This window comes from Ctenopharyngodon idella, chromosome 12 (assembly GCF_019924925.1).
Source record: "Ctenopharyngodon idella isolate HZGC_01 chromosome 12, HZGC01, whole genome shotgun sequence".
Classification (NCBI taxonomy): Eukaryota; Metazoa; Chordata; class Actinopteri; order Cypriniformes; family Xenocyprididae; genus Ctenopharyngodon; species Ctenopharyngodon idella.
Genome location: NC_067231.1, coordinates 6,266,433 through 6,338,521, shown reverse-complemented (window position 1 = coordinate 6,338,521; position 72,089 = coordinate 6,266,433). Strand labels below are relative to the sequence as shown.

Here is a 72,089-nt window from a genome sequence, read left to right as displayed (position 1 = left end):
TGGCTGAAATAAGAAATTAGGATGGCTTGAGGGTGAGTAAATTATGGAATCATTTTCATTTTTGGGTGAACTATCCCTTTAACTTTTATGGTGCTTTTGTGCCCTTTTTGAAGCTCGAACGCACCAGTCCCTATTCATTGTGATTCCAGTACAGTCTTCAAATTTCACTTTTGTGTTTCATGGAGGAAAGAAAGTCATATGGGTTTGGAACAATAGAGTGAGTAGATGACAACAAAAATTCTTTATTTTTAATTGACAGAGTAAGTATAATTGTGAAAAAGCTGCTGTTCCGAATAATCCAAACAGATAGAGAGCAATAGTGGTTCTGCGCCAGAATATTTAGCTTACCAAGTGGATCTCGAGGTACTCGGAGTAAATCCATTTAGCATCCTGACAACACAAACACTCTCATATATACTCATTAAAAAGCGACTTATTAACATTACAAAAATCTGCACACTTACAATACAGAAAGAAATAATAAGGTTGCAGGACTGACAGCGAATAAATCACAGATCTTTTTGTGCAGCTATTGATTGTCATTCACAGCTGTAGCCTGCACATAAGCAACAGTGACAAAGCATCCATTATTGATTCTTCTATCTCATAGGAACCTCATACATCAGCCCACTTGAGAGCACGTTTGCCTCCACGCTTCGAAACAAAGCAGTATGCAAATTCCAGTAACTGGCAAAGTAAAAAGATCCATCCACTAGTGCTGCATAATTATTATATCCACCAAATTGAAGGGGGTGATATGTATATTTAGCCATTCAATGCCTTTTAACCTGCTTGAGAACTGATTCAAACGCTATGCACAGAAAATGGATTGTTAGGGATTCTGCAATCCAGCAGAATCCCTGGTTGGCCTTTCTGACTGCCTGGGCTGGTTGATATAGCTAAAACAGTTATCTTGATATTTTCCTGCCTTTAAGTGATGTTCTACAGATCTATATTTTTATAGATTTGTTCTTTCAGTCACAGGAATCCTTTCAAACAAACAACCACTGTAACCAAGCAGATTCAGAAAATCTAGTTTGGAATAATAAATACATGTTTTTCCCACACTATTTTTCACTAAATGAACAATTACATTTTTATTATTTTCACTCACCAATATAACAATACTATTGTAATAACTACAACCTTCACCTACATACATTATTTACTAAAACCTTTTAAAGGGTTGGTTCACCCAAAAATGAAAATTCTGTCATTAATGTCATTTCCCGTAAGACCTTTGTTCATCTTCGGAACACAAATTAAGATATTTTTGATAAAATCCGATGGCTCAGTGAGGCCTCTATTGCCAAGAAGATAATTAACACTTTCAGATGCCCAGAAAGCTACTAAAGATGTATTTAAATTATGTATTTAAATTAATGTATTTATAGTTTATGTGACTACAGTGGTTCAACCTTAATGTTATGAAGTGAGGAGAATACTTTTTGTGCGCCAAAAAAAAACAAAATAACGACTTTATGACAATATCTAGTGATGGGAGATTTCAAAACACTGCTTCATGAAGCTTTACGAATCTTTTGTTTCGAATCAGGGATTCGGAGCGCCAAAGTCACGTGACTTCAGTAAACAAGGCTTCGTTACATGATAAGTGTTTTGAAATTTCAATGGTTCACCACTGGGGGGGGCGTGACTTTGGCAGTTCGTAAAGCTTCAAAGCCTTAATGAAGCAGCGTTTTGAAATCGCCCATCACTAGATATTGTCATAAAGTTGTTATTTTATTTTTTTTTGGCGCACAAAAAGTATTCTTGTTGCTTCATAAGGTTGAACCACTGTAGTCACATGAACTGTTTTAAATATGTCTTTAGTAGCTTTCTGGGCATCTGAAAGTGTTAATTGTCTTGCTGGCAATGCAGGCCTCACTGAGCCATCGGATTTCATGAAAAAATATCTTAATTTGTGTTCTGAAGGTCTTACGGGTGTGGAACGGGTGTGGGTAAGTAATTAATGACAGAATTTTCATTTTTGGGTGAACTAACCCTTTAAAAAAAGAAAGTAAAATGCCACTTTAGTGAAGATTTCTGATGATGATAAACAAGCTTATAACATTAATAACTGTGGCTTTTTGTCTGTTAGCTTTAAAGCTAAAAAATGTATGTTAAAATTTTACTCCTCAACATTGATGGAATAAACTGAATGCATTCAAAATTTATGCTTTTTCTTTTCTGGGAAAACAGACCAAGAATATCAATGACTCATCCTGCACTCAGGGGCGTAACCAAACGTTTGTCCAATCAAATGCCTTCTAGAATGAGAGCATCTCTACCATATCACCTGCTTCTGACTAGCAATACCAAGTAACATTATGTTTACAACTTTGATTAAACTAAAGCCTATTGGCTATTTAAAAAGGCACTTAGTCCGTAAATATGTCCTGCCCAAATTTCCTGTTTCACGTCAAGCTAATTTCTTAACACTTCATTAACACTGAACAAAAGAATGCGGGAAGGAGGGAAAAAACAAAATTAGTCTAATGACACAATAAAAATTGCATTAAAATATTTATGATAAAGAATTCTTGGATTACAAAGGTTGCAAATATAACAATTCCTATGATATCACTGTGTCAACAGCTAATAAAAGAGAAATATGCTATTTATTGTATCTCCATCATAACACTAAATGGAGTTTGACCTCGTTTTGTTAAGCTATCAAGCACTCATGGTCATTTCTGTTTATAATACATAAAATATACAAAGTATGAGCAAATGTTTTGTTTTTATAAGGGTTTCTGATTGCCAAAATTGAGCTAAGACGAAACATATAGTGCTCTGATAAATCAGATCCTTACAGAGCAATCACACAGGAAGCGTAATCACGCTGGGTGTGATCCGTCTGCACATTAATGAGCATTTATACACCATATTGTTCCCAGTTAATGAGAGACACAAACAACCAAAGAAGGAAAAAGCGCAGAGGGAGATGAATACAGGGGCGACACCCTGCCTGTTTAAACAAGTGTCATACTCAAACACTTTCTTGTTGTGTCTTGTACAATCACTTAAGTTTCTACTCAACGTAAAAAATAGGTTTGACGCTCATAAAAAGAAACATTCAAGCCGTGTTATTATCAAAGCCTGCAAGCAGTTAGTCACGACAAACAACACGTTATTTTCTCAAATGTTAATTGAACACATACACTACCAGTCAAAAGTTTGGATAAATTATGATTTTTTTTTTGTTTTATGTTTTTGAAAGAGGTTATTTATGCTCTTCAAGTCTGCATTTATTTGATCAAAAATACAGTAAAAATAGAAATATTGTGAAATATTATTACAATTTAAAATAACTGCTTTCTGTTTAAATATATTTTACAATGTAATTTATTCCTGTGGTTGCAAAGCTGAATTTTTAGCTCCAGTCTTCAGTGTCACATGATCCTTCAGATCATCAGATGCTCATTTGCTGCTCACTTATCATCAATTATTAGTGGTGCTTTATTAATAATAGTTCTTATTATTATCAATGTTGAACAGTTTTTGCTGATTAATAGTTTTCTGGAAACCATAATATATTTTTTATTAGGATTCTTTGATGAATTGAACATTCAAAAGAACAGCATTTATTTGAAAAAGTAATCTTTTGTAACATTATAAATCTCTTTACTGTCACTTTTTATCAATTTAATGTCCTTGCTGAATAAAAATATATTTTTTTAAATGGCAGAGTATCACAATTTCCAAAAAAATAAAATAAAAAAACATTAAGTAGCAAAAACTTTGTATTCAACATTGATAATAATAAAAAAATTTCTTGAGCACCAAATCATCGTATTAGAATGATTTCTGAAAGATCATGTGACACTGAATACTGGAGTAATGATGCTGAAAATTCAGGATTACCATCACAGGAATAAATTTCATGTTAAAATATATTTAAATAGAACTTTTCTTTTAAACTTTAATCATATGTCACAATATTATTGTTTTTACTAATCAAATAAATGCAGACTTGAACATAAGAGACTACTTTCAGAAACATTAAAAAAATCTTTATTATTCCAAACTTTCATTCATTTCACGACACGTTCATATCAGGTCTTTAGATATATGCTGAGTCTCTCTCCCCATGTTCTTTCAAGAGGAAATGATTGCAGTAAAGAAGCCTGCCACAATCAAAACATTATGCCTATGGAATCACTGATCAGAAACACCAGAACCACTAACCCAGTCGGTACGTCTCATGTATGTGGTGTCATGTGCCAAACAGGAACTGTGAGGTATGAAATCATGCTGTATACCAAGTTCAGCCTTCTCTTTGAGGACGTCCTTGAAGTTGAGGCCGCTGTTGAGTGTGGACTCTCTGTATTTGTGGAGCGCTTCTCTCTGGCCGTTCTTGCCGAGCTCCTTCAGCACGGTGGGTTTCAGGGGTATGGCCCGCAGACCCTTCTTCCAACTCGACAAATCCGCCACTGTCCATTTCACCAGATCCTCCAACTTTACAATGACTTTCTCTGAGACGGCGATAACTTCATCCTGTCAAAACAAAAATACAAAATGAGGAAGAACACAGGTGTGGTGAAAGTGTGTGAAAGAGGAACCAGGCAAAACATGCTTAAATTCCTAATCGATTGAAAACATTCACCAAACTGTGGCCACCAAACTACATAATTATACTAACCAACAAACAAAACAAAAAAAGGGGGCGGGGGAGGGGAGGGGATAAAACAAATAATACGTTTAGCTTAAAAAAAAAAAAAAAAAAATACACGACTGTTCAAAAGTTGGGAATAATTAAGGTTTAAAAAGATCTCATGCTCACAAAGGCTGCATTTATTTAATCAAAAATAAAAACTGTAATAAATGTGAAATATTATTGCAATTTAAAATAACTTTCTACTTAAATATATTTTAAAATGTAACTTATTCCTGTTATGCAAAGTTTAATTTTTACCATCATTACTCCAGTCTTCAGTGTCACGTGATCCTTCAGAAATCATTCTAATATGATGATTTGGTGATCCAGAAACATTTTATTTTTACCATTTATCAATGTTGAAAACAGTTCTTACTGCTTAACATGTTTGTGTAAACCATGACACAGTACCATTCAAAAGTTTGGGGCAAGTAAGATTTTTTTTTTTTTTTTTTAAGAAAGACATTAATACTTTTATTCAGCAAGGACATATTAAATTGACCAAAAGTGACAGTTAAGACATTTACAATGTTACAAAGGATTTCTATTTCAAATAAATGATGATCATTTGAACTTTCAATAAAATCTAAAAAACGTTTTCCACAGAAAAATTAAGCAGCAAAACTATTTTCAACATTGATATTATTATTACTATTTTTACTATTATTTCTATTATTATTATTATTATTATATAATTGAGCACCAATAATAATTTATAAAAAATGAGTGCCAAATCAGCATATTCAAATGATTTGTGAAGGATCATGTGACATTGAAGGAATAAATTACCTTTTACAGTATATTAAAATAGAAAAACATTATTTTAAATTGTAATAATATTACAAAATATTACTGTTTTTACTGTATGTTTGATCAAATAAATGTGGCCCTGGTGAACATAAGAGACTTCTTTCAAAAGCATTCAAAATTCTTAATTATTTCAAACTTCTGACCATAGTGTATATTTAAAAACTTTTTCGAAAATGATGATTAGGATGTGTCCACTGATTCAAGGTTATGTACCGGTACAACCAGTACCAATCAGTACAAAAAAAAAAGTTGACTGCAGTACCAGTAGTACCGAGCACTCTGTATATTCTGTACCTGCTGAATAGAAGCTGCTTTCAAATGCTCTTGTTCGTGTTTGTTAGAGCACTCTCTGAGCATCAAAGGTTTCTATTTACAGTGTGTTTTTGAAGTGTTAAGCATTGTAGCCAATCACAATTATATCTGTTGAGCGCATGAACGCAATGCCCTATCAGAGGTCAGTAAGTTAATCAGAATGCACTCAACACCGCTGAAAACACCGCTGTTTTGTTTAGTTCAACGCAGGCAGCAAGCTCGCCAATCCATTCATTTTAACCAACAAAGTGCAAACATGATGTAAATAAGAAATTCATTGTAAAATTAAGACACCTTTTTTGTCCAAAGCGACTTACAAACGACAAGATCAATAGAAGCAGTTAAACCAACAAAAGAACAACAATATGTAAGTGCTGTGACAAGTCCCAGTTAGTCTAGCACAGTAGCCACACTAACCCCCGGTTTCAGAGATCAGGCTTAAGCTAGTCTCAGACTAAAATGCATGTTTGAGCTGTTTTAACTGAAAGTAACTTATACATATCTTAAAATATGTCAGTGCCATTGTTTTGTCTCAAGATGCACACCAGTAATTTTTCTTCTAGGGTACATTTATAATAGCTACTTAAATGCCCTAATTGAACTAAGGCATAATCTTGGCTTAGCCTAAGCCCTGTCTGTGAAACCGAGCCTAAGTATTTCGGCCTTAGTGCTTTTCTTCATTACCCATTCACAACCTGAAGACAAGTTTAGTTTAGTTTTTCATGCTGCTAAGTACACTGCAAAGTTTCTGGACTGACAACCGTATTTAAATGCGTGATTGAAACTGTGATGATTGACAGTGATAACCAACAGATCAGACAAAACAACAGTTCAACAGTTTTGCTCTGGTACCAAAATTGGTATGGAGAACCACAAAACTTTATGGTATTGGTACCAACTACTGAAATTTTGGTACCGTAGTGGACAGTCCTAAAGATGGGATTTGAAAAATTGGGTTCAGTGTGCACAGCCTAAGGCACCAGACAAAAAGCACAACTCTAACCACAGTTATTTCTTCCTTCTAATATATATCTTGCGCAAGTTGCAATTCAAAATGTTGTAATTAGGAGTGCAATTCCATTTTAATGCGTCACCGCACTAAAACATTACATTGACTTTGCCAAACAGACTTGCATTATTCACTTATAAAAGTGAAGCAAGAGCTTTGCTTGTGACCTGGCATGGGATAACAGAACAGTCCCAGTTATACAGGGAATCTGGGGAACAGATGCGTTCGTATTTGGCAGAGCTCTGGATCATGCACTTTTGACTGATCGTACAGCACGCTGAGAAAATTCACTAAATGCTTCCTTCGCATTGTTTGGCTACGTTTCCCAAGCTTGACCCAATAAAGGCAAGGATAGATCAGAGGGAATACCTGCTCTGCGACACTGGAATATAGTTCATATCTTTGCTTCCTCTCCATTCAGTGCTTCATTCTGCCAGATCTGCAGGCAGCAACAACTTTCTGCTGAACAGACCATGTCTAATTACGTCCTCTTTAAGTAGGGCTGTTTCTTTTTAGGTTTCAGATTTTTTTTTTCTTGGTTCTATAGAATAGGTCCCATTGTCATGCTGTCAAGCAAACAATTTATCTCTTGCACAGACAGCGTAATGGGCCGAAAATGGAACTTTACTTCAGTGTACTTAAACGTAACATATGAAAAGGTTTATAAAGTTACCAAGAAGAGGGTTTGGCCTTAATAAAAGCAGCTAATGGAAGGTTATGAATGCGTTATCTGAGATTTCCTTCTAACTCGCAACAGGGCATATATACGCATTCCTCTAGGTTTACATAGCATTTCACTGGAACATAGAATATTGCAGTAGAAATTAGTTGATCTCAACTGGTGGGTTGTGATCCAAAAAAATGGAAAAGCAAGAAGGATAAACATACCAAGAAAAAAAAAAAAAAAAAAAAAAAAAAACATGCTAAATCCAAACAATAAAATAAAATAAAATAATATAAAATAAAATAAAATAAAATATGGGAAAGCAAGATGGATAAACATACCAAGAAAAAGAAAAACATACTAAATCCAAACAATAAAATAAAATAAAATAAAATAAAATAAAATAAAATATAAAATAAAATAAAATAAAATAAAATAAAATATGGGAAAGCAAGACGGATAAACATACCAAGAAAAAGAAAAAGAAAAACAAAAAAAAACATGCTAAATCCAAACAATAAAATAAAATAAAATAAAATAAAATAAAATAAAATAAAATAAAATATTTTATTTTATTTTATTTTATTTTATTATTTTATTTTATTTTATTTTATTAAAATAAAATAAAATAAAATAAAATATGGGAAAGCAAGACGGATAAACATACCAAGAAAAAGAAAAACATACTAAATCCAAACAATAAAATAAAATAAAATAAAATAAAATAAAATAAAATAAAATAAAATAAAATAAATAAAATAAAATAAAATAAAATAAAATAAAATAAAATAAAATAAAATAAAATAAAATATGGGAAAGCAAGACGGATAAACATACCAAGAAAAAAAAAAAAAAAAAAAAAAAAAAACATGCTAAATCCAAACAATAAAATAAAATAAAATAATATAAAATAAAATAAAATAAAATAAAATATGGGAAAGCAAGACGGATAAACATACCAAGAAAAAGAAAAACATACTAAATCCAAACAATAAAATAAAATAAAATAAAATAAAATAAAATGAAATAAATTTTAAAATAAAATAAAATAAAATAAAATAAAATAAAATAAAATAAATAAAATAAAATATGGGAAAGCAAGACGGATAAACATACCAAGAAAAAGAAAAACATACTAGATCCAAACAATAAAATTCAACTTACTATATAATTGTGTATAGTAAGGATGGCATAAAATAAAATAAATAAAATAAAATAAAATAAAATAAAATAAAATAAAATAAAATAAATAAAATAAAATAAAATAAAATAAAATAAAATAAAATAAAATAAAATAAAAATACAGGCATGTTCCTTAACAATCTGTCTTTTGTTTACTTTTAATTTTGTTACTGTTAGATTACAACTATGAGAACCACTAATTTCAATGACCTTTTTTTCAACCACTACGGGTGTAAATAGAAAACATGCAGCCCTCGACATTGCACACCTCCAAATGTTTGCAGCAGGAAAATGAATCTAGCCTCTTCATAATGACCATCTGAGCGCAGAGGCATTTGTTTTCACACGTCTATAAAACTAAGTGGGTCAAACTCTGTTAATCCTGATGGCGACATAGCAAACTTTACTATAAGATCATGTGCCCTGCTCTGCTGCTTTGAAGCTCTGACTGCACCCTGCTGCTTTGATTGAAATATTGCTTCACTGTATAAATTAATTTAGGAGGAAATAAATAAAACAATAAAAAGATGAACAGATTCCATTTACCTTATATTATTAAGTGATGTTAAGAAAACGATCAATCAAAGCCTTTAACAGGTTTCCTTGCATTACTTTTGGAAATACACTCGCCTCCTTTTTATTACACTTTAAGGGTCTTTAAGAAGCAGAGCAAAGGGGTGTAGACTGCAAAGCCCCTCAACCAGAGTCACGCTGAGCCCGTCTCACTCCGCTGATTCAGAGGTCAGCTCAAGAATTCCCCAGGTCACCGCAGATTTGTACACCTGCTTGCATGTCGATTTAATTATTGACCTGCTAACGTGAAAAAGGGGCCTCGCAGATCCTTAGGAAGTCTTTTTAAGTCTAGTTAAAAGTTAAATCAAGTATTCAGCTTGAATAATTGATCTTACTCTGAACTCAAACTAGGACTGGGCGATACAGCTTAGAAAAATTATACACTGATTTTTTTTTTACTTTTATACTTTTCACTTTGACAGACAGACAGACAGACAGACAGAGAGATAGACAGATAGATAGATAGATAGATAGATAGATACTGAATCATTTCCATTCATATGCAAATTAAAAATACACAGTATAAATCACAAAATTTACCTACAAATATTTTTACCACAACATTTCAATACAAATGGCAAGATGCAAATCAATGACGTTTTTAATGCTATTATAAGATGCTATTAAAACATGATCCTTATCTAAATTCTTTCATACTCAAATATAAATCAAAACGGTCTAATTACACACTCATTAGGAAACTTAATCACCAAATAACATATCACCATCAATATCATTATGAACATTATTTGACAAATATTCAAAATATCTCACCTAGCCAAGCTAATGTTGTCACACCTAGCATAGAAGGCGCAAAGAAAATAGCACCAGGCTGCAGATTTAAATGAATATATTAAAATATAATGGCAGGAAAGGCACTCAAAGAATACAATTCAATCTTATGTTAATAATTTCTTCTGTTTATGAAAACACCCAGAGATTCTATTAATACCCTTTAATATTGGATTTCCCTAATTACTATACATGTAAACAACAGCTAAGGCTACAGCTAATGCTTAATTGTACACAGTTAAAGCTCTGCAAAGTTAAAGCAGGAAAACTTGTTTACATTTACTAATATTCCTATTACAACTGAAGCACACTTGACTTAATGCTACAAACACAATCTTATATCATTTATGAATGTTATATCATGGTAAAAGAATATAATCACAATAAAGCAATTTTCTCTGTAAATTCAATACAAACTGTTTATATATTAAACTACCATATGCTAAAGCCTATTTTTGGATAATCTAGTGAAATAAATATTTAACAAATGAAAGCTACTTTATCTCATTTGATTATTTTCCTTATTTGTAGAGTATAAACCAAACTGACATTGTATTATCAGCTGGCGAAGATCACTTAAAAATAAATTTGCTTGCTCTCTTTAGGTAAACTTTTACAGACGTTAATCCCTAACTTAACAACATCATTGGCATTCAGCAGCACCCAAGTTTAGACACAAATTGTCACTGTTTATTTTCTCATCTCAAAACTCTAGTGTTGCATTAAACGTCTGTTTTGCACATTCACACCGAAGACGAGACCCGCGGCTCCATCCTGCTGCAATTAGCACAGTCGCTGTCAAAGAGGCATGAACTGATTCAGAAATAACTTGCAGATGTGCAACTGAAATCTCTCCTGAATCTAATTCAGTTCCTTTTACAACATGCCAACAAAAGCCGTTTGTTTGAATGTGTCGAGCGGTGCGCTGATTGGACGTGGAAGTGCAGCGCAGCTTCAGAATGGGCCGCTCTGAAATATGATGACACCGCCTTAGAAAATTAAACCCATTTGTCATGAAACGCGAGAGGTTTGAGAGACAATGCAAATGTTTGCTCGTAATGCTCAGATGAAGGTTAAAGAAAAACACGAAATATCAATGTCAACCACATTTTGTGGGTTAAAAAGTTCAAATAATCATGTTTTAACAAGCGATTGCTATTATTCAGATTTAATACCCAAGTCGTTCATCAACCAAGGTGGACTATTTTAGCTCAATTTCTTTTTTCCTACTTAATATTTTTGGCAGCCGTTCTTTGAAGGGAATAAAATCAGAGACGAAAAGAGGCTTTGTGAAGTATGTTGTGCTTCAGCACACTGCTATACTGCCAGCGCCAGCACGGTAAAGTCTCCAAATGTACCTTTCAAGACAATTCGAATAACCCACCGTGAGCAATTAATGTTGCTTATTATACACAATCCAAAGTTTTTTTGTGTGATAGTTTTGAGGAATAAAAACTGAATAAGGAAAGTGAATGCTGACAAAGATTGTCCCTGGTCCCCATCAATTTTGACTGTAAAAGTACATTCACATTAGCTACATTTTTAGCTACGAGAGCAACAAGATCCACTGTGTATTGTCAATAGTGTAGTGATGTATGAAGCACAGCTCACACAGAAGTCACTTTCAAACCAAGCAACTTTCTGTTGATCAATGTTTCTAATCTGAATGTCCAACTTAAACCCGTTGAGAAATCTGCATAGGAAAATCTTTCACTCTTGCTAGGAATGAAACGGTTACCGGTTTGACGATAAACCATAATAAAAAATTCCCTACGGTTAGTATTTCTGCTTCACATTTTAATTATCTTTAAATCCATATTTGCAAAGTTAGCTACAGTTTCATGCAGGCGCAACATGAAGCGTAAGTTTTATTTTGTGTGAAAACATGACGGAATGGCAGAGTGCTGAGAGAAATTATATGAAAGAACGTATGAATGATTCAAATACATAAACGTATAAAGGGGAAACCTGCCTTCAGAAAAGTTTCGATGGCATTTGCTTTTCATCTTCCCTCCATGTAATGCCTAATATAGTATTGTTTATAGCAGCTGCTTTGTTTATAGAGGTTACAAACGGGAAACAGCTCTATTTCTGCTGTTCCATAAGCGCCATCTACTGTCAGAGAGTGGATTTACATTTTCATTCAGCCTGTCTACTGTTTTTGTCCAGACCAATGCGAAAATCAAACCAAATTTTTGTTCCATACATACATACATATATATATATATATATATATATATATATATATATTTTTTTTTTTTTTTTTTGTTTGTTTTTTTTTGGCAAAAAAAAAAAAAAAAAAACTTTATTTGAACATGTAATTAGTAGATAATAAAGTTATGTTCTAAGTCACCCAACCAATATTTTTATTCGTTTAAAATCCAGCCATCATTTTTTATGTTTTATTTTTAATTATTTTAATGTTTATGCAAACAAAAGTGATGCTAATTTTACTGTATTTGTTGTTTGTTGGTTTTCGACATAAAATATGGTGAAATTATTTCAGTGTGTATACGAGTAATTTTGAACACTTCCAGCACATTTTAACAATAGTATAATATTGATAACCGTGATCATTTTGGTCACTATAGTCGTGATATGAAATTTTGGTAACACTTTAGTTTAGGATCCAATTCTCAATATTAACTAGTTGTTTATTAGCATGCATATTACTAAAATTTTGGCTGTTTATTAGTACTTATATACATATATTAATGCCTTATTCTGCATGACCATATTCTACATCCCTTAATCCAATACCTAAACTTAACAACTACCTTATTAACTATTAATAAGCAGTAATTAGGAATTTGAGGCAAAAGTCATAGTTAATAGTTAGTTAATAGTGAAAAATTGGACCTGAAACTAAAGTGTGACCAAAATTGTCATACCGTTTCATCTCTAGCTCTCATATGAAAATCCAGATAGTGCTAGATTCCTTTTGAAATGACTGGATTTCGCCCACAAAAATTCACAGAAATGGTAAATGTAACCGCAAATTAAGGAAAAAAGCAGCTTGGACATTCGGCTAAATATCTCCTTTTAAACTACTTGTCAAAACTTTGGAATAATTAAGATTTTGTAATTGTTTTTGAAAAAAAGTCTATTATGTTCACCAAGTTTGGATTTATTTAATCAAAAATACAGTAAAAAAAAAAAAAAAAAGTGAAATATTACTATTAAAATTTAAAAGAGCTGCTTTCTATTTTAATAGAAAACAGTGTGCAATTTTTAAAATGTACTAAATAAAAATAAAATTAAAAAAAAATGTAAAATGTAAATAAAATGTAAATTTTTACATTTTAAAATGTAATTTATTCCTGTGATGGCAAAGCTGACTTTTCAGCAGCCATTACTCAGTCTTAATGTGTTATTTTAAATGATAACTATGTCACATCATTACTGTTTTTACTGTATTTTTGATAAAATAATTGCATAAGAGACTAAGAGACTTCTTTCAAAAAGATTTAAAAAATCTTATGTTGTGTGTGTGTTCCACACAACAAATAAAGACAAACAGGTGAGTACACATAAAACAGTACTTTCATATACGTATGAACTAGGCCTATCCCTTTAAGTCTGCCTAGTCACCTCAGAGTCAATTATGAAAATATGTACTTTTGCACATCCCTAACTTGAACTGCCACAGTAAAGTAAATAACATGTTATGGAATGTTACCAACAAAAGGATTGCTGATTTCATTTGAACTATAAATATGTCTTAGGGATTCAAACACAAACATGGACTGATGCCAGGCAGAAGAAATGTGTCTGGATCTCTGCCACGTGCTTCCTGCACAGCTCCGAATTTCCAGGTTTGTAATTCAAATAACAGCTGAAAGAAGCAACTAATAAGACATTAGCGCCCTTCTCTGGATCCTTTGAAGTTACTGGCACTCAAGAAGAAGAAATTTGCAAGCGTACTTGCACACGCAGCCATTATCTTTCCTTACACACGGTTTATAAATGCACAGTACTAGAGGATTCTTATGGATATGCAAACTATGCCTGTTAGACAAAGTGCACAGTGCTTGCTGGAATCTGATATGGAATCTATTTATAAACCACCAACCCCATTTAGTTCTGCTCTTATGTCACATAAATGCTATTCAAGAGTATTGCCAGTGCCGAGTCTGTCGACACAGCGTTAAAACCCCTCTGTCTCTCTCTCGCTCTCACACACACACTAAAACAATGATATTACGAGCTAAGGGACTCTAGAACAACTGGGTCCAATTAAATCCTGAAAAACTGTGAGAGCAGTGCTGAGCTCTTGCCAAAACAATTCCTCCCTTTAAAATGACACATATTTTCTGTGAAATACTATCACAACTGAAATATTTGCTGTGGTAGGGAGTAGCTCTGTATCTTTATTTCTGAGAAGGAAAAAAAAAAGTTTTACGCTTTAGGACAGATTAAACAAGATAAAAGACAAGAGGAAATATAATTAGAAACAAACAGATCCGTGTGAAGCCGAGCCGAACGCCAGTGCTAGAGAGTACAGTAAGACTGTACGCCCAAGAATTTGTTGGCCCAGGAGGGCAAAAACAGTCGATTCAAAAAAATCAAAAACTGCACGTCTTCACAGGAGTGTTATGTTGCCCTCTCTAGGCACAAACTCTAAGTGTTAAATTTTATCGGCCGGCTGCCAGAAAGAGATCACTGCAGGCCTGTTGCTGTTTCAGCCACTGCTATCCTTCTAATGAATGACTAACCCCAGCCAGAGGGGAAATTACATCACCTGGGTGTAGAAACAAAAAGGCAACAGCAAAGTGGCCCTGTTTTATCACACAACCGTATACTCGCATACCTTCCTGTTTGCATACACGCGGTCGCTAAACATTAGCACATTGCCAAGTCTTCGCAGTTGAGCATTCAAATAAGACAGAACGTTGATCAATTGTTCAAACAGTATAGATTCAGAGGAATTTGTCAGATCAGTGGCTCCCAAATTCGCTTCAGGCGTTTATAATAAACATCAAGCAGCGGTTCAACACAGTACCAAAATCGTTTAGCGTACATAAATAAATGACAGACTGAAACATGTGATAATTATTAATAAAAAATAACTTGATGTGCATATTATATATATTATATATATATATATATATATATATATATATATATTAGTCAAACCAAAATTTATTCAGACACCTTGAACATTTCATTCATTAATACAGTTTATTCACTATTGTTTTAAAAAATGGTAATAAACTATGAAAAGATCTCAGAGTTAAACTATGTCAGAAAAATTTAATCTTAATTATGTCTGATAACACTTAAGCAAAACATGGTCAGGTCAAAGTTTCTGAATAATTTTTGGTATATATACAGTGAGGGTATATATACAGATATAGTGAGTGAGTGTAAAATATGTAAGAATATTAGATAAAATAACACATTTTTACATTAATTTAATATTAAATAATTGAAATGAATAATATACAATTAAAAAAATAATTATAATTATTGTATTAATAATATAATAATTATAATTATATAATATAATGCTTATATAATGCTTATAATAGCTTATTTTGTTTTGTTTATATATAGACTTTAATTATTCACAATTAAATAATTTAAAATTATAATATATAATTAAATAATTTTAATTATAACAAATTTTATAATTTAATTTAACACATTTTTATTATATATATATATATAATAAAAATATGTGTTAAATTAAATTATAAAATTTGTTTGTTTGTAAATTAAAATTATTTAATCAAAAATCATTTTAATTATAATGTATTTATAATTAAATATAATTTAAAATTTTAATATATATATATATATATATATATATATATATATTAAAAATGTTAAATTATATTTACATATAATTTAACATATGTAAATATTATACATTATAATTAAAATGATTTCATTATATATTTTATAATTAATATATATAATCATTTTCAATTATTATTATTACTAATAATAATAATAATGTATAATTAAATTCATAATTTTAATAATATCAAATAAATTAATAATAATAAATTTCCATAAAAATATTGCATTTCCTTTGACATTTTAAAAGTTAAGTGTATTTTTGTTCTACCCTACTTATCCATTATTAAATTCTAAGTTGCACTTAGCATTTTTAAATTCTGTCTGCATTTAGCAGTTTTTGCATGCTCTTTGTGACCCTATAAGAACAAATATGTGCCCCATTTCTGGGTCATGACCCATCCACTGACTCTCTTCTCGTAAATAGGAAACATGTCTGTTATTGTATTATTAACACAGCATAGTGCAGCCTCTGCAAATGCATGGCAGTTTCTATGATAGCTGATTAACTTTATCAGCGGTCGCTTGGGTTATTCGCTGCAAATGCAAATGTAATTTAATTGGACAATCTGCTGAGTGCATCTGAGGCTGCCGAGTTGTGAAGCTCACATTACTGCAGGTGCTTTGGCTGACACTTAATCACATTGTTATTTAAATTCACCATGTCTCATTTAGCAACTACACTGGGAATGCACAAAAGAGTGGCGAACATTCTTCACAGTTTTTTCACACAATACTTGTTAAGACATGTGTAAAAAATAGTACACTCCAAACTCAATATTACAACAAATAAGACGTGCACAACATTGCAGAATTTCAATGAACACCTTTACACAACATTGACTCTAACTATAATGCGACTGAAAGCAGAAAATGGAACACCGTTCTCTGAAAAGGCTGTGGGTACATTTTGGAACTGACATACTTCTGTTAATCGGCCAATCAGACACAGTTTAATGGCCAAATATTGTCTGATTAGTACTCAGTACAGTCTTAGAAAAGAGGTTAAATGGGGTTCAATTCAGAACCCTATAGGGTTCTTGACTCAATTTTATGCAAAAAAGGTTCTATACAAGGAGAAATGTCTTAAATGGTTGCAAATATTGGGTGATTAAATGGGTGATCAAAATCTTATATCACGATATAGGTAATTTTATTTCACAATAATGATATATATCATTATATAGCTATTTTTGCTTTAAACAAGGTTTTTGTGATATCAAAATTATTGATACCAGTGAAATTTCATAATTCTCCTCACCAAAATATCCAACCTGATCTCACAGCAATTCATACGTATTTTACGAGGTGGCTAATTCGTACGAATCCGTATGACTTCACTCGTACGAATTTGTACATTTTTTTGCTAAATCGCACTTATTATATGAGTTGCCAAATTCGTATGAATTCGTACGAATGGCCTACCCCTAACCCTGCCCCTAAACCTACCCGTCACTGGGGTTTAGACAAATCGTATGAATTCATACGAATGAGGTCGTACGAATTTGTACAATTAGCCACCTCGTAAAATACATACGAATTGGTTGTGAGATAGTGTTGAAATATCACAAAAACTAATGCTAGCCTAATAAAAAAAAAAAAAAACAAACAAAAAAAAAAACTCTCAAGCTTACCGAAGACAAGTAAAGAGTCAGTGATAAAAAAAAAAGAACAAAGAAACTAATTACAAGCAACCGGAACAATAGAACAAAGACACAAATGAAATAGACCTACCTAAAAATAATCGAAATAAAAAACAGGCTACTACATAAATTTAATACATAAATTATAACGTAATTAAATGTACAAAAAAACACTGAATAGTCTTAACGGTGTAAATTAAATATACATTTATTCTTATTAAAGTTACAAAAGTGATTCAGTCAGGAGCAGTGAGAGATTTTCTCTTTATCGTTTGTTGTTTAACATTAATGTCACAGATAGCAGCAGGTATATTAGGCTGCCGCCACTTTAAGACCGAATGCACTGATCTAATATTCTGATACACATGTGCTTTCTCAACTGTTTACGTTCACTTAAGACATATATAAACGACTGTGTTTATGAGGATACTCGCAAAGACAGGAATTTTGACACATAAGTGTGTGTATTTGACCGTTCAAGACCAAAACAGTTCAGTACTCGCACGCTCTATTAGCAGCGGCTTTATGTTCATGTGTTTCAGGTCTCTTCACTCAAAAACCATCTCTCAGACGCGTATATACCGAAATTAGTTCTCTTTCGCTGCTTATTGTGGTTTAATGGTTTAAAATCAGTCGTTTTAAAACTGCAATGCTTGAAAACGCATGCAAACAATAAGCTTTTGTGACAGCGCAGCACAAAAAGTCACGTGAGCGCGTAACCACAATAGTGGACGATAGTCCAAAATCTCTACCGGTTGACAAATTTCTACCATTTTATCGTGCCTATATATCACGCAGCCCTAGATACATAATTTCATTTTTAATGGGTTGTTTAAATTTTTCAACTGATAAAGTATGTTTACAAGCTGTTTAATGCATATAATTTAATAAAAATTAACTAAATCCATAAAATGATCCTATGATGGGAAAAAAGGTTCTATATATGAAGTGCCTGACAGAACCTTTTAAGGTTTAATATAGAACCTTTCCTTCTGAGCGTATGGTATGTTAATAAGCATATGTTATTACTTCAAAAACTAGTTATTGGTCCCAAAAATGACTAAGAACTAACAGTATGCAGCATATTCTCAAAACCGTAAAGTATACCTAAGAGTGGAGCATTGTCCTTGGCTGGTAATCCTATCTCCCAGGCCGTTTCAAGATCAGCAGTCATGAATGCGTAATAAATTTGAAAAGCAAATAATTGGCATTGCTGCTGAGTGGGGGAAGGGAGGGAGGCCGGTGGCAAGTTGGAAAGAGGACAGAGCTCTGATCAACTGAACAAACAGTGCATTAAGACTAATGCTTTTCCTCAATAACACCTCGTTACATTGTGTAAACACCATGTTTTCAAGGTCGATCCCAGCTACAGTTTATGTTTCCACCTAATATTGATAATAATTCAGCAAAGTAACCTTGACATTTCGACAGGGCTTCACACAGAACCTGTTGATTATTTTGAAAAGGCTATTTGATCCTCCACTCCACGGGGGGAGGACAGTAGAACGGTTGAGGTTCACACACAGCAGATTCTCTTTTTGTATTCAGGATCGGTGATTACACGAGCAGTGCAAGATAAAACAGGTACAGACTTTGTTACATTACCCATGTAATACCGCAGCTGTGCTGCTTTGTTAAAATAGCAATTGCAACACAATCGGTAGAGCACAATGGATGGGAAAGCAATACATTACACTGTCAAAAACACTGTTTTTAACAAAAAACATGCTTTATGTGGAGTCAAAAATAATATTGGTTATATAATAAAAGTAATAAGAAATAAATTGATAATTGGTCTGACCAATATTTTTCACCAATATTTACAATCTCCTACTTCAGTTATCTGGTTAAATGGTTATATATTTATATATATATATATATTTTATTTTTTTTTGATCAATTATATATATTTTTGAATTTTATATATGTATAATTAAAAATATGTTAAATTATATTAGATTAAAAATAAATTATTAAAATGTCAATTATTTAATTGTGTGTATATATATATATATATATATATATATATATATATATATTAGTTATATTGTAATCAGTTATATTAAATTAGCTATTATATATATATATATATATACACATACATTATATATGTATGCATGTATAAGCATGCATGCAGTCTGTCAAATCAACTAAATACATAAAAAAAATCATTAATATACAGTAAAATAACATAAAAAATATGTTCTTGTACAGCAAAAGGTTAAACGCAAACATCTCAGTCGATATGCAATGTGAAAATCATTATTAATAATAATAATAATAATTATTATTATTATTATTATTAATTATACACATTTTTACTGTTGTAGTACAATAATTATTTAGTTATCTTTGTATTAAAAAGTAATCTCAATAAAAACATTAAAATTGGTTTTGAATATTAGCCACTGGACACATAAAAAAACAATCATTATCAATCAACAATCTCTAATATTTATGACTGACTCAACCTGACTACATTAGCTTCAACAAACAAAAATCATCTTTAATGATAAGATCAGAAATAACTATAAAAATGCAGTTATACTTTTTTTTACAGTGTACCCCAAAGATATCACGTTATTACAAATAATTTTTGCATACGAAATGATATGACATTAATATAATTATAATCTATTAAAAAGTGATTACAAGCAACTCCACAACATAATAACGAATTTGTTACTGTTAATAGCATTTAAACCTTACTCAAGTAAACGCACAGCAGCATAAACAAACACAGTATTGTGAAAGAACAATGTTTCAGTACATCAAAGGGTTAAATCCCCAGAAAGAACATTTTTTTTTCATTCTGTCGGGCAAACACATCTCAGCTTATATGTAATGTGGAATGAGGCTGCAGCACTTTAACATAATAACCTTCATAAATGTCACTCGCTCGCTTTAAGGCATAGCAGCTGCTTGATCAGCCTGCCGTTATTAATCAATTCCTATTGATATTAGTTCAGAAACATCGCACATTTCAAACATCTGCCTGAGATATTCTCCAGCATAAGCCATATCTCATCAGCGACGATCAGCAACAGTACACTTCACATCGATCGCCCGTGCACGTTTCGCGTATTTCTTTGCCTTGATCTACGCGTCTCATCACAAGCAGCAACACTATTTTATCAACAATCAGCAGATCGCAACGCCACAACGAGGCGCTTCAGTCGTCTTTGACATTCTCAGTTTCCGCACTATTGTATATCAGATGAAACAAGCAAACACTGATGTGACAACTTCACACAATGGCATCATTCTCATCATCACACGCTGTTTGAAATGCATGCGCTAAACGCTCGTATGCAAATGAGCCGAGGCGAAATGAACACAAGGGTCCACTATGACTGCGTGTCTATTATTAAACGCGATGCATTAGATGTCTTGTGATCACACAGCGGAATAGATGCGCTGCAAAGCCACACACAGCTCATATTTCATCCATACCACAATAAATACATCGCGCAGGGACGGAGCCCTTCATAGAAAGCGGCAAAAGCAAAGAAACGTGCCAGAAATTACCTCTCCGTGAGTGACATTTCTGCCCTGGGGAGTATCTTCTGGGAGAAAATAAAGTTTGGAGCTGGATAGAAGTTGCTTGGTTGTCCTTTCCTCCCACAAGAGCTGTAGTTCTGCTATGCAGATGGGGTCCCCTGCTTTACATCTGACCAAGAAAAAATCACCCAGGGACAAAATTCTCGCTTTGCCTTCAAGGTGAAATCTAAACGCCTTGTAGAAAATGTAAGGTCCGTGCAAACCACAAGGTGAGCCTACCCACTGCGGAAACACAAATAGACATGCCATATTTATATTCAGCAACATTTTATATAACACGGGATCAGAGGCGAGCAAAGCATTCCAGCTGATCACATGATAAATCACATTCTATAGAAATATGAATAATAAAATATTAACTTTTGTCGTAAAGTTTCTTCCATTGATTCCCTATCGTAGCATATGACTAGATGCGAGCGCGTAATAAATTAATTAGAGGCTGAAATAAAAGCGGAGTGGATGATATTACCAGGAGTGAGTTGGGCTCCATCTCGTCGCTCTGAATTGATTAAACTCAAACATTCTCTCCAAACTTGTTGGCTTGAATGGATCACCGAAGGTCCTGGAAGGGCAAAATATCAACGCGCGCACCAACGCGACGACCTTCAATATGAAACCGACACACTGCGAAATTAACTCACCTAAAATGTCCGCAATTGGTGTCTAATATTTTTTCAACCTATATTATTTCACTTACGGTCATTTTGGTACATTTTTTGCAACCGCGCGTTCATATTAAATTCGTGAATGCGAATGGAGGCTCGTTCATGTGCGGTCTGTCAGCCTCTCGAAGTCGTTTTACAAATTCTAGGCTCCTCTTTCGGCAAAACCGGATACTGATTACGAAACTGCTGCGAGTATAAGTATGAATTCTAAATAACGTGATTTTTTATATACAAAACGAACGGCTGTATTTGATAATATGCGCGATAATGGCTGTATGTGTCTGTCAGGACCTGTGTAAAGGAGGTTTGTATGAGTGTACCGAAACATTTCCTGCAGAGATTCTTCATTTTATTTCTCGAATGCATTTACTGTACATTTAATATAATTATTATGCTAATGCAGCAACATTAACGCGTGTGAAAGAGTCCGGATATGGCGATATGTAATCGGAATTTTAGCAATTCAAAAGCTTCGCTTATGAGCGCAAACGTTGTTGAAATGTATCAAGCGCGTGTAAACGCGACTAATGGAAACATTGTAATATCGTCCTTTGAATTGTTGCCATTATGGCCGCTGTGATTTTTGAACACGGTCCTTAGTAGTGCTATATTGCGCCCCTCTTGTGTGCTATAGGCGAATAAATGTCATGGTGAGAAATGCGTTTGTTTGATAAGAGAAATCAAACGTCTTGCAAAGCTATCATACTCTTAATGGAGCTCGCTTATGTTGTTTTTTTAATCGAAATCTTTTAATGAACAATTTCATATCGCCATTGAGCTTTTACACAGTGAAGACGAATATAAACTAAATCTGTCATATAAATAACAACCCGATAAATATTTATAAACATGTACAGGCTATGCGTGCTGCATATTTCACGCACACATCGACGCCAGTTGAGGTTTTGCTCATATAGTCATTTGCTCTATTTCGTAATGTATGGCTGTGCCCTTAAAAGTTGTAGCATATGGCCTAAATTACAGGATGTAACATTTACGTCAGCTATTTTTATGTCTTATGCAATGTTTTATCTCCAGTCACGAGGGGCAGCTGGTGATTATGGATGTGATCACATTCATGCTTCATATAACAGCTTAACTCAAATGAACTGAACAGACTTAAATGTGATTTAGTAAATTTGAATCATAGGACATTATTTTGTTTATGGGGGCGGAGCTATTCTTCAGAAGAACAGGATGAAATGATGAATAGAATACGTTTTGGTGCCAATAATTTAGATGCAAATATAATGTATGGTCATGCAAAATAGAAATTATTAAATTCATACCGTGCAACATAACTTTAATTATTAATTAATTAAATGTTCATATATGAATCGGTGTTTAATGACATTTGTATTTGATAATATGATAATATTTGGTCATTATATTAATGAAAACTATTATAAACTATACTAAAATGTATAAGATGATAAGAAATAAATAAATACATAACTTGCAATATGTATTTGTGTGTGTGTGTGTGTGTGTGTGTATATATAAATATATATATATATATAATATAGTTGTGTTGTCATAATGTATCTACACATTAACATGAAAGTTTGTTTACATATGTGTGTGTGTATATATATATATATACACACAGACATACACACATATATATATATATACACACAGATACACACACACACACACATATATATATATATATATATACACACACATGTAAACAAACTTTTGTTAGATGTTATTAATTGATTTAACACTAAAATGTATGTATGTATATATATATATATATATATATATATATATGTTCATAAGATTATCTAATCTTTAAATTTATATACTGACATGAATCAAATTTTCATGAACCTTTGTTACCCGAAAGATCATTATGTATTATAATATTATAATAATAAGCATTATGTAATATAATATTTCCTAATTTTAGCAATTAAAGCTATTTTAAATGCTGCCAACAGCTTAAATCTTGTAGATTAGAATGAGCAAGATATTGGTCGTCAGCCAGCATTTAAGTCATTTTACTCTGCAGATTTTATTGCAGCAGTGTGATAGTATGTGACCGTCCTTGTGATTGGAGGAGGGTGGTGCTGTAAACGTCATGTCAGCCTATGATTAAACTCCTTTATTTGAGACAGTGAGCGGTAATAGCAAGTGCATTCAAGCACGCCATCAATCATCCCACTGCACTGTGACACACATTGACATGAGAGGTGCAGACTGCCTCTGTACAAACAGAGATCCCAATCAGATAAATTAACATGGACAAGGGCCATAACAGACAACATGCTTAATGCATTTTTTTTTTCTGAGATGTATTAAATATGAAATGTTTCACCGAATTCCTTTTAAGCCCAAACATATTTTTTATGCTGCCTGCATGTGCCCTATTTGTTATTTTAGTCCTGTCTCTGCTTTTCTTGGCTGTTTACCATCTCGGATAGTCATTTCACTATCTTCATAAGCAGTTTAAAATACTGTTCTCCTTCCTGATTGCTCCAGCAGTAATAAATGATGATGACAATGTTAAGAATAATTTGCCTCACAGATTGTGTGTTTCAGTATCTGCTTTGCAGCATAGATTTCTTGCGCTTGCTGACAGTATGAGTAGAGCAGATTGATAGCCTAATCTTTCTCTCAGAGCTGCAAGGAACATTTGCAGTTTGAAAGCTTGTGGAAAAATTGAATTCTCTCTCTCGCTCTCTTTCTCTCCCTCTCTTTTGCACCGTGAGACTCAATGTGCTGTTTTGCCTGTCAATGGATTTTTGCATGACTATGCGCTCTTCAGCACTCCATTAATCCCCATATTTGTTTTCAGAACAATGCAACACAAAATGTACTTCATTTTCAGTTCTTCCCAGCTACATTTGAATACAACTGACAAGTTAGACGCCTTGCCATTCATTCACTCCAAAATGCTCTAGTGTTCTTCTTAGTAAATTGCCTGTAATTATATATTATCCTCTTTGGTTTCAGAACCTGTTTTGAATTAGAAGCGGAGTAATTTCTGAGGATCGCTCCGAGGCATTGAAATGCTGTTCACCTTACCGTCAGTAATTTGCAGGGCGGGCAGCAAAAACAGCATCAGCACTTTTTTTTTCTTCCTTTAGAGATAACATAAATTAATGACAAATTGCTACAAACTCAACACTGCTGCCAGTGGCAGAAATCACACACTACACCCCCTCCCAAAAAAGAAGAGCAGAGACAGATTGAGGACCTCTCTCATAAAAAGAGATATGTGCATTTACTGATAAATTATAACATACTTAGATAGTTTAGCATGTACCGAATTATCATTTGATATTGTTAGGGGTATATATATATATATATATATATATATATAAATTTTTTGTTCTATAATGTCTAGCACAGCTTTTATGTTACTTCCAAAGAATGCTAAGCAACAAAAAATATGTTAATATGTAATATAATAAATGAAATACACATCCACAAATATGTTGAGCCATTAAAGATTATCCACATAGAGTCCATGTAAATGCTGGCACTGCATTTTGAAATTATCCCACTCATATGTTTTCCTCAACAACAGCATACCATCATAGAAAGCCACCAGGTGTGCTAAAACATGCCGGCTTGAAAAACAGATGAGCATATGTTCAAAGCACATATGTCAAGTGACGTGCAGGAATATCAAATGGAATATCAAATACTAATATAATCACCAAACTATACCTGTTTGGATTCTTCATGCTGTTTGTTTGTTTGTTTATTTATTCATTTATTCAGAATATCTCTCATTGCATCATTTTTCAGTTAAGGGGAGTATTTATCAATCATCTCTAAAGGTCCATCTTCTCTCTCTTGTTCCGATGCATAGACAGATAGACAGATGATGATACCAGCCAGACAAAGCGACATATGAGTTCCCACCTAAAAATAGCAAATATTGCTATACATGCTTCCAGCGCCTCTCATTTGTATTTAAAAAGATGCTTTTTTTTTTTTTCTAAATTACACTCAAAATAATATTCCAAACCACTGGAAATGCTCCTTTTACCAACCAACATTTTTAATATTTAATGAATACTGTAAGTTACGGAGCCCCTAAAGGGACATGGTGAAGTAGAAAAAATATGAGATGGGAGGAAAAATTATTTGTCAACCCTTTTGTGTTCTCTCGCAAATGTTTTGCAAAATATTATGCGTTCCCCCTAGAAACTTTGCGTTCACTTGCAAAATGTTTACTTTCCCCCGAGAAACTTTGCGTTTGCTTGCGAAATGTTTTGCGTTCCCCCTAGAAACTTTGCATTCGCTCGCAAAATGTTTAAGTTTCCCCTGAGAAACTTTGCGTTCGCTTGCAAAATGTTTTGCGTTCCCCCTAAAAAACTTTGCGTTTTCTCGCAAAATGTTTGCGTTCCCCCGAGAAACTTTGCGTTTGCTCGCAATATGTTTTGCATTCCCCTGAGAAACTTTGCGTTCACTCGCAAAATGTTTTGCGTTCCCCCTAAAAAACTTTGCGTTTCCTCGCAAAATGTTTACGTTCCCCCGAGAAACTCTGCTTTGCTTGCAAAATGTTTTGTGTTCCCCCTAAAAAACTTTGCGTTCACTCGCAAAATGTTTACGTTCCCCCGAGAAACTTTACGTTTGCTTGCAAAATGTTTATGTTCCCCCGAGAAACTTGCGTTTGCTCGCAAAATGTTTTGCGTTCCCCTGAGAAACTTTGCGTTCGCTCGCTAAATGTTTTGCGTTCCCGAGAAACTTTGCGTTCGCTCGCGAAATGTTTTGCGCTCCCCCTAAAAAACTTTGCGTTTGCTTGCTAAATGTTTTGCGTTCCCCTGAGAAACTTTGCGTTTGCTCGCTAAATGTTTTACGTTCCCCCTAGAAACTTTGCATTTGCTTGCAAAATGTTTACGTTCCCCTGAGGAACTTTGCGTTCACTCGCAAAATGTTTACGTTCCCCCGAGGAACTTTGCGTTCACTCGCAAAATGTTTACGTTCCCCCGAGAAACTTTGCGTTTCCTCGCAAAATGTTTACGTTCCCCCGAGAAACTTGCGTTTGCTCGCAAAATGTTTTGTGTTCCCCTGAGAAACTTTGCATTCGCTCGCAAAATGTTTTGCACTCCCCCTAAAAAACTTTGCATTTTCTTGCAAAATGTTTACGTTCCCCCGAGAAACTTTGCGTTTGCTCGCTAAATGTTTTGCGTTCCCCCGAGAAACTTTGCGTTTGCTCGCTAAATGTTTTACGTTCCCCTGAGGAACTTTGCGTTCACTCGCAAAATGTTTTGTGTTCCCCCTAAAAAACTTTGCGTTCACTCGCAAAATGTTTACGTTCCCCCGAGAAACTTTGCGTTTCCTCGCAAAATGTTTACGTTCCCCCGAGAAACTTGCGTTTGCTCGCAAAATTTTTGCGTTCCCGAGAAACTTTGTGTTTGCTCACTAAATGTTTTGCGTTCCCCTGAGAAACTTTGCGTTTGCTCGCAAAATTTTTGCGCTCCCGAGAAACTTTGTGTTTGCTTGCTAAATGTTTTGCATTCCCCTGGGAAACTTTGCGTTTGCTCGCAAAATGTTTTGCGTTCCCCCGAGAAACTTTGCGTTTTCTCGCAAAATTTTTGCGTTCCCGAGAAACTTTGTGTTTGCTCGCTAAATGTTTTGCGTTCCCCTGAGGAACTTTGCGTCTCCTCGCAAAATGTTTACATCCCCCTGAGAAACTTTGCGTTTGCTCGGTAAATGTTTTGTGTTCCCCTGAGAAACTTTGTGTTCGCTCGCTAAATGTTTTACGTTCCCCTGAGAAACTTTCAATCCATTTCTTGTTTGTTGAAGGTCAAGTTTGTTATTTCTACACCACTAATGTCACCAAACGGAAGTGCAAAATTAGTGTTTTCAGACAGGGTTCCCAACACTCTGTCACTGGTCAAACAAACAGAAAGCCCCGCCCTAAAGTCCTGCCATTGGTGTTGCTATGGAGCTCAAACAGAACAATGTTTTAATAGCACCACAGTTTTTACACTTTGCAGGGAATCTACCTTTGAATGGCTTACTTATATTTTTCATCACCTTATATCACCTTTAAGTAGAACTGCATTGTTTGAGCACATAAAACCCTTGCCTAATTTCACATGATACTCACAACATGACGTTTTGATGGATTGTGTATTGTGCTTCGCTAGATGAAAGCACACTATAGCTTTATACAGTAAAAATGGAAAACACATGCTTCCTTTGCACTGTGTCTTTTGTCAGAGAAACAAAGCAATATCTCCCATAGGATGTCACAAACATTGATTGTGTATGCACTCAAAAATAATTTGATTTGCATGTTTCTCAGAAACCATCGCTGGTTACTTGTGCTTGGGAAGAGCACCTTTGTTGAAGAGCAAATGTGTGAATCTGACTGGCAAATCCAAACATACATAAGTGCAGCATAAATATCTTCTTGTTAATGGGGCAAGGCTGTGGAAACTAATAGTCATCAGCTCAGCTTGACAGAGGGCTATCATTAACATGAGAATGAATGGCTTTAATTTGCAGAACAACAAGGGGGATTCTCAGAAAAAGCTCTGTGGCCTTTTCATTTCTTAGATGTTTATGTCTGTTATTTGAATTGTGTCATTGCCAAATCCATTTTCACTTTAGGATGATGCCTTTGGTATTGTATGTAGTGGTCTAGAGAGAATTTCACCATGACGACAAATTAAAACAGTTACAATATGAGTCATTTAATCATTCGATTGGGAAATTGGGAATTGTGCAAGAGCAGTGTAGATCCACACGGCAACCAAACTAAACTGACAACACATTGATATGCTCTTGAGGTTTCACCTTTCAAGTCTTTGAAATATTACAATGCCCTGTTGTTTAATGCCATTAATATTAGCATGCTGTGATTATTTGGAAAGATATTATTTGGAACCAAAAATAAAAATTCTATCATTTAGTCATCCTTATGTTGTTCCAAATCATGACTTTTTTTTTTTCTTTTTTCCCCCCGGGTTCACAAAAGGAGAGATTTAGCAGAATGTAAATGCTGCCCTTTTCCACACAATAAAAGTCATTTGGGGACTGGAGCTGTTAAAGCTCCAAAATTCGGTGTCCAAACTTTGGTCCAAAAAGGTGTGTTCACATTGCCTTTGTTAAGCGAATTTTCCTGGGTGAAATCCAATCATTTCAATAGGAATCCACACGATCTGAAAGTTTGTGTGAGAATAAAATATTTCTGATGAAAGATGATGAGAGCTGCATCCGAAATCGCATACTTCCCTACTATATAGTAGGCGAAAAACAGGTGCCACGAGGGGGCAAAAGGGGACATTGCCCCCTCAGATCTGATTTATGCCCCCTCAGTTTCAATTTGCCCCACTCCGCCCCCAAAACGCGATCGATTTTAACCCTTTGACACATACGATCACACCAGTGTGATTAGAACGTTCAGTGCATCACTGCAAAATTCAAATGTGCTTCCATGTGCTTCTAATTCCATACACTGATATGGAAGCTGCAATAATCCTTTCAATTATAATTTGACTAAGCGTTTTATTCATATCACATACACTGTGTATGAAACAAAGTTTACTCTATCCTTCTCCCAGTTCACCAGCCATTTACTTTTATGTATTTCGGGAAAAATGGATGAATTTACGTGATTGCGGTGCGAACTCATCACGCGTTATATCAACTAACATGATCATTATAAAGGTGTTTAAACGACAAAACACATTTACTTCCACATATTTGACAATTGGAATATATAATATAATTCATGATATAGTTAACAAGTTTGTGAATATTTTGGATAAAAAATGACAAACGAAATAAACGCAATACACACCTGTCATAGTGTGGCTACATGATGCGTCGCCAAGGAATTAATAGCCATTCTAAAATAATGTTCTAAACTAACGGTCGCCTTAAAAAACTCGCACTGGGGGCTTAGTTATAATACAGAGCCCCTTAAATTTAGAAACCCCAACTCCCATCACCATTCTTCTATGCTGTTTACGTTGGAAACACAGTGCAGCGCTTCCGGGTTCTACATCAGAACGGCAACTATTATTGGCCGGCTCCTGCGTGTACAGTGTCAGCCAATACTGAGCCGCGCATTCTGATGTAGAACCTGGAAGCGCTGAACGTAAACAGTGTAGGAGAATGACACGGAAAAGTAATTGTTGAATAAAGTTGTTATTTTCGTTTTGTGCACAAAAAGTATCCTTGTTGCTTCATAATATTAAAGTTGAACCACTGCAGTTACGTGGACTATTTCAATGATGTCTTTAGTACCTTTCTGGGCCTTAAAAGTGGTAATTAAATTGCTGTCTATGGAGGAGTCGAATAGCTCGCGGATTTCATCAAAAATATCTTAATTTATGTTCCGAAGATGAACGAAGGTCTTATGGGTTTGTAACGATATGAGGGTGTGTAATTAATGACAGAATTTTCATTTTTTGGTGAACTAGCCCTTTAAAACTGAAGCATCATGTTTGATAAAGCCCACCTTCTTTCATTTAATTGGCCATCTCAAACATTTTGACAATCACTTTTAGACCAAAAACCTTTTGTAATTGTAATGACATGTTTACTGGTGTGAGGGCGGGACAACCTGTCACTCACATGCAAATCACAACCATCCAATCAATTCCTGAAGGACAAAATCAAGTCCCACCCCTACATTTTTTCTTGTTCGTGAAGCCATTTCACTCAGATATACGTCACAATGAGACTTTAAGAGAAGTCCGGCAAAGAATAGTTCCAGAAGAATAGCGCCCCCCGCGTTCATCTCCGTTTACTGCATGAGTCTAAAAAAAAAATCTGTTTGCTGGCAAGCATCAATTTGTGCCTTGGGGAATATGACACTGGGCTGATAATATTAGATCAATATCCATGTCTGTTCCTCCAGCAGCACTTGCTTTCTATCATCCAGGCACATAATGGCTTTTACTGCATTACTGCATAAAGGCCCAGGCTTTGAAAGGCAACTAATTGGAGATGTTGTTTTATTTTTTAAGATATGGCTGCGAATGATCGAACGCTATCATGTTCTGAGCGCTGGGAGAATACGCTAATGTCGAGGCCACTGGATACAGCCATTACCATACAGTTCAAATAATACTGAAGGTTCTGCATAATTCACACTCCTGCATATAATAATGCAACTCATTACAATGGAGCTCCTATGCTTTAAGGAGTGATATTAAAAATGCATTATTCAGCCTGTTATACAACACGTTTCATCTGTCACCGAAGCAAAACGCTGCTTTGCATTATATGAACCTTAACTTTATCATACCCAGAATGGATTAAACAAAATGTGGGAGCCTTGAAACAGCAGAGGAACCAGCAGTGCTGGGACTTGTTATCGAAGGCGGTGTAAAATTTCACATTCAATTATATTGCACGTACTTATCGTGTTTCATGTCAGTCTCTCCTAACCCGTTTGAGGTGCTGCTAATACCAGTTTGTATAAAGGCAAATATTTCTCATTATCGTCGTTGGTTGTGACATGAACAAACACCCACTCATATACAAAGTCAGTGGTTGCAACACGCATGAAAAAGCTTCAAACCGCTCTCCTGAGTCCCTTCCGACAGCCGACGGTGTCATTCTGGGACTGATCTTAATGCTGATTAGAACATGAGCACTACATTTGCAACACATGAATACAGGCTGAGGCTAGTTGTTTTATGTCCTGTATTTCCACAACTAGGTTTTGAGTCAAAAGTCAAATTGCACAAATTTTATAAAAATTATATATTTTTATTTTTGTGAATTCTGTGGTCCACAGTTTCATCATCATCTGTGTGTGTGTGTGTGTGTGTATATATATATATATATATATATTTATGAGATGTTTTAATATGATTATCTATTAACTTATCATTTATTAATTTTATCATTATTATTATATTTCTATTATTATTTATACTTCTGTTTATTAATACGCATACTTTTTATCTTATATTTTGTGTGTAAATATATATATATGTATATATATATATATATATTACATACACTAAAATAACACTCAATATATATATATATATATATATATATATATTCACTATTATAGTTCACTATAATATATTTTTTAATTAATTTTATTTTTATTTGATGTCTTAATATTTTTTATCTATTAAATTATTATTATTAATATTATTAATTTTATCATCATTATTATATTTCTATTATTTATATTTCTGTTTATTTATACACACACTTACATTATGTGTGTGTGTATCTTCAAGTAACACAAATGTTTTTTTATGATTTTAGTTTTAGTTAATAATAATATCCCTGGCACACACACACACATATTAGATAAATACATATAATTTTAATAATAATAATAATAAATTATTCCAATACGAATAATTATTTTATTTGTTTTATCCCATTTCTTTCATATTTAAATTTTTCATTCATAATTTAATTGTTTAAATTTTTTCAGCAAGGCTATTCACTGTTACAACTTATGTTATCATTTTTATATTGTTTGCTTTGTGTGTGTGTGTGTGTGTGTGTGTGTGTGTGTGTGTGCGTGCATTTTTGTGATTTGTGAGGACACAAATTTGTATAATGACATGGGTATTACACTGGTATTACGACGTAAACATGAAATATGGGGACGTTTCATGAGTCCTCATATTTAAAATAGCTTTAAAATCATACTAAACAATGTTTTATTAAAAATGTAAAAATGCAGATTGTTTTCTGTGATGGGTAGGTTTAGGAGTAGGGGAAGTGTAGGGGGATACACAGTGGATCTCAACCTTTTTGACTTCATTGTCCTTGACAATATTTTACAATTTCTACCCAATAAACATTTATAACATGAAAAATGTATATTTATTATAAAAAAAACTTGGAAATATCTTGATTTTTAGCTTATTTTAAATGGTTGTATCATCTTGAGGCCCCCTTGGAAGTTTGTTGTGGCCCCCTAGTGGGCCCCGGCCGCCTGGTTGAGAACCACCGGTTTAACATATTTGCCAAGTGCAGTCATAATACAAATGACGCAGCTCCCGTAAAGCCACAGAATCATGTGGCAGTGACCTTTTTTATAGGTCCCGGCTTTATTGACAGGAAACATAAAGTATTAAGTGTACAACCTAGCCTTAGATAAAGGTATCACACCTATTGGGCAGATACAAACACAATGGAGTTAGTTTATCTTATCTATGAGGCTAAGCGCTGCTCGCAAGATCCTGACCTTCCATTCGATACCCATAGAATAAGTTGAATCAAATAATTCACACAGCAATCATTTCAGAACATCAGTCAACTATAGGATATGACATTTTATATGTGCGCCGCCAGTGCACTTCACATCCTGCGTGACACCGAACATTCCTTTGATAGCGATTGAAAGCGTTCTGTCAATAAAACCTGACCTTTGCAACTATTTCCTTTCTTTTTCTTATTTCACTTGAAACTGGTGCAGGTAAACATACAGTATCTCTGCAGATAAGACGACTCTAAAGCAACAAAATGATTATTTTCAAATGAAACAAGAGGGTGGGGTTGATTTACTTGCGCTGTAGCGAGAAATTAATGATTTATACAATGAGCCCAAAAGACTCGATGAATTTCATTATGTAAGCAACATTAATGGCGCCCACCAGGACTCCAAATGAATATAAACTACACTTGAAGATAATGGGCTGTTATTATTGAGTTCTGTTGAAACAAAGAGGAACCATATTGTTCATGTTTAAGTCTCAGGTTTCTAAAGAGGAACGATTCTTATGTAAATGATACGAGGAAAAGCGGTTGAAATGTCATGAGCTTAATGCAAACAAGGCTGAGCGCTCTTAAACATTTGCATGAGTATATGGCTGACAAAACAATCTAGGCAAAGCACTAAACCTGTTGGCTTTAAAAGAATTTTACTGCACAACAGAGCAATCCGCCACATTTATTACCAGTGCAGAACAGCAATTGCGTTTCCTCAAACAATGCAAACATTATTTTTTGAGTTCTGTAACATGACTGTAACCGCACCGAATTGAACGTGTCGCGCTATTTTGCAGTGAAAACAAGGTCTTAAATTACATGGCAATTTAGGAATGTGTGGAAAGCCAAGAGGCTACCAGTCAAGCATTCTGGATAACCCCCATAACTTTCTTCCACTGGAGGAAAAACGAACATCTGGTCCCAAGACTAAGACCAAATGTTGGCTCTTAAATCATTTCCATCCTAATTTATCCTTTTAACTTGTAAAAATGTTTTACTTTGTCTCTTTTCTCTGTAATGCAGCAAAATTGCTACGTATATTACATCGCCTGAAGAGTTTTATGCCAAAACTAGCCAGCCCTGACAGCAGAGCAAAAAAGGATAATGACAGCTGCCTTCAACACACAGCTTGGTCTTTTTCACATCTCATATAATTTCTGTGGCAAAGGAAAAGGGAAAAAAATTCAATTTAGTTCTCAGGGCTGTGTTATATTAAGATTGGCAGATAACTGAAATCATCAAAAAGAAAAAAAAGGGAACTACAGTATCTCCACTTCTTTTAAGGTACTTCATTTAAGCAAGAGTCCATGTGAAAGGAATTGTTCACCCAAAAATAACAGTTTTGTCATTATTTACTTGCCATCATGCAATCTAATGTTTTCCATCACTTCAAGTTTCATAACAATGATGCCATGCCGTCAATGTGACATGACCAAACCTGACTGAATAGATGCAGAGGAATAGTGACTGTCTGTCTGCTTGTCACACAAAGCTATTGTATGACTTAAGAAGACTTGAAATGGAACTATTGCTTTAATGAATTAGAAACTGCCATATGGAAAAGTGCTGCATTAAGATTTCTGCAAGACATTTCATGCCTGAACACAACAACATTCATTTTTAGGTGAACTATCACTTTAAAAGAATATTACAGGTTCAATACAAATTAAGCATTTAATTACCATAAAATGTCTTTTGAAAAAATCTGGGTTACGTTGAGGCCCTTACAATGGATGTCAATTTTAAAACGTTGCCATGACAATGTAATGCCTAAAAGTGTAATATGCCTCAAATAATACACACGTTTTAACAGAAGAATTAATGTAAATGCTTTTATAAAATCATGATCTTGTCATTTCTGCTTTCCACACTTAAAAAGAATTGGTGTAGGATTCACTTTGAAACTATTTTTACTCAGAAATTGCTAGTAAACTTCACAAATAATTACAAAGAAGCAAATAACACATTGAATTAAACATGAAATGTCCCCAGAATGTGTCTGTGAAGTTTCAGCTCAAAATACCCATAAATAATTTAATATACCATGTTGTAAATGTCCATTTTTGAGTGGAAGGAAAAACATGCTGTTTTCGTGCATGTATATTTAAATGCAAATTATCTGCTGCTCCCCGCCCCCTTTCCAGAAGAGGGCGGAGCCTTTACAGCTCATGCATTGAATACGCTGTCAAAACATCTGTTTGGTTTTGATTATCATCTCTATCTCTGTCGCGCTCACGTGACACTGCATTTCTTCATCGTCATGAAAGTTTATTATCTTCATGTGTTTTAAAGACATATCAGTCTAAACTTCTGATATAGGTATGGTTTTCTAAGTGCACACATCCAAAGCACGCACACAGAAAGCTGGCTGTCAGACGGCGCATCCCGAGAGTATTAAACTAATTTCTCATTCACGTCTTATTGGGCTTAAACTGTCAAATACACACAAGGTTATGTCAAAAAAACACAAAGTTCACATAAACACAGTCGGTAATGTCTGAACGTATACAGCAAGTAGGGCTGGGCGATACAGCTAAAAAATTTATCACGATATAATGTTTCATATTGTTCGGTATCGATAGTTATTGAAAAAAATTTAATAAATTTTTTGTTCAAAAAAAGAACAGTAGAAAAAAAAGTTCAACCAATGCATTTTTAATTAAGGCAAACAACAAATAATTTTAAATAAAAAATAAAATGTGAACAAATCTTTCTTATATTTTATATGAAGATTAAATAAATAAGCGTTAAAGAAACTTAGAGCTGCACAATTCTGAATAAATTGAGAAACTTTTTTGTTTTGTCAAACTAAGATCACGATTCTGAATGAAAACTAAACAAAATAACATGTAATTTACTAGAGGTTCTGACAAAATATCAATTGCTGCAGTCTATTTTAAAATTTTATTTTTTAAAAATCTGTTTGGATGTATGATTCAATGACTCACTCATAAATACTCTGTTTCATTACTGGATGAATCAGTGTATTTGAAAGAATCTGCTGAAAGAAGATTCAACGTCAAATTCATTTTTAACACTCACTTGTCGCCACCTGGTGGTGAAACAATGTAATCGATAAATGCGGCGTTTTCAGCGCCAAGTTTCTTTCAGAAGCTGATTTGCTCGGTTTTGATCGATAACATAGACATTAGTATTTATATCTGAACTATAAACTTTTATCTCAGTACTTCTGTGATAACCTGAATATTTGTAACAGAAATAAAAATACTGTGTGGATGAAAAGACTGTGCAGCTGTTAATACCGACACAACAACTGCTCTCTCAAGACGAACTTTGAAGTAGATCAACTGTAAGACGTAAGTAAACCATGAAACTGCCACACTGACGAGCTGAAATGCGCTTTTTTATTCACAATCTCCTCGTCGCCGGAAGGTACAGCACTCATTTTCGTGTGTTTGTGTGTTCTGATGTGCAACTGAACTCCACAGCAACTTGTTTGCGTGTCACTCGTAGCGCGTCTGTTTGTGATCCAGGGAAGGAGCGAGCTTGAGAGTTGTTCATGCAACCGAACTTCATGTTCGTTTACATTTTAACGCATTTAAGTGAAACTATATCGAGAGTTATATCGAACATTTTTTCTATCGTTATCGATTAAGACGTACCGTCGATAAACATCGATACCGGTTTATCGCCCAGGCCGAACAGCAAGTAAAGAAATCACATGTGTATATTAGATCTGTGTATTAAAGTGAAAGCAGCGTAATACATAGTAACTACCGCTGTATATGCTATCAATATAAATCAAACAACAAAAGAAAAACAGAAAATCACTCACTGCTCTTGACTGAATAACGTTAGTAGCTTTAATAAGAGTACATTTCTTACTTGAATGCTGCTGTTAACTGCTCTGGCGAGGAGATAAACATGCCTGCCTGTGTATAGCTCCCTCAGAGTGGGGTCTATGCTAATAGGGTCTGTCAGCAATCATGGGTGGGGCCTGTGCAGTGTCGTGACAGCATTGGCCAATAATGAGTCGGCGTTCTTACGTAGTACATGGAAGTGCTGCACATAAACAGCGTAGGAGACTGACAGAGAAAAGACAAAGTTGTTGAATAAAGTCGTTATTTTGGTTTTGTTTTTGCGCACAAAAAGTATTCTCGTCATTTCATAACATTAAGATTAAACCACTGTAGTCATGTTGACTATTTTAATGATGTCTTCTTTACTACTTTTCTGGACCTTGAATGTGGTAATTATGTTGCTTTCTATGGGGGATAAAATAATAATAATAATAAAAAAAAAAAACCTCTCAGAAAGCTTCAATAAAGAACCTTTATTTTTAAGAGTGTACATGTGGCACATACACACAGATATATAGCCAATCCATCTCATTTTTTACCAAGCCTTATTCTGTAGGCAAACCTGAGCCTGTCATTCTGACCGTGTCACATCTGAGCGCTCGAGAAACAGGCCGATTAGGTTTCACAGGGCACCACAGCTATGCGGCCATGTGCAAAGAGAGCGTTCGGAAAAGCATTTGATCTCAATTAATAGCACTCCCAATGAGATCAGCCTGGAAAAGTGACTGGAGGAAATGTGGATTTTGGCAGAAGTAGGAAAAGTGTTTCGGTGCTGCCACGGCATGACAAATTCAATAGTGAGCAAAACAAGATGAACAACTGGAAGCCCAGAGCCCATCTGCCCTTGTTATTGTCCTCCATTTAAGTACTGCTTAATTTAATAAAGCGCAAAGCATGATGTTACAATGCGTCAACAGGAAAGCTTTCTTATGCTTGAAGTGGGTTTGTTGTGAAATAAGTACCATGGAAAAAACCTTCTGCCAGCACATCGGGCTCCTTCCAGCTATTTTGGGGATGATTAAAGCTATAAATCATCACGTCGTCAAATGTTCAGGAATGTTTTTAATCACTCAGCAAAGATACACAATAGTTTGGCTGCAACTGTATCCTCATTTCTAATTAGCTTGATTTAGTAACACCAAAGGTTTTAATGTATTTAGATCTTGCACAAATTGCAAATGAAAACATGATTGTTGCCGGCATCCGCTGGAGACAAAAACTGCATTTAGTGACACATACTGTAACAGACATACAGTAAGCATTATTTATTCTTACTTAAGGTGACATCATCCCCAAGATTAAAAGGACCAATGAATGCAGTCATGCATGCCTCATTAAAAAGTCCTGAAACAGTTTATTAATGACTGTAGAACCTCACATTCCCAAATATTTCCTATTATTAACATTGTCTTTAGCCAACAGTAAATAATATATAATAAGTATTATAATAATTTTTCATTATTACTAATTCAATTATAAAATTAATTATAAATAAAATTAGTTTAAAAAATGATTAATTAAATATAGTAAATCATCAGTAAATAATCACGGTAAATAATAAAGTTTTTAAAGTGATTTATCAGTTAAAGACCTCATGAAACTGTCATATCTGACAAGAATTATCCTAAAATAAAAGTCCTGAAATTGTTCATCAATGACTGTAAAACCTTCCATTCCAAAAATCCTGTTATTAAAGGGGTGGTTGATTATTATTTCACTTTTTTAACTTTAGTTAGTGTGTAATGTTGCTGTTTGAGCATAAACAACATCTGCAAATTTACGACGCTCAAAGTTCAATGCAAAGGGAAATATTTTCTTTTGAAGAAATTGCTTTTAAGGACTGCAACAAACGGCTGGTAGGGACTACAACAAGCTTCTTCCCAGGTTAGTGACATCACTAACCCGAAAATTTACATAAACCCTGCCCTCGAGAACACGCAACACAGGGGTGAAGCCATGTTATTGCAATACAGTACAAAACACAAATGCAATAGCATGTCATAAAAGCAAGATGACAACATGACAAGTTATAACCGTAATTAAACTAAACTATACCTGTTCTATCTTCATGCAGCATATATTCTCTGGCTCTGTAGGCATCTTACAACAGTTCCCACATGAGCGATTTATAGATTATCATGACAGAATATGCTAATCAATGACTTTAAGATAGTTAACTCCACATCAGCTACATAAATTCTACTAACCATTCACAAACGTCCTGTTGCATTCTTCTCGAGTCCCTCCATCATTGTCTGACTCCGGTTTGAACATAAAAGGCTGAAGAGCTTCTTGACATTTTCAGTGAGTCTGCTCAAGGTAATCGGAGCTGCTAACACAAGCTCTTGAAACTCCGCCCTCTTCTTGGGAGCAGCAGCTCATTTGCATTTAAAGGGGCACACAAAAAAACGGAGCGTTTTTGTTCACCCTCAAAAAGTGACAAATTTAATATGCTATAAAAAATGATCTGTGGGGTATTTTGAGCAAAAACTTCACATACACACTCTGGGGACATCAGAGACTTATTTTACATCTTGTAAAAGTGGCATTATATGACCCCTTTAACATTGAGCACGTTTACATGCACACCAGTAAGTTGATAACTCACAAATATCAGCTTATTGAAATAACCAGTTTTCCCTGTTTACATGCAAACCAGTAACCTGACAATGCAAGTAACCACGTTTACATGACTTTATTAATAAACTGGGGTATTTCCCTGTAGTGACGTCAAAAAATATTCATTTGCGCATCTGACTACGAGTATTACATATCTTTTGTCAGTTTTGATGTTAAAGCTTGCAACATGTCAGCAAGAAACTTACGGCTCATATTATTCGCTCATACAGTTACAGATGCAGCGTTTTGACTGAACCACTTCTACTTCTGCTGCACGAGAAATGAGAACAAATTTTTACAATTTTCTGGGTCTTGAAAGAGTCTGCGTTTGTGATATTTCCTTCTTCTTTTCCCGCAAAATGCTTGCTCTGTCTGGATGCGTTTAAATCTGCACTAAGGATGCGTTTCTGTCACGCATCACACATGTGCACTTCAATAAGCCGACAGAAAACAGGTTAATGCGTTTACATGCCGCACGAAATCGGAGTAAGAGGAAAAAAACTACCTGTTCCGACCGGTTTATGCTTGAGCTGTTTATGACCTTTATAACGGGTTACCGCGCATAATCGGCTTAAGAACGTGCATGTAAACACACTCATTGTCTTTAGCCATCAATATGTTATTATTATTATTATCATTATTATGTTACAGTAAAGTATTGTCATTATATTATTAATAATTATTCATTATTACTAATTAAATCATACAATTAATTATAAATAACATTGTTTTAAATCATCAGTAGATAATCACAGTAAATAATAAAGTTTCTAAAGCTATTTATGAGTTAAATATTTAAAGGGATAGTACACCCCAAAAGAATGAAAATTCTGTCATTATCACCCTCAAGTTGTTCTAAACCTGTCTAAAGTGCTCTCTTCTGTTGAACATACATGAAAGAACACTGGAATCCAAAAAGTTGCTGTCCCCATTGACTTTCATAGTATAGAAAAAAAAAAAAAACAATACTACGGAAGTCAATGAGGACCAGAAACTGTTTGGTTTCCAACATTCCTCATAATATCTTTTTTTTTTGTGTGTTCACCACAAGAAAGAAATTCATACAGGTTTGGAACAACTTGAGGCTGAGCAAATAATGACAGAATTTTCAGTTTTGGGTGAACAACCCGTTTAATGTTGAAACAGGAAGTAGGAATATAATCAAATTAATGATCAATTATGTTTTAAATTGCCAATCACATTATATTTGTGTTATATTTGTTGTCTACCACTTGCAATTTTTAGTTGGTGAAGAGTGTTTTAGACAAAAATTAGCATATGCCTTTGAATGGCGCGTTTTCTCCAGGAAAACATATTTTTTCATATATTTAAAAGACAGCTGGTTGGTTTCATTGTGTATCAGACATTGCCTCCTTGAGGAATCAAGATGAATTGCACTTATTGAGTGGACAGAGATTCAATTGTTGTTGCGAAGAAAAAGTATACTTACACTCTTACATACTTATACACTTTTTACAAAATAAATAATTCTTTTATAATGTTTTTTTTTTTTCATGTTATATTGATTATAATGAATAGATTAAGGAATATTAAGAAGGCTGATTTTAAAAATGAATTAGGGGGAAGGTAATAAATGGCGTCCCGGGTCGCTAAAGACCCTAGGTATGTGTTTAAGGGTTAAAACAGCTTCAGAGTAAATCCTACACCATTTTTTTCCACCCCTCCAGTAAGTAGGAAGTCATTTTTTAATGTACTCCATTGGCCAGTAGAGGGACTGTTGTTGTCTATGAGCTGAAAGGTCATCCAGCTCTTGGCTCAGGAATTACTCTATCAGTCAGTTTGGGAACAAAAAGAACAACTCCAAAACAACACTCAAACTGTTTGAACATGTTCTCAAGGCATCCCGTGTAAGCAGCTAACTTCACCACAACATGTCAACACTGGAGCGGAAAGGCTAATGAAGAGCTAAATCAACAGGCCGTAAAAACACAGAGGCATGGAGGAATATTGCTGTAATTTGATATACTGTAGCACAGATTAAATGGACCAGTTTTTCCATCAATCACAATCTGTTTGAGTATAAGTATGAATGTATACTGAGACATTTAATAATAGGAATGACATGAACCAAATTAATAATTCAACAATAATAATCTTTGATGGCATTGCACATGCAGAATGTCTTTGTGATGTGAAATAATTTTGCTCCGCAAATAAGAGCAGAGAGATAGAAAATGATCAGCATTCTTTTTCATATGTACTGCTGGATATTTATAGTTGTATGTGGGTTTTCTCAAATGCAGTGGAAAAGTCACTATTCAGCTTTAATAATACATCACTTTATATGGCAACTCAGCTATTTAGGCTGAGTTACACAGCGTTGCCATAGTGCTGGGCTACTTTCAGACAGCTAATGACTTGTGGGAAAGGTGCCACAAAAACCTTATACAAACAACTTAATTAGATACGCTGTTCCCTTTTTGACTTCCATGAATATGATCCTGCATTTCATATTCATCATTTTATCTTGCTGAATAAATCAAGAATGTCACCAGAAAATCATTTATTTAGTCTATTATCAACCTCGTACAAACTGATGAAGCAATTTTGCTTGACATAAGTGAAACCTAAGTGAATAAATTTTACAGTAAATTAAGAGTATTTGGCTGTATAAACTGCGAGTGCCATATTCTGTTTTATTTTAGGACTTGAATTAATAAATACTGGTGGGAAATCCTCTTGGCATCTCATCAGTGCTATTTGGAAGACCCTTTTTGAAGTCGTTCTAACCTCGAGATGTAGGTCTCTTCATGAACTCGCAGTTTCTCTGTGAAGTCGGCCTGTTGAACACACAAGAATTTGTACATCCATAAAAACGCCAAACTGATCCAGGGTGGAGATTACAGTTAGATGAGTGAATCTCAGGGTGGGGGTCATATTTCAGCCCAAAAGCTAAAGAAAAAATCTATTTTGCTTCAAAAAGTGAAGCCTATTAGACTATTACAGTTTTTTTGCATTGTGACATTATTTTCATGACATTTTAGTACATCTGCCCCCATAAATCTCATTATAGTAATGAAAAACATCTCAATAGTATAAAAAAAAAAAATTAAATGACAGATAACGTCTCGGTTACGTATGTAACCCTCGTTCCCTGAAGGAGGGAACGGAGACGTACGTCAGTAGTGACCGACGAATCGGGATATCGCTAGAGAGCCCTATCAGCTTCGAGTGAACTACAACAGGCCAATGAAGTTGGCGTGCGATATTTGCATAATGCGCACCGCCCCCGCCAGGTGGTATAAATAGGGGAGCAGATGCAATCGCACTCTGTTTTTCGCTGAGGAGACAACCTAGTCTGCACTACAGCGAGGGTACAGCAACTGTGGCGACGGGACGTACGTCTCCGTTCCCTCCTTCAGGGAACGAGGGTTACATACGTAACCGAGACGTTCCCTTTCAGTCGGTCACGTTCGACGTACGTCAGTAGTGACCGACGAATTGGGATCCCAAATAAAGCGCCACAGTATGAACCCCTTCCAGTGCCCAGCGCAAGCTCTAGCCACCCGGCGCACCAGTGGGACGGGGAAGGGGGCGAGCTTACGCCGAGAGAGTCTACTGCTGTTCCGATATACCCACTAAGTAAACTAGACTACACTGGGGAAGCGAACCCGTAGGGGACGCTGCGGAGACCACTACCCACCTGTAGGGGAGGAATTTACGTGGAGAGTACACATATGGACTGGCCGAGGGCAGTACGCATATGGAGTCCCTGGGATGGCTCCACCTGGGTAGGGGGGAGACTCATCTGACAGGTGACAGCAGAGCTGGCTCTGCTAGGGAAAGACACGGGCTCGCCGTAGGGAGTTGACCGTGGACAAATACACACATGGGACCGCTCACGTGGAGGGGTCACGACATGTGGAACCCAGCCAAACGTCAACGTCGGTGACGGAGGTTTGGCCTGGCATCAGACACTCCGCAATGTCCGAGCCGAAGGGGGAGGCGGAGGAACTCGACAGGGTTCGCCAAGCGGGGAACTCGACTGGAGTAAAAAGGATGCACGTATCCGGCCCAGGGGGCGGGAGTGGCATTGCAAGCCGACACTAGAACGGGCTCTTCGCGTCTACCGGCTGGTGGAAGCGAGTACACGGGAAGATACCGGTTCTACACGAAGGCTATAGAATCTAGCGAACGTGTTAGGTGTCGCCCAGCCCGCAGCTCTACAGATATCTGTCAGCGAGGAGCCGTGCGCCAGCGCCCAGGAAGAGGCCACTCCTCTGGTGTAGTGGGCTCTCAACCTGAGCGGGCAAGGCACGCCCTGGGACTCATACGCCAGGGCGATGGCGTCCACTATCCAGTGGGCCATCCTCTGCTTGGAGACAGCCTTTCCCTTCTGCTGGCCTCCGTAACAGACAAAGAGCTGATCTGAGGTCCTAAAGCTTCGCGTTCTGTCCACGTACAGGCGCAGAGCGTGGACGGGAGAGAGCAAAGCTAGGGCTGGGTCTGCCTCCTCCGAAGGCAGCGCTTGCAGGTTCACTACCTGATCTCGAAAGGGAGTGGTAGGAACCTTGGGCACATATCCAGGCCGGGGTCTCAGGATAACGTGAGAGTCACCGGGCCCGAATTCCAGGCACGATTCGTCAACCGAAAATGCGTGCAGGTCCCCTACCCTCTTGAGCGAGGCCAATGCAACCAGGAGGACGGTCTTTAGGACAGTACTTTTAACTCGACTGATTGCAAAGGCTCGAAGGGACGACCCCGGAGAGATGTAAGAACCAGGGTCAGATCCCAAGAGGGTACAGAGGGGGGCCAGGGAGGATTAGTCTCCTCGCCCCCCTCAAGAACCTGACGATCAGATCGTGCTTCCCTAGCGATTTACCATCAACTGCATAGTGATGTGCGGCGACAGCGGCAACATACACCTTGAGGGTGGAGGGAGACAGCCTTCGCTCCAGGCCCTCTTGCAGAAAGGAAAGCATGGTTCTGACCGAACATGATCGGGGGTCCTCTCGCTCTGGTTGAGAGGAACACCATTCGACGAATAGGTTCCACTTCAGCGCATAGAGGTTCCTCGTAGAAGGAGCTCTAGCGGAAGTGATGGTGTCTGCGACCGCTTGCGGGAGATCACTCAGAACCTCCGCGTCCCGTCCAGGGACCACACATGGAGTTTCCACAGGTGGGGACGCGGGTGCCAGAGGGTGCCCCGTCTCTGAGTCAGGAGGTCCTTCCTCAGAGGAATGGGCCAGGGAGGTGCTGTCGCGAGGAGCGTAAGGTCCGAGAACCAGGTCCGAGTGGGCCAGTATGGAGCCACTAACAAGACCTGCTCCTCGTCCTCCCTGACTTTGCACAGGAGCTGTGCGAGAAGGCTCACTGGGGGAAACGCATATTTGCGTAGGCCCCGGGGCCAGCTGATTGCCAGGGCATCCATGCCGAGCGTGCCGCCGGTCAGGGAATAGAACTGGCAGTGGGCAGTCTCCGGGAGGCGAACAGATCTATCTGTGCCTCGCCAAAGCGCTGCCAGATCAGCTGGACCACCTGGGGACGGAGTCGCCATTCGCCCGGAAGCGGAGGCTGCCGTGAGAGCTCGTCGGCTGCACGGTTGAGCACGCCTGGGGCGTGAATGGCACGAAGCGACCTCAGATGCTTCTGACTCCATAGCAAGAGATGGCGGGCGAGTTGCGACATACGGCGGGAGCGTAGACCACCCTGATGGTTGATGTACGCAACGGCCGCAGTGTTGTCCGAGCGGACCAGTACGTGCTTGTCTGTCAACAGCTCCTGGAAGCGGCCCAGTGCAAGACGTACTGCTAGCAACTCGAGGCAATTGATATGCCAATGCAGTTGGGGCCCCGTCCACAGACCCGATGCTGCATGCCCGTTGTACATGGCCCCCCACACCGTGGCAGAGGCATCTGTGTGGACCACAGCATGCCTGGACACTTGTTCGAGGGGAACTCCAGCCCGCAGGAACGAAGAGTCTGACCACTTGGTGAGGGTGCGACAGCAGTTCGGTGTCACGGGGACACGGAACGTACCGCGCTGCCACGCCCATCTCGGGACCCGGCCGCGGAGCCAGTGTTGAAGCGGCCTCATATGAAGCAATCCGAGCGGCATGACTGCGGCTGCGGATGCCATATGCCCCAGGAGCCTCTGAAAGAGTTTCAGTGGGGCCGCCGTCCTGCGCTTGAGCGTACTCAGGCAGGTCAACACTGACTGGACGCGCTCCTCGGAGAGGCGCGCGGTCCAGGCGACCGAATCCAGTTCCCTACTGAGATAAGAGATCCTCTGCCCGGGGGAAGAGTTTGCTCTTGTCCCAGTTGACCCGAAGACCCAACCGACTGAGGTGAGCTAACACCATGTCCCCGTGTTCGCACAACTGCTCCCACGAGCTGGCCAGGATGAGCCAGTCGTCGAGGTAGTTGAGATGCGAACGCCCTGTTCCTTGAGCGGAACAATGGCCGCCTCCGCAACCTTCGTAAAGACGCGGGGCGACAGGGCCAGCCCGAAGGGTAGGACTTTGTACTGATATGCCCGACCCTCGAACGCAAACCGTAGGAGTCTGTGACGAGGCAGAATCGAGACATGAAAGTACGCGTCCTTCAGGTCGATCGCTGCAAACCAATCCTGGGGACGGATGCATTTGAAAATGCACTTCTGCATAAGCATCTTGAACGGCAGCCTGAGAAGGGACCGATTCAGGACACGCAGATCCAGGATTGGCCGTAGCCCACCGCCCTTCTTGGGTACAATGAAGTAGGGGCTGGAGAACCCTGACATCAAATCGGCTGGAGGGACCGGCTCGACTGCATCCTTCGCCAGGAGGACAGCAATCTCCGCCCAGAGAACAGGTGCATTGTCCAGGGACACACGAGTGTAATGGACACCCCTGAACACCGGGGGACGCCGGGCGAACTGAATCGCATAGCCGAGTCTGATGGTACAAATGAGCCAGCGGGACGGGCTGGAAAGCGCTAGCCAGGCTTCCAGACACCGAACCAGCGGGACCAAATGGACCACAGACGTACCGGGCGTGGGGCAGCGAGGTAGAGTGCTGGACCCGACTCGGACGGCATAGCGGCCCGTAGTGTGGTCAGACTCTGCAAGGTGGCAGTGTGAATGGGAGACGGCACATGGGAGGCGGCCTCAACCAACACACTGGGACCTGCTGGCGAAGTGAGAGGGGGCTGAGAGTGGCGAGGTGGGGCCTCGCGCACTGCCAGCCGCGCCCTCTTGGGACCTGGAGGGTCAGAAAACAGTTCTACTCCGTGGGCACCGCTGGTCTCCGGAGAGCCAGCGGCGGAACAAACCAAAATTCTCCACCCGGCCCTCCTCCGGGGAGGGAGCGATGCGGGCATCGTCTCCCGAAGAACTGTTTACCTCAGCTCCAGGTCACCAGTTTCTCCAGGACCGCTTCTCGCTAGCCAAGTGGCTTGGCTGCGGGCTGGATTTTAGGCCAGCTTGTGAGATGAGAGCATCGAGAAAGCGTACTTAGACGATGACACACCTCTGCAAGGCTAGCCAGGGGTGTTTCCGGACCACCATGGTAGACATTGTCTGGCCAGGGGCCTGCGCTATGACTTGCATCATGCGTAGCTCAACCCCGACTCAGAACTACCCATATGCAATGAGTGCTTTGGCCTTCCACAGACTTGCCGGGGGCCAAGACCCATGCAGGGCAGAGGTGGTGTGCCCGTAGCACTGCCACCCCACCACAGAGGGTAGTGAGAGAGAAAAAACTTAATGCAGATATGACCCTTTTGGTGTTCCATATTTGGCACCAAGAAAGGCTTCTAAACTGCCAAGTTTTTCATGCACGTCCAGGCTAAGACAGGGGGCGGGGCAAGGCGAGTACGCGTCACACCACGCCCCCAGGGGCCCGGGAAAGCATGGTCGTTAACTCTGAATCTGATTCAGCATGAGCACATCACAACCGTGGGACGCTCAGCCTCATCTTCATGTCCAGAGCCCAACAACCCTCTCTCCAATGTAGCAGTCGACATCTGATCCTCTGCTGGAGCCCTGACTAAGATGCTAGGTCCCCCATGAGAAGGACCAGCAATCCACCCAGAAGCTACCAGCCATGTGAGAGAGTGAACGTGGTCGTCTAACTGAACGACACACGGCGCTGAGCGCCGACGTGGCCATGTTTTTACCAAACATAAACCACCCACGAACACAGTCACAGCATGTTTGCGATGCGCTAGAGGAGTGGGGGGCCCACGGAGATTGGCTCGGCAGGTAATGCCCCACTGTGATCCTCTGGTCACCCTGGCTTATTCACCAAAAGTAGTACTTTTCTGATTCAGAAAGAGAAACTAGATCGGGGAATAGGTGAGGGGACTCCACCTCGTTTGAGGCACTCGAGTCTCGACCACGCATCTAAAGCGCCGAACAACGCGCTGGGTTGCCATGGCAACGCGCGCTGTCAGCCGGCAGCTCGACGGCACACGGCGCGCTGAGCGCTCAAGCCCTTACGAGAAAGGCAAGACGAACAACGCGCCGACGTGGGCATGCTCTCTTTTTTTACAAGAGAATATGAACCACCCACAAACACAGTCTCAGCACGCTAAGCAGACATGAGAGAAAGTGATTGTGGCCGTCAGTGAGGATAGGAAACGACCGCCTCCAGAAACGCACAGACAGAATGACGTCTTGAAAAAGACGCAGTGTCTGTCTGTGAAGCTCTTTTAGAAGCTCTTGTTCTTTGTGCCGAAGCACACAGGGAACAGCCGCGATGTGACTGCAGGTACACTTTTCACTCCCTGAGTCACACACACAGAGGAACCGGCCCAAATCGCAAACCAACGGGGCAAATAATGCTGTGAAAACAGCAGTTGAGAGCTGTATAACAGCTCGAGAAGCTCACTCTGGGAAGCTCGCGGCCTCGCTGTAAGGTGCCATAAAGCCAGCACTGTAGAACAAAAGCTCTTCAAAGGCTTGCGAAGTCACTCTCAGACTAACAGCAGGAACACACAGGTTGGCTCCGAAGCGAAAGACAGAGTGCGATTGCATCTGCTCCCCTATTTATACCACCTGGCGGGGGCGGTGCGCATTATGCAAATATCGCACGCCAACTTCATTGGCCTGTTGTAGTTCACTCGAAGCTGATAGGGCTCTCTAGCGATATCCCGATTCGTCGGTCACTACTGACGTACGTCGAACGTGACCGACTGAAAGGGAATGTAGTATTTTATTTTATGGCATTTAATTGGTGCCAATTTCACCAATTAAAAAAAAAAAAAAAAAAAAAAAGAATGGTCCTAAAAGTAGGCTTGATTGTTTTTATACTAAATTCCACTTATTATAGTAGTATATTTTATAGTATTTTATTTCATGGCCTTTAATTGGTGCTGATTTCACACAAAAAAATATTGTATATATTATTACGTCATTAGTATTATTGTATTTTATAAAACGGTTAGTTACTGTCCTTGATTCTGATTGGTCAATAGCTGTGTTTTATTCACGATAACCCAATGGTTCTGTGTATCACTACACAAAACCTTTAGCAACCACTCTTAGCAACGTAAACTGTTTGTTCTCAATTGATATTGTTCATTGAAGCTTACTGTATTATGTAAAAAATTCTCAGAGTATTGTGAGAAAGAGATCGATTGAACGAGTTTATTACCTGTATTCAGATTTAGCATTTTCCTTCAGGTCAGTCCTATGTTCATAATAAAAAATATGTTTAAATGTCCACTGCAATATCTTGTCCTTTTAACAGTTAAGGGGTTTTCCCGTGACTGACAGCGCTAGTCAAAGCATTTGTCAGTTGTGTCTTGTTCCGTGTTCACAATTCAGTCTTTTCAATATAAAAATCTTCGCTACTGACTGACACACTCATAAAGACAGTCTTTCCTGCCATCTAATGGCGTAATAATGTAACTTCTGTTGCTGTTCACGGTCAGGGGCTATTTTGTCCGGCGGAAGGAAGGCTTTTAGTGATTTTACAGCACAGCCTCTCGTACCTTATTGCTTACATATATTATTCTATTACAGTAATGATAATCACCTTTGGGAAGAATGAAACTAAATTAATAAATAAATTCTCATGAATAAAATGCCCAGAAAATATTACAGAAATGAGAACACATGATATCAAAATTAAAATAAAATAAACAAAACAAAATAATGGTCCTAAGAATAGGCTTGATTGTTTTTATACTAAATTCCACTCATTGTAGTAGTAAATTTAATAGTATTTTATTTTATGGATATTTATTGGTGTTGATTTTATGAAAAAAATTATTGTATAGATTAGATTTTTATTGTTATAGTATTATTGTATTGTACATAATATTATTGTATTACAGTAATGATAATCACATTTGAGAAGAATATAAATAAATAAATAAATAAATAAATAAATTCATAAACAAATCCTAAAGAATAAAATGACCAGCAAATATTAGGGAATTGAGAACATATAATGTCACAATGTAAAAAAAAAAAAAAAAAAAAAATGCAATTGGTCCTAAAAATAGGTTTGATTGTTTTTATACTAAATTCCACTTATGATACTAGTATAATTTATAGTGTTTTATTTTATGGCATCTAATTGGTGCTGATTTCATATATATATATATATATATATATATATATTACCTTTGAGAATAATGGGTATTACAAAATAGATAAATAAACCCCCATGAATAAAATACACAGCAAATATTACAGGAAAGAAAATACATAATGTCACAGTGTAAAAACAAAAACATAACAGTCCTAAAACAGTCCTACTAACAGTCCTACTAACTAAATCCAATTTATTTTTCCTTCTTGATCTTGTGATGAAAAGTTTGTGACATTCATTGACTCACTGTAAAACAATCTATTGTACTTGTGCATATTTGTACGCAATGTTCAAGCTTTAAATAAAAATACACAACACATTTTGTACAGTGAAGTTCCCCGATGAGCACAAAGGCATATTGAATGCCTCTGGTTCACATCTGGAATGGTAATGTTATTGGTAAGGAAGTCATTCTCAGTAATTCCAGCATTTGTAATTTTCAGTGTTTCTACCATATTAGGTATGATGAGATCCACAGAGTCATGGCATTCCTGGGAACTTTTGAAACAAGAATAATATTCAAGGAAAAAAAAGCAAACGGAAAGGAATAAATATGGATGTAGCAAACACTTCAAACTCAATGTGGATGGCTGTGATATTAAGCATGCTTCACAGTGACTTCATACGCTCCCCTGAGCCATACTGGTTACAATTAGCATAGAAAAAAACAACACAATAGAATCTATTGAAGCAGCAAGATTTTTACCAATCATTTTACATGAGGTTATATTTAGCAAAGTGATATATGTAATTGACCTTCTTCTGACATTAAAAGGAGAGGAAAAGCCCAGGAGAATTGATGGAAATAGCGACGGCTCTACAGCGTATCACTCAGATGTAAGATGCACACACAAGCCACTACAAATGGGCTCTCAAATTACAGAGCGTTTGCCATTTGAAATAAAGGCTTGTCACACAGACGACAAAGGTCTTCATGGAACATGGCAGGAGAATTGAATGACCCCCATAATCATTAATCCCATCAAAGTGAAAAATTACTTATGTCTTTCTAGCCCCTCCTGTTCAGGTCTTGACGGCACGGCCCACGGCAACCTTTGCCGTCTCAAACCTCCCAAACATTTGGCGTGTAAAAACTTGTGATAGAGATGACACAATTTAGCAATCTCCCTGGTTGTTTTGTGCAATCGTGGCAGTCACGGTAATTCAATTCCACCTTAAGTCTAGCATAAAATTAATCACGATATCTGCCAGCAGCTGTCTAATGTACTTTAGGTTATGCAGAGAATACCAATGATATTAAACAGGAGAGCGTTATTCAGGTTTTAATTTAGGATTCTTTTTTCTTGGCATAATCACACTGTGGGTGGAGGTTTGTGGGAGTACATGAGCGGAACCATGATATTTTCAAAAATGCTGTTTCGATACATAGTCTGTTACTCATTATTTGCCTTTTAAGATGTGTTATTAATGCTATCTGTGATATTCCTGCCCTCAAGCCATGAATGTAATTCTTGTGGAAACTGACTCATGCGAAATGAAAAACGATTTTTTTTTCTCTCTCTCTCTCTCTGTGTATTGGTAGTAATCAGTATATTATTTCTGATAAACAGGCTGTTGTTATAAAAGGCTACTCGGAAGGCTTGTTATTTGCTCAAGGGTGTATACCTGCAGTTTTGCTAACATCTCCTGGGTCATTTCCCTCAACACCTCTTGAACATCTTCCACACTGAAGCCCATGTGATCCTCGGGACTTTCTTCCAGCTCAGCTTTTCCAGGTTCTTCCATATTCTCCTTGTGAGATTCCTCCGTGCCCTATAAGGTCAAGAAATAGTTCACCCTAGGGCTGGACGATTATGGCCTAAAATCAAAACCTCGATTAATTGAACATTTTACCTCGATTACAATTAATGAACGATTATTTTGTTTCTGTTTTTTTTTTTTTTGCCCTCATAGTTCACTGACAAGGTTTGTACTGTAAATATGATTGACTATTAAAGGTGGGATATTTTTTCCTATTAAAAGAGTGATCTGACATAACAGCTCACTTTCTGCAGTTATTTTATCTATGGTTTGTAACATTTCTTACAGATTTCTGCTCGTTGTAAATCAGATAAAGATAAATTATCACAGTACCAGTATGTAATAAGAGCGATTGTGTGTGTGAATTAGTCATACTGTCTCTCTATTAATTGTGAAGCTGTGGGTTGTAAATAGTTCCTTCAAAATCAGAAAAATATATTCTATAATAAGTTTTGAGTTTCTAAGCTACTTTAGTGATAAATCACAGGACAGCGATGACAACTAGTTTCTACGTTCCTCTATGTGCGCGCGATCTTCACGTTTTGCGCAGCTACTTGTTTGTATGAGTGTTCGTACCACAGTGCAGCTGTGCGAGCATGGTAGCTCGAAATAATATCGTCTAAAATCGCTTGAATGTCCAAACTGGCAAATCTTAAAAGTTAAGTGAAGACGCAAGGCTCACCGCTCACGCGCCATCACTATGTGTTGAACCGGCGTTCGCCCGTGTTGCTTTTATGCCACTGACTGGACGAGGCGGAGTCACGTGGCTACAAACGCGGTAGTTTGTTTTTAAGGGGGAAGTATTAACAGGATTAAAAAAACGAAATAACCAACTGGGTTAGAGGTTCTGAATTTCTGTTTCGATTACTTTTCGATTAATCGTCCAGTCCTAGTTCACCCATTAATAAAAATGTTGTCGTTATTTATTCACCTTAATGTCATTCCAAACACAAAATATTTCATCCGTGCAGGAAACAGATTTTGTAAAGCATTATCATGCAGCACATTTAATTGAAATTTGTGCTGATGTTTAATTGACCCTTCGCCAGGAGTTTAATTGACAGGAGATCTAACCAATCATAATGCCAAATCCGCCATTTTGTCCAACAAAGCAGTTAGGGGAGTTAGCAGATTAACGTAGATGGACTTGAACATGAAAAATGGTGGCTGCGTCCGAAAACTGGAAAATGCTGCCTTCGGAGGACACATTTCAAGGTAGGAAGCCATCAAGGCACGTCCGAATCCAATGTTAGCTTCACTTCCTGTTTCCTGAGATACCTTCATCTGATCGATTTCTGAAGGCAGCATAGATGTATCCTTCGCTGCCTTTATATCCCACAATCCTGTGCGTCCATTCTGTGACTGTTTCCTGTGACTGAGTCAGCTTCCTAGGTTTTCGGATGCAGCCGGTGTGTACTGATGTCTTTCCGCGATTGAAACAACATTCCTTTTTCATTCATGTTTATTTGATGCTATAAATGAACTAGTAGGAAAAAATGATCGGTTCACGAGGCACTACAGCGATCGGTCATGACACATTAAAGAGCCACAAAATGGTATTTATTGTTTAAATTTCTTTAAAATTTTGAAATTTGAGACTTTGTTTCATATCAAAAGTAACCTGCTCTGTCTTGTCTGTCAACGTGTTGTCAGTGTCCTTTTTGCTCTGCAATGTATTTTTCACTGCGTGAGAACATGATGTGTGGCGAGAGATCGGCATGGCTTGTCGGACGTAGCAACAGTAAAGGGGGCGGGTCTCTGCGAATGGTCATTTGTCATAAAAATTAACAAATTATTAGTTTTGTTCGTGTCACTTAAAAAAGCCTAATGTATGCCCAATACGTTGTTTTTTTTACTTGAATTCGTATATAATATAATAAAAAATTATAATAAAATAGGCCCAAATGATTTACTTTAATGCTGTGAAAATTAATATAATATAATAAAAAGTACTGTAAAACAATTAATCCCATCCAAAATAATACTGTGTATTTATTATGTATATGTAAATACACACACATGCATGTATAAAATATTATATATATACATATATATATATATAAATATACATACACGTAAATATTTCTTAAATAAATTCATGTATGTGTATGTATTTATATATACATAATAAATATACACAGCACACACATATATTATGTGAACACAAACTTTTATTTTGGATGCGATTAATCATTTGACAGCATAATCTGATTAAACCCGGAAACATTCATTACATATGAAGGACAACCGTGTTTATTTATATTCTTTGGCAAAATGTGATACAAATTATACTGCACAATTATTGCTTTATCAAATAATTGCGATTAGATTGAAAACCCACGACCAGATTATTAATCAGTAATCATGACAGGCCTATATATAGTGTAAATATTGTATGGAAAAGAGCAGCATAAAGATAATCAAAATTCTCCTTTTGTGTCTCTATAAAAACAGCATGTAGGTTTAAAACGATATGAGGGTGAATAAATAATAAATGGCAGTTTTGGTTTATCCTTTTAGTCGCTTTCTCCACATGTGGCTTTTTGCAGATAACTGGTGGTGGCAAAACCAGGTTAATGATTACAAGACAAAATTAATGAGTACAATGAAAATCAAAATAGGTAAAAGTTTAGGTTTTGACCTTATTTTAAAATATATGGCGTATAATGATACATTAAATACTGAGCCTATTAGTTATTAACATTAAAAGCAATTTATTTTTCTTAGCTTTTAATGTAAAATTGCAGCAAAGAACTAATGAGGAAATTTATTGAGCATTCATGTAGGAAGGCAGAACTGAAATATCTTGTTTGGGAAAATCATAAAATAAGTAGTAGCACAGCACCTACATGTGGCCATTTTCTGAATAGCACACACTTTAGAATATGGCACACTGTGCAGATTCTGCGGTTGAGTTCCCACACCTTTTGACAAATGCGTTTTCCAGGATTTTTATTATTATAATTTGAATAAATAATAACAATTTTATAGAGACTGCACACACAAAGTGCAACTTCAAGCTTAAAATATTCTAAAATATGCAATATAGAGTATGCAACCAATTTACTCCAGCAATCTAACATATATGTCCAATAAAACATGTTAATAAAATATAACATGTTGGTTGGAACTTAATTCTAATATCAGTAATTGAGTGAAACATGAAAAGTGGGAATTACATATTAAGGGTTGAAAAGAAGGATTTGTAAGGTCAAAGGAAAGCTGGGCAACACTGACATAAATTCCCACGAAATTTACGATATTATTTATTTTCATGACTTCTTTCCAGTCCTGGAAATCCCTGATATTTCAAGATTTTCCAAGACTGTGGGAAAGTCGAATAGATAAATAGTCGAATAGATCTCTTTAAAGGCAAGTGTCATTTTTATGACATTTATATATACAGTAAATGCTAAATTCTTTTTTTTTTTTTCTATACTCAACTAATCATTAAAAATACATGAATACAGAAATAGCTGCAAAAGAAAATTCTCTCAGGGACTGACAAAAAAATGTAAAGATGGAAATTGAGCTATGATGTAATCCTCCTGCTATAATATATGATTCCCTCTGCTCAGTACAGTCTATGTTCTCCAGCTGTACAGCACTGTGTCTGTTAAGGAAAAAGGTTAGTCATACTTGGAAGCAGATTTGTGTTTCCTCTGAAAATGAGAAACATGTGAAACGCATCTTCTCTGAAAGGGTAATTCCAAGCAAAGACTGATCCACAAAAAGAATACAACATTTTACTGCGAGCCAAATACATTAGAACAGCTTTGGATAGCGCATTATTATAGGGCGGGAAAGACAACATTTTACCTTTTCAGGTGTTTGGACACGTGGGGGAGCCACATAATGGAAGTATAGATCAGCGGGCATGCCCTCTTCCAGCGGGGAGGCAAAGTCAGCTGGGATCAACTCAATGCATTTCTGAAATAAAAGACCCAACCTTTTAAAATCCATTAAAATCTTATTAAGGATTATTTCTTGCAACTTTAAGTAGGAAACTCTAGTCGACCGGTCTTTATTGCAAAATAAAACCAACAGAATCCTGAAACAAAGCAACAACTAATTAATCATAATGGTAACACTTTACAATAAGGTTCATTAGTTAAACATTAGTTAATGTATTAACTAACATAAACTATGAGCAATACATTTGTTACTGTATTTACTAATCTTCGTTAACATTAGTTAATGAAAATACAGTTGCTCATGTTAGTTCACAGTGCATTAACTAACATTAACAAGATTTTAATAATGTATTACTAAATGTTGAAATTAACATTAACAAAGATTAATAAATGCTGTATAAGTGCAGTTCATTATTAGTTCATGTTATCTAATGTAGTTAACTAATGTTAACTAATGAACTTTATTGTAAAGTGTTACCATAATAATAATTGATAATGAAAATAATCGACGGCGAATCTGATTAACGATTAATCGCGTCTGCACAATGTTCATGGAAAACATCAGTCGGTCACATCAATTTAAAGTAGTGAATAACGCATTTGTGTGGACAAAATTCATCTAACAGCCGAGGACAGAGAGTGAGCTCCTGCGGATAGGTTCATGTCCCAAATATGAGAATGTGTTATATTAAGATTTTTGAGACACGCTTTCCTCAGTGCATAATTTACATTTTATGGTTGAATCCTTATTTGCAAATGTTAGAAAGTCACAGACTGTTTCCATTTTGCATAAAGGCTCGTTTCCGTTATCTAAAGTCATAAAACTTCACAGACTTCAGTGAACAAGCACCAGTAAGCGCATGCGTCATAAACATAAATCTATGTTTAAAAATCTAAATGTAACACAAGTAAGAGCAGTAACAGGAAGGCACTACTAAAATGGAGTAAATATAATAGGGTTATGTTCAGATGAGTGAATGTGTGTTCCTCTTACCTCGCAGTTAACATTTAGGGTACATTTACATGTACTAAAAATGAAAAAGTTTTCCCTTTACGTGTTTGCATACAGACGACAATGTTGTCAAAATGATCCCTGTTCACATGGATCCGTGAAAACGACTAAAAACGTTGTATTATTCATGGCAGGCCAGTAGTTGGCGATCTCACTTAGTAAAGAAAAACTATGTGACTATAGAATGAAAACGTAATACGCATGCACATGACGCCTCCGTTTTCTCTGTTTTTGTAGTTTACACGGGGACGATAACAGTATCGTTTTCAAAAACTTGTACTTTGAAACCCGTTTTCAAAAGCTTGCGTTTTCAGGCCCCCCAAATCACTGTTTTCGGGTAAATGAACGGCCAAAACGCATAATACGTTTTCAGTTTTTAGCTGGTAATTTTTCTTTATTATCACTTTTAATTTAGTGATTTTAACTTCTACTTTCAAATGATAAGTTATCAGTTTTTGCACATAATGTTTAATTGCACATAGCCTATATAGATACATTCACTATATTTGTTTTCATTGGTTTCAAATTGCACATTGTTGGATGACATTGAATAAGGATGTGTAATAACAATTCTGTAAGTAATTGATTAAAATGTATCTTTTCCCCCATCCGATTAATCAATTATTTGAAGAAATAATCGCAAGATTAATCGATTATCAAAATAATTGCAAGTTGCTGCCCTAAAGCAGAGTGTTCTTGTTGTGGTAAATAAAGAAATGGCCATTAAATTTTGAAATTATGTTCAGATATTCAGATTCACATATTTCCTAAAATTCAAAAGGGTTAGTTCACCAAAAAATGACAATTCTGTTATTAATTACTCACCCTCCAAACCCGTAAGACTTTCGTTCATCTTCGGAACACAAATTAAGAAATTTTTAATAAAATCTGAGACTTGATTGCTTTATATGATGAACAGATCAGGTTGTTTAAATTAGGCTTTTATTCACATATAAACATTGATCAGCGAACAGAAACAGAAGCTGCTTGACACACAAGAACAAACCTCTTACGGAAGCTCCTACGTGCTGCGTAACCTCATTGGAATGAACCTCATTGGTTCTCGCAAGCGTCAATCAAACTTGCTTGAGCTTCCATTTACCACAACTGATGTGTGAGTTGATCAATGTTTATATGTGAATAAAAGCCTAAATTCAATCTGTTCATCATATAAAGTGATCGTGTCTCTTCAGAAAATGTGGACTAAACCGCTCAATTCATATGGATTAGTTTTACAACCTCTTTATGAACTTTTTGAAGCATCAAAGTTTCAGTTACATAGCAGTCAATGGAGGGACAGAAAGCTCTCCCATTTCATCATGTTCCGAAGATGAACAAAAGTCTTACGGGTTTGGAACGACATGAGGGTGAGTAATTAATGACTGAATTTTCATTTTTGGGTGAACTAACCCTTTAATATTACTGTAATGTTGCAGCGCTAGGCAGATAGTTTTGTACATTGTAATAAACTACTTTTTTTTAATAGGGCTTATAAAATATACAGGTAAAATTCTAAAAAAATATTTTCAACTCTAATCATTATTTTACTTATTTATTTACCTGGTGAGTAGTACTAATAAGTGGTATAGTGTACAGTCTTCATTTTTTGTGGTGTATCTGAAAAGATTCAGGCCTGCATTAACAGCTGAGTTACATTTTCTCTTCATTTGGCTGGAACATTTTACTGTTCATTTGGCAGAAAGCCCTTCACCCAGAATTCAAAACTAGTACACTAACAAAAGCAAAGAGCCTTGTGGTTTGTATGCTGAACATAATTACTATTCCAAATTGAGGCAGGGGAGTATAACAATGCTCTTTCATTACTGCATTGTTTCCCATTATTCCCAATGACATGATTCATGCGTGTTCCATCTCAAGCAATAAACAAATTAACGTCAACAGTATCATATTAATAGGAGTAAAAATAGAATGCCTGCTGCAATTCATTGTCCTGTTTTGCTTTTGTTTTATTTGTAAAACATCTTGATTCAATAAACTGGTTCCAATTTGAAAGGAAAAAACAAGTACATTAATATTCAAAATGTGCTTTGAAGTCCCTTTCAAAACAAATAAAAATGGTTCTGTTACATGGTGTTCGGTGCCATTGTATCAGTGACCTACATTCTGTTTTTGATGTTCATTGTAAGATGCTCAACTGCAGCTATCATTATTTGTATGCTACAGCATAAAGCACCATTCAGACGCTAAACAAATCTGAGCCTTGATGTTTGATGTAATCTAGTCTTCCAATGTTACAAATCTCTGATATACAGATGTACCGTGCACACAGAAATATTGATGTAAATGGAATAAAATGATTCATTATATTCTCCTGGCTTAACATTTTGAAAGTGTACTTAGAGTGTGATCATTACGTGTTAATTATGGATGAGCAAATCAGATGGGAGGCAGATTTTCCACTCAAGCTGAAATTCAGAGAGAGAAACGTCAACCCATGTTATTGACCAACCGCTGTTATTGACCAATCCAATTGTATGGACGATGGTATATTGCATGTAGGTCTTTTACTTGTGCTTCTGTTAAGGTCACTTACAAAGCACAAAGTCCACTACAAAGGGAGTTATTCTCTATATCAGTAAGCACTGTTTATTAACTCCCTGAAACGCTGTAGTCTTGAGTTTTCTTCCAGGAATGATCATGTGACGCTATTCCTCATTCAAATAATTCCCACCTGAGGCATATGCAAAAAAGGTGCAAGGCCTAGTTGAGTTGCATTAGACATGTGTTGACACTCGCATTATGGTAAGGGGTGTGACATTTTCGAAACACGCTCAAAGCCGTTGACCAATCACAACACACTGGTCCAGCCGACCAATCTGAGCACATACGCTTTTTGGAAGGAGGGGCTTTATAGAAACAGAAACTAAACAGAGCAGACAAACTGAGAAGAGACAGAACAGATGGACTAGGAAGAAAGGTGCAGCAATATAAATAATGCAATAATGTAATGTACGTTGATCAGCGAACGTACATTGAGCTCTAGTATGCTTGCTTGATGCGCAAGAACCAATAAGGTTCATTCGCATGTCAAGCAAGTACGGTTAAGCTTCTGTTTACCATATTTAATTTTGTATGTATTATGTATATTAGCTGATCAATGATTATATAGGAGTAAAAGCCTAAATTAAATCTGTTCGTCATATAAAGCGTTCGTTTCTCTTCGAAAGACGATTAAACAGCTTGATTCACATGGATTATGAACATTTTGAAGAGTCTGAGTTTTGGGTGAACAGACCTTCAATGGACACAAAGTTCTCAAATTTCATTAAAAATACATTCATTTGTGTTTCAAAGGTGAACAATAGTCTTATGGGTTTGGAAAGACATGAGAGTAAGTAATTGATGACAGAATTTTAATTTTTGGGTGAACTAACCCTTTAACTAATACCTTGCTCCTGCTTGCTCATAATAAAATTTAGTTTTCTTAGTCCATTTCATTCAACTTTCTCAAGTCAGGGATAGACAAAAATCAGAAGATCTCAGATAAAGTGCCTACTGCTCTATTCTTTCATATAGAAAGTCATGGTGAACTTTCTAGAGCCAGGGGGAAAGGAGAGGTACTAGGAAGAGGGGGGCTCATAGATGGGCAAGGAGAGAAGTCTCGGTGTCCTACATGCTCTTTCTTTGAAATCTTCTCTCCAGATTAGTTTGTTTATTGTTTTAGTGTATTTATCAGGAAATTCAGCTTTAAGTATTTCCCGCAATGGAGGATAATGTGGTGGAGGAGACATGTATGAACATGAACAGTGCTCTGAGGAAATTACTCTATAGAGTCTACTCTATAGAGTCTATCAATACACAGGTGGCAGAATTTCAAACTTTATATGGGAGCCGGTCTAAATTATGTAATGTGAATCTGGAGCTAAAGCAGATTTTATTTTACAATGTAATAACTGAAGTTACACAGAAGTTACATAGTTACATGCGTAAAAAGAAGTTGCTCAAAAACTATTTTGGACAAATATTTGTATGTACTAACTTCATTTTTTTATTGATAAGAGGCTTCAATACACTGCAGACAGTACGCAGACTTTTGTGAGAAAACAGCCGATTACTTTATGAATAGATATGACGTGAGTCACTGCACAGTTCACTGATTATACAACATAGACCACAAATATATACAGTGGAATGTGAAAACAATTTACCAAGATCTGAACATGACTGAACTGGTGTATGAGACAAAACAAAGCAATCATGTTGATTTTGCATCACTGTTGTGTCGAACCCGTTTTTTCTGGCTTTAAAAAAACATTCAAACTGACAGGAATTTATAGTGACTAAGTGACATGAAGCCTTTTATTTTCAATAAGAAATTATGATTTTAGGCAATGAGCAATGACATAATGCTGTGACTACTGGACGGTGATCCATCTGATACAGTTGGATTAGTAGAAATGCCAATTAGCAACCGACAGCACAGAGACTCGTGAAGCTCCTGTGATTTCATTGCTGTCATTATGAATGAGGATTCAGCTTCTGTTCTGTGAGCAGCTGTAATCCAGTGTGACTGATAACAATTTGATTATCAAACTGAAGAAACATGAAAGGTCAGCCTCTGTTTTTATGGGTTACTTGCCTTCTGACTCTCTCACATAACCACTTCATGACTTTTGACAATCGGCATGAAGTTTAGTTCACTTTGTAGCTTATTTTGCCGGTAAAAATGTATGAAAGCAGAAAAAAATTTCAATAAGCAACATCTAATCATTGAAGGAGTAGTTAAACCAAAAATGAAAATATATTATTATTGTCGCACTGCACTGTGTTGTGTAATCCACAAACGATCGAAATGCAGGATGAACGGGATATGAGAAACTTTAATGAACATGGAGAAATCAACAAACAACTACACATTAAACATCAACGATAACTCAGACGACACCGAACAAAGAACTGAGAGAAACTGGGCTTATATACACAGGTAAGGTAATCAACAAAACAAGGAACAGGTGCGAAACTGAATCAGAAACCATATCGAAAAATAATGAACGAGAACTCAGTGACAGGGAACACAGGATAGCTAAACAGAACAGAACATGACATCCGTACACTACATCCCCCTCCCAGCATTCTTGTGCCACAAAGTCCAACAGAGGGAGGGAGGTAGGGAGTTCCAGAGGAGGACAAGGGGCAGGAGACAGATGAGACTGTGAAGGATGGTTGGAATAGCCAGGGAGGAGACAGAGGAAGTAGCCAGTGAGCAACCCAGACAGAGGGACTTCCGATGGAGCTGGAACCGTGTGAAGTAAAGACCCAGGCGGAGCAGGGGAGATGAAGACCCAGGGCGACAGTGCTGGACTGGAGAGCCCAGGCAGAACTGTAGGCTGTGGGACCAAGGTGGGGACAGGGGCTTGGCAGACCAGAGTGGAGCCAGTGGGAGCAAGGACAATGGTGGAGCCGGACAAAATGAAGAAGCCAGTAGAGCCAAAGCAGAGAAGGGTCAAGGCTTAGCCGATGGCCCGGAAGTCCAAGGCGCAACCAGGGTGATAACTGACCAAGGCAGAGCCAGATGGACAAAGGAGCCCGGCGAAGCCTGAGGAATGACGGACCATGGTGGAGCCGAGGGAGCATGGAACCAAGGTGGAGATGATGGGTCGACAGGCCAAGGTGGAGTCCAGGGGAACCTCACACCAAGGTGGAGCTTGTGACCGGGAAGCCCAAGGCAGATCCAAGTGCAGAAGAGAGCCAGCAGAGACTGGGCCGCAGATTTGGATGGACTCAGCCGAGGAGGAGGGAGTGGGAGGCTGGGCGGAACCAACGGCAACAAAGGAGACATGGAGCTAGATGGAACCAGCAGTGATTGGAGATTTTAGGGAATGATGTCATCCAAATCATCATACTATTCCTTGAGTATAGGGCACAGCTCACCCTCAGTGGTGGTAGTATGGACAAGACTCCACTCCATGCATTCAAACTCCACTAACACTCCCTCTGAGGTGAACAGAGATACCGGCTCACACACCTGGTCAGACTCTGCAGGCTTGGGTTCAGGGTCTGCATTGGGCTGTGGTTCGTTGTCCAAACACATAGAGGGTGCAGGTTCAGGCTCCTGGATGAACACTGGCTCAGGCTCGAGCTCTTGGATAACCATAAGGGCTGGCTCACACACCTGGTTAGACTGGGTCTGTGGCGGGCGTGTGGATGTATTGGATGAATTTCATGAACCTTTTCATAGCTCCTAGAACTATTGGCTGAAGTACCCAGATTTTACAATGTTCGCACCGCAGGAACTAGGAACGATTTTAGTTCTAGGAACTCCTTTTGGGGGAACTAAATTAGCTCCTACTTCAGAATAGGGTCTAAACCAGCACTATAGGAACAATCAGTGGCATAAGTTTACGCTGATTGGTCAAATGCATGTCAAACACCGCCACCCGGCATTTTTAAAAAGCTGTGTAAACATATTTACTTCACGAACATGGAAAACAGCGATAACAGCATTTACCTGTTGTCTGCTGGGTTGTGTTCTTTTCTCTGCCTCGATGATATGTAATACTGAAAGTTGTCATAGGAGATTTCATGTCTCAGACCCACTTTTTGCTCTTTCATTTGCGTACATTATGTGTTTACATTCCATCTCCATTTTCACGAAACCCACGACGCACAACAAACACATAACAAAGCTCCAATCACGGCGTCTTCTATCCATTAGCGTTTGTAAATGCCGCGCTTAAAGACGCCGCTGTCGGCCGCTTCACAGTTCCTATTCCCGGTGCAAATGCAACCAGGAACATGGCCCTGAGGGAGAAATTAATAATAATTTCTAATACTAATAATCTTAGTAGCTAGTTCTTATAACTTAATTCCTAGAACTATTTGGTGTGAAAGCCTCTAATCAGAAACCATAGCAACAAATAATGAACGAGAACTCAGGTAAAACAGTGACAGGGAACAAAGGATAGCTAAACAGAACAAAACATGACTGTTACAGTTATTTATTCACCATAATGTTGTTTCAAACCTGTTTGATATTGTTTCTTCTGAAAGATTTTTTTAATTAAAAAAAAAAGTAGAGGAATGTTCAAAATAATGAAAGTGAATAGCAAACAGGGACTGTCAAGCTCCAAAAATGACAGAAAGTATCATAAAACTATCATAAAAATAGTCCATACCACTTGTGCGATATATTACAAGCTTTGTGTGAGGAACAGATTAAATTGTTTATTTGTACATTTATGCATTTAGCAGATGCTTTTATTCAAAGCGACTTACAACAGAGTTGGTATTTATATTTACTGAAATTCCAACTGAACGTTCCCTTCTTCCGTATCAGGGGGAAAGGAGAGGGAGTAGGGAAAGGGGGCCTCATATGGGCAAAGGGAGAAGTTTGGGCAAGTCTTGTGAAAATTCTTATGTTCAGTTATCTGGAAATTCCACCTTACACCACAAAGGTTTCCCACGATGAAGGATAACAGCATGGAGGAGACATGTATGGACAGTCCTCTGTATCATAAAACTATCATAAAAGTATACCATATGATTTGTGTGATATATTCCAAAAATAAGCTAAAAAAAATTAAATTGAAGTTTACGTTTACATTTATGCATTTGGCAGATGCTTTTATCGCAAAGCTACTTACAGCAGAGGAATAGCTGGTATTTACTATACTGAAAATCCAACTGAACGTTCCCTTCCACCGTAGCTATCAAATCTCATTTGAGCAATTTGATTATGCACATATTAAAATTTTATGCATTGTAGTGCATAACGAGACACAACAGAACCAATGACATAACTGACATAAAACTTGGTGTAATACATTTTGACACATTCAGATTAGGAATGACATGAGAGTGAGTAAATGATGATTCACTTTTGAACTATGATTTGACATGTTTACATGTTATCTTACCTCTATTTTCAGGAGTTGCTCCTCTCTTCTATGATTAAACAGTAATTCATATAGTCGGTAGTGCTGGAAAAGACTGTTTAATGTATACACATAGAGAAGAATACATGAGATGACATGCACTGTCAAAACTGTTGACAATATTCAATCCCTTGATGTGCCAGCAGTTTCTAATTGTGTAATTATGGTCAATGATTAGGTGTTTGACAATAATCCCAACTCTTATTGCTATGAGTATGTCTCAAATTGCAATACTGCATTAAAATTCAGATGATGTACTATGAATAATAACTCTTTTAAAAACAGAAAAACATTTATATTTTAAATGAACATGCTCAGTAAAGGAGATGGACCATCACTAACAAGCAGTCTGAATTTAGGTCTTGTAAATGGAGCGTTACTGAGGCTTTCAAGCAGAGAAATCAATCATGCTCAGGTATAATACACATATTGCGTGTCATTTTTCAACACTGTGCATCAGTGTTTCTTACATTGCACTTTTTGCTTTCTAAAAGACAGATGATTTCCTTGCAGCTTGTTATTCGCCACTGTAGTCTGCATGCTTTACAATCCGCTGCTGTATGAATTATGCATAACATTAATTATGAAGGCCATAAAAGGAATATATTTTGCTTGTTGCCGGCTGTCTAATGGCCAAGCAGCATCTTGCATCAATTAATAATGTGCGACGGGTTGAGAATGACCTAATCCATATTCAACAGTTAAACACGTGCACTTAAACATAATCAGTGTATTTAGGAGGAGTGTACTTAAAGGATGGATGTGACATTGTGAGACAAACCTGGTCTTGAAGTAATCTGTGATAGCTTTGATTTGATCTGTGTTGAACAAAAAACTGGCTTTAGCTTCAGTTGATGGGGACTTTCTTGTGGCAAGCACTGTTTGGGTAAATGCCTTGAAATTATCAGCAAACGATGCCTGTTTGTCTGAAATAAAACGCAACAGGCATTGTGTTTATTTGCACTCACTCTTTGTGAATGGTTCTCTAAAATAATTATGTAAATGAGTTACAAGATCTGTACTATGCTTTGTGAATTCACTCCATGTTCTCAATCAGTGCTGATCTGAGCGGATTTTTAAAAATATAGCAGACCTAAAGCAAAAACTGTGGTTGAATTTTAAACTAAACAAAACTTTATTTCAGAGAACGCCACTTACTTTTTACGTTGTCGAGTAGTTGCTGCAAAAGTGCCATGATAAATGAGATTTGCTGAGAAGTGAAGTTCATCTCTTTGGCCCACCAAAATCCATTGACAAAATATTCCAACAATGCAGCTTCTTTCAAACATGTCTGGTGCTTTTTGAAGTTCAGTATATCCTCAAACTGTCTGAAAATGCAAGACAATACAATATATCATAAAAGTCATATCATGAAATTAGATACTAAAAATATATTGTGTGAATATAATGAGATTTACTAACTGACAAATGATGATATTGTTGTCAAAAGAGCTGCGACACACTTTGAAATGCTTAATTTTTGTGATGATCACAGTACACTTACAACTGCACTTGGTCCACAGGCAGGTTGAGGAGGATATTTATTTGGTCAAGCTTCAGAGCTTCCCACTGAGGAAAAGATATCTTCATTTCCTAAAATATGAAGATAATATGAAGATAGTTAATTTCCCTTGATATTTTATTATATTTCACTTTCGTGATATTTTACAGTATATCAGTTATGAATTTAGTACTTTTGCAGACACTCCGAAAATCAGCTGTAAAAACATTGCATGCAAAGAAAAAGCTCCTAACAAACTTTCAACCGCAATTACATCTAAATCTACTGTTTCATGATAGTATCTTGCGCATTATTTACAACTACTTTTGAATTTAATATTATATTTGACGTTAATTATACTTGTTGAGATTAAGATAAGAAACATACCATCATGAAATATGACCATGTAAGGGGGAAACGTTTAATTTTTGACACTGACTTTCATTATAGATCGGTTGTTATGCATATATTGCTATGACAATGAATCAAAGTTTAATTACCTTTTTAAGCATTAATATACAATGTCAAATGTTTGTGAATGTTATTAATACATGTTTTAATGTATTGGTTTGCTTTCTGTTTAGATTAGCAGGGATCTTTTTCAAAGTTGTAATCTACAGATCATACCTCATTTTATCATAGGCCTATAGCAATCGTGTAAACACCAGTGAGTGACTAGACTAAATCCATACAGACGGAGCCTAGTTTACGTACACTGATCCGAGCATCATCTTTATCTGCTTCTTCTCCTCTCTTTATATTTTCTGAGTTTTCAGGGACTCTGCCACTCTCTCGTGATCTCTCTCTTCCAGACATGTTGGCTGTATACTGTTGCTCTGGAAACAGCAGTGGGCGGGGCATGTGAGTTAATGCGCGCCTGAGCGAAGTGAAAGTACATATATTAATATATAAACTGTATAAAATATTTTAAAATGTATATAATTATAAATAATTGTGTGTGTGTGTGTGTGTGTGTGTGTGTGTGTGTGTGTGTACACACGCACACAATTATTATTAAAAGCCTACACTACTTTATAAATAAATATATATATATATATATATATATATATATATATATACACCTTGTAAAGTATAAAAAAGTGTAGGCTACTCTTTAAAGGTATAAATTGAATGATTTGCGATTCGGTTTGATCGAATCATTCAAAAGAACCGTTTGGACATCATTCTTCGCGCACCTCACGTTAACATTCTTGAAAAATATACATTTTACTGGCATAGAGCAAAGTCAAGTTTGACTAGCCTCTGTTATTACATAAAACCTTCAGTTCTAAAGCAGCCAAATTATAAGAGTTCCATAACAAAACACTAAATACGTACCAAAGCATTAAACATTATTTAAACAATTCCTCTGAATCACATCGTGACATGAAATTAGCTTATGGATAAATCCACATACTGTCGTTGTGTTTATCTTTCTGACAGAAGACTAAAAATTAATAGGCCTAAATAAAAACATGGTTAAAAAAAAGATTCAGAAGTCCCGCCCAAATGGTGTGAAACGTGGGAAAAAAAGAAAGAGGTAAAATCGGCTTCTTTGATTCAGACTCAATAGGAGCTCAGCGTGAAAGCCTCAACTTTGCTCGCATTATTAACCATCCTCAAACTGCATTTTGAAAGAAATCATGCTTGTCAAATTTACCTGCGCTGTAGTCACCAGAGCATTATTTATTTTAGTGTCTCTCATTGGTGTATGGAGAGTGACATGGGTGAAAAATAATAATTTGTACTGGCTTCTAACTATCCTCTATCTGCCTCTCGTGGCTGAAATGTTTTTAACTCTGAGAAGAAGAAAAGGGAAGGATTACAAATGGTAAGTACACACATCAACATTTCTTTTTGCATGCATAAGTATTTCGAGAGCTAAATTAATTGAACCTTTTCTGAGGTCAACATCCTGAAATATCATCTTGTGTAACTTGGTTTAAACATTTGAGGGAATTTTGACAATATACTGGTGATACATAGCTGAGTGACTCAAACTCTTATCTTTAGGTTTTCTCCAGCAATATTGTTTTTCCTCATCAGTATTATACCAACCATATGGATCCTTGAATTGCACCATCAGCAAAACATATCAGATGATACTAAGGTATTACTCAAGGGAAAAAAAATAGGACTTCTATAAATTTAGCTTTTGTCTGCTTTGCAAACATATTTCAGGCTGCTCTTAGAAAACTTTAGACAAATAAAAACCCATGTGCATTCCAGCGTCTGATACAATGTCAAAAGCATTATATTTCATAATCAATGTTTTATGCCTAAAATGTTGCTTATTGCAGTGCAATAAACTGGATTCATCTGGATTCAGATCCTTTCTTGATGAATTGAGTAATTCTACCAATGCAACCGTGAATTCACAGGTACTGCCTCTGTCTTTCATACCATCATGATTTTCCACATTACAGACGTTTTCCATGGAAGTCTAGACTACAGTAATCTCTGAAAGAAGTCCCTTGCAAGTCTTTCAGACATAGTTTATTTACTCAGTTTTGCTTTTAAAGCACAACTACTAGCTTGGGTGATTTTGTAAATACAAATGTTGGTTCAGTCCTCAACACAAACAAGGCCTGTGTTAATGGTTGCGCGTGGTTCTTATAGAAGAACTACTGTTATGTGTTAAGAAGTCGCCACACCTTCACCTATGAGATTTACAGAACATGCTTTATGTAAGCCTGACCTCAGTTCTTCCAGAAAGCAATACCTCATAGCTGAATAGTAACTTTGTGGTGGTATTTTAGGATCCTCTGAGATTATTGTCATCGGTTTGTGCCAATGACTGGATCCTGGCCCTTCACCAAATCCTTCTGATCCTGCTAATAGTGGGGAAGTGGCTGCTACCAATCGCTGGAGGGGTCACCAGAGATGAAATGTCCCAGTTGTTGCTCATCTTTGTGAGCACAGCTGCTGATATCCTTGAGTTTATCAGTGAGACGCTGCCTGATGTGAAGCAAGTATTGTTTAAGGCTAAAAATGGCCTGCATAGTCCACATTTTCAAATGTGTTTCTAAGTGTAATTAAATCTTTCTGTTTCAAGATTTAAATGAAAATAAAAATAGAATAAAATAAAACCCACATATTTTCAATGTGATCTGTATGGAAGCTTGTTTCCGCCATGGAATAAAAAATACAAAAGGTAATTGCAACTTTTTATCTCACAATTCTGACGTTTTTCCTCGCAATTCCGAGGTTATTTCTCACAATTCAAGTTTTTTTTTAATGCAATTCCAAGTTTATATCTGACAATTTTGAGAAAAATGTAAGTTACAACATATAAAGTCGCAATTGTGAGTTATAAAGTCTGAATTGCGAGATACAAACTCGCAATTGCGATAAAGAAGTTGTTTATATCTCACACAATTCTGACTTTCTCAAAAATTACAAGTTTATATCTTATAATTCTGAGAAAAAAGTCATATACCTTTGTATCTTGCAATTCAGACTTTATAACTAACAACTGCGACTTTGTATCTCACAATTCTGACTTTTTTTTCTCATAATTCTGAGTTTATATCTCACAATTCCAATTGCAATTGCAGTATTATATCTCACAATTCTGACTTTTTTCTTGCAATTGAGAGTTTATATCTTGCAATTCAGACTTTATGACCCAAAATTGCGACTCTATATTTCACAATTTTGACTTTTTTCTTGCAATTGCAAGTTTATCTCACAATTCTGACTTTTTTTTCTCAGAACTGTGAGATATACACTCGGAATTGTGAGAAAAAAGTCAGATTTATGATATACAAAGTCGCAATTATGAGTTATAAATTATGAACTACAAGATACAAGCTCGCAATTGCTAGAAAATATCAGTTACCTTTCAGTCGGTCACGTTCTACGTCATGTCCGAAGTGAAACAACGAATTGGAATCACTTCCAATGTGACGTCTCCATTCCCTTCTTCAGGGAACAAGGGTTACATACGTAACCAAGATGAACTGTGAGATAAAAAGGCACAATTAATTTTTTTTATTTTTATTACGAGTTTATATTTCGCAATTCTGACTTTTTCCCTCAGAATTGTGAGATATAAACTCACAATTGCGATCTGAATTGCAAGATAAAAACTCACAAATACCTTTTTAATTTTTTTATTCTGTGGTATGTCACGAACGGTGGCTGTAATTAAGCGCACGACGAAAGTAGTAAGGAACAAAAATGGTGTTTAATAAATCCACAACAGAGCTCTCAGGAGATCGCAGGAGACAAAAGCAAACACCACCACATTGACATTGATGATACCGGACAAAGTAACAGAATGAAACTCAGGACTTACATACATGGGGAACATAGTCAAGGTTAACAGAGACAGGTATGTGGAAACTAATTAACAGCCAGGGAAACCAACTAGAAACTCAGGCAGGCAAAACAGGAACAGAACAGTGAAAACAATACCAAAACTGCTGCACGTTACAGGTGGAAACAAGCTTCCATAGGTCTGAGACAATGTGATCTATTACAATATCTTCTTAGTCATTAATATTTCATCATATGCTGTTCCTTGTATTAGGGAGAACAGTCTACCTTTTGTCTGCATTATTCTTGCAGTTTGGACATGGAGCATGCTACAGTTTCCTTTGCATTTCTCAGGTCTGTACTCTTCCACAATTACAGTATCAGTTGTTTCATAATATGGCATTATATTTATGCATAATAACCATAGCAAAGAAACTGCAATTTAATTTTAGTCATTGTTGTAATGTTCTTTCGTACTTCTGTCTTTCATTGGCATCTCTCAGTGGTGAACACCAAACCTGAGGATTTTTGTGAAGGCCAGGATGACTCTCTCCTCTCCAAGTACAGGACAGATTTATGGAACATTGTGGGATGTCTTTTGCTTCAAGATGGCCCCTTCTTTATTGTCCGACTTACAGTTATGATCTTTTTTTCTGTCTATCATCAAATGCTGGTCTTCTTTACCATTAAGAACTTTCTAGTAGTGATGCTTAATATCTACAGGATGTGGGTTATTTGGATAGATTACAGATCATGAGAAGTGTAAAGAGGATCTGGTTCGGTTAACCAACTGCAGTTAAACAAATTCATTGGCATTATTTTGAGGAACTGGCACTGTGCCAGTCTCAATGAAAAGTTTGACTCAGATAAACATTTTGACTCATTATTATAAAACAGCTTATTGCTGTGGAATCAATTAATAATACATGCATATACCACATGTTATATTATTAATAAAGCTGTCTAATTAAATGCATTAAAATAATTAAATATGGCTTTTTGTGCTATTTTTTTAAGGCATTCAATTTGACATTTCATTCTGTTATTTTGGTTTCCTAAGACTGAACCTAGCAAGTGCCAGTTCAAACAGCAGTCCCACAGTAGAGCATATGTTTATCAGTAAATGATAAATTACTTCTTAATTTACTTAAAATTAAATTATTTTATATATTTTATTTTATAGGCAAAATGTTAATTTTATTGAAGCTCAAGCGTAAAATATAACCTGTTGTAACTTGTACAAATATTAATGATTATCAGAGGACTTTTGCACCAAGCAGTAGCAAAAGTTCACACGCATAATCACGTAAAGTGTGGGTAAAATTTGTATTATTTACTTATACAATAGTAAGTTCCTGTCTTTAAATTTTATTGGCACTATTTGTACCAGCAAGGACTGTCAGTCTGTGTATTAGTGGTTACAGCCTCTTTTATTATCATTAAGCCAGTAGGTGGCAGGCTGAGTTTATGAGTGACCGAGTTCGATTCATTCACTCAACCGCCTATGTCTCATTTAGAAGGATGCGCCCTCCAGAGGTCGCATTTGTAATCGGAATATGTCAACATTCTTAGGCCCTGTCCCAAATAGCACCCTAAACACTTGCGGTCTTCCTACGAGTGCGCACTTTCGTGACGTAATGCTGCTTTGACTGTCGGGAAGAAGTCTGCTGCGGAGCTTGCACCAGTGCGGGCTTGGCAAAAGTGCGCATCGAGGGTACATATTGACCGCACTCGCGAGCACCCTTTTGAGACCTAAAATTGACAAATGGGACACCCTACAGTCTCGTAGACTTAACGGACACACGCACGCAGCATCCACTGTAAGTCCACAAGACCGAAAGTGCTATGAAGTGTGCCATATGGGACAGGGCCTTTGACTGTCGAGAAGAAGTCAGCTGCGAAGCTCGCACCAGCGCAGGCTCTC

The 72,089-nt window shown here is 36.7% G+C and overlaps 3 protein-coding genes across 6 annotated transcripts in view; 1 reads left to right on the top strand and 2 right to left on the bottom strand.

Annotated features, from left to right (window-relative positions):
• arid5b (AT-rich interaction domain 5B) overlaps positions 1-21,639 on the bottom strand; it is a 137,620-nt gene extending 115,981 nt beyond the window's left edge. For both annotated transcript variants that reach the window (XM_051915029.1, XM_051915030.1), the window contains exons 1-3: positions 21,475-21,639; positions 20,973-21,227; positions 4,263-4,497 (exon numbers count right to left, since the gene is read on the bottom strand). In XM_051915029.1, coding sequence (XP_051770989.1) covers positions 4,263-4,497; positions 20,973-21,227; positions 21,475-21,495 — 511 coding nt within the window. In that variant the 5' untranslated portion in view covers positions 21,496-21,639. The remainder of the gene's footprint in view (positions 1-4,262; positions 4,498-20,972; positions 21,228-21,474) is intronic.
• Positions 21,640-41,719: 20,080 nt separating this feature from the next.
• Positions 41,720-66,755, bottom strand: cabcoco1 (ciliary associated calcium binding coiled-coil 1). Of its 2 annotated transcripts, none has more exons than XM_051915507.1 (8): positions 66,620-66,755; positions 65,909-65,997; positions 65,563-65,732; positions 65,186-65,330; positions 64,387-64,459; positions 55,403-55,513; positions 51,449-51,595; positions 41,720-42,083 (listed from the first exon to the last, which is right to left on the bottom strand). In XM_051915507.1, exons 1-8 carry the CDS (start codon positions 66,719-66,721, stop codon positions 42,000-42,002), a joined length of 921 nt encoding a protein of 306 aa, XP_051771467.1. In that variant the 5' UTR covers positions 66,722-66,755; the 3' UTR covers positions 41,720-41,999. The 2 variants fall into 2 exon arrangements, with proteins under 2 accessions (XP_051771467.1, XP_051771468.1); XM_051915508.1 differs by having other exon boundaries at positions 66,533-66,679.
• Positions 66,756-67,280: 525 nt separating this feature from the next.
• Positions 67,281-71,159, top strand: tmem26b (transmembrane protein 26b). Of its 2 annotated transcripts, none has more exons than XM_051914787.1 (6): positions 67,281-67,736; positions 67,919-68,015; positions 68,206-68,286; positions 68,665-68,877; positions 70,444-70,519; positions 70,669-71,159. In XM_051914787.1, the coding sequence occupies exons 1-6, from the start codon at positions 67,549-67,551 to the stop codon at positions 70,920-70,922; spliced, it is 909 nt and encodes a 302-aa protein (XP_051770747.1). In that variant the 5' UTR covers positions 67,281-67,548; the 3' UTR covers positions 70,923-71,159. The 2 variants fall into 2 exon arrangements, with proteins under 2 accessions (XP_051770747.1, XP_051770746.1); XM_051914786.1 differs by having other exon boundaries at positions 67,284-67,736; positions 68,665-68,873; positions 70,440-70,519.
• The last annotated feature ends 930 nt before the right edge of the window (positions 71,160-72,089 follow it).

What these genes read in the sequence shown, in the direction of transcription:
- tmem26b (XM_051914787.1), top strand. Translation starts at nt 67,549, where the DNA reads ATGCTTGTCAAATTTACCTGCGCTGTAGTCACCAGAGCATTATTTATT. An exon ending in ACATATCAGATGATACTAAG is followed by an intron (nt 68,016 to 68,205) that starts GTATTACTCAAG and finishes TGCTTATTGCAG; the next exon opens with TGCAATAAACTGGATTCATC. An exon ending in ATGCAACCGTGAATTCACAG is followed by an intron (nt 68,287 to 68,664) that starts GTACTGCCTCTG and finishes GTGGTATTTTAG; the next exon opens with GATCCTCTGAGATTATTGTC.
- cabcoco1 (XM_051915507.1), bottom strand. Translation starts at nt 66,721, where the DNA reads ATGTCTGGAAGAGAGAGATCACGAGAGAGTGGCAGAGTCCCTGAAAAC. An exon ending in ACTACTCGACAACGTAAAAA is followed by an intron (nt 65,331 to 65,562) that starts GTAAGTGGCGTT and finishes GTTTTATTTCAG; the next exon opens with ACAAACAGGCATCGTTTGCT. An exon ending in AGCAACTCCTGAAAATAGAG is followed by an intron (nt 55,514 to 64,386) that starts GTAAGATAACAT and finishes CTTTTATTTCAG; the next exon opens with AAATGCATTGAGTTGATCCC.